This window comes from Lolium perenne, chromosome 2 (assembly GCF_019359855.2).
Source record: "Lolium perenne isolate Kyuss_39 chromosome 2, Kyuss_2.0, whole genome shotgun sequence".
Lineage (NCBI taxonomy): Eukaryota > Viridiplantae > Streptophyta > Magnoliopsida > Poales > Poaceae > Lolium > Lolium perenne.
This window is the reverse complement of record NC_067245.2, coordinates 314,330,899-314,402,795: the sequence shown is the minus strand read 5'-3', so window position 1 is coordinate 314,402,795 and position 71,897 is coordinate 314,330,899. Positions and strand designations below refer to the sequence as shown.

General features: G+C 44.7%; 3 protein-coding genes and 1 long non-coding RNA gene across 5 annotated transcripts; 3 read left to right on the top strand and 1 right to left on the bottom strand.

Moving 5' to 3' along the window:
* The first annotated feature begins 17,671 nt into the window (after positions 1–17,671).
* On the top strand, positions 17,672–25,577 carry LOC127330772 (3beta-hydroxysteroid-dehydrogenase/decarboxylase). Its single transcript, XM_051356870.2, has 8 exons — positions 17,672–17,963; positions 18,272–18,361; positions 18,442–18,575; positions 18,692–18,850; positions 24,182–24,304; positions 24,379–24,458; positions 25,087–25,294; positions 25,390–25,577. Exons 1-8 carry the CDS (start codon positions 17,717–17,719, stop codon positions 25,435–25,437), a joined length of 1,089 nt encoding a protein of 362 aa, XP_051212830.1. The 5' UTR covers positions 17,672–17,716; the 3' UTR covers positions 25,438–25,577.
* Positions 25,578–26,687: 1,110 nt separating this feature from the next.
* On the top strand, positions 26,688–31,472 carry LOC139835882 (uncharacterized). The gene is made up of 3 exons (XM_071825778.1): positions 26,688–28,071; positions 29,335–30,296; positions 30,387–31,472. Exons 1-3 carry the CDS (start codon positions 26,688–26,690, stop codon positions 31,470–31,472), a joined length of 3,432 nt encoding a protein of 1,143 aa, XP_071681879.1.
* A 198-nt stretch (positions 31,473–31,670) lies between these two features.
* On the top strand, positions 31,671–33,982 carry LOC127336785 (uncharacterized). Of its 2 annotated transcripts, XR_007873538.2 has the most exons (4): positions 31,671–32,139; positions 32,370–32,458; positions 32,565–33,623; positions 33,814–33,982. It is a non-coding gene; the product is annotated as an uncharacterized lncRNA (long non-coding RNA). The 2 variants fall into 2 exon arrangements; XR_011751164.1 differs by lacking the exon at positions 31,671–32,139 and having other exon boundaries at positions 32,146–32,458.
* A 7,318-nt stretch (positions 33,983–41,300) lies between these two features.
* LOC127330773 (achilleol B synthase-like) lies at positions 41,301–60,064 on the bottom strand. The gene is made up of 18 exons (XM_051356872.1): positions 59,861–60,064; positions 54,560–54,742; positions 51,730–51,819; positions 51,448–51,642; positions 51,197–51,281; positions 50,924–51,090; positions 48,389–48,577; positions 48,199–48,312; positions 47,594–47,716; positions 47,381–47,500; positions 47,155–47,253; positions 46,868–46,924; positions 46,302–46,348; positions 46,066–46,209; positions 45,810–45,987; positions 41,989–42,063; positions 41,780–41,863; positions 41,301–41,417 (listed from the first exon to the last, which is right to left on the bottom strand). Exons 1-18 carry the CDS (start codon positions 60,062–60,064, stop codon positions 41,301–41,303), a joined length of 2,271 nt encoding a protein of 756 aa, XP_051212832.1.
* Between the last annotated feature and the right edge of the window lie 11,833 nt (positions 60,065–71,897).

Sequence of the window (71,897 nt, the reverse complement as noted above, 5' to 3'; positions counted from 1 at the left end):
AAAATTGTTTCTATGATAAGGAGTGTACATACATTTCAAAAATTAAAACGTGTCTGCTAGATTCAAAAATATTTATATTAGAGACATGGGTTTGGGTAGTACCAAATATTTTTTCAGGAGGTTCAAAAAACATGCTATTTTCCCGAGGTTCAAAAAACTTGTTGGAGTATACAGTTGAGGTCATATTATTATAATATTTCATAAATATTTTTCTACATGGTACATGGACATTTTGTTTTGAACCGGATGGACACTGATTTTGAATTCTATAAGAAGTTACTGAATCACATGAAAAAAAATTCTGTGATAGTGATCACAAATTTCCCAATTAATAAAAAATATGTGTTGAATTTATCAAGATTCTCTAAATGATGTCCACTGTTTTGTGGATCTTTTTGTTCGTACCTAAATTTAGATGATGCGTTCAGTACTAAAGTTCTTGAGGTAACTAAACGAATGAAACTGTAAGATAAAACGTATTAGGGGCTGCAAGCTCGCGCCACAGCGTGAAGTTGGTCTGGTTGAGGCGGACCGAGCTGGACGGCACCACCCCGATGGCCTTGGTGGCCGACAGTGGAGAGATAACGGCGCCGACCCTGTTCGATATCTGCAGTGCTGAGGAGGAACCCATGGGCTCGAGACTCTCGGCGGTGATCGAGGGAGGCGGCCCTCGAGGTTATCGCGGGAGGCAGCGCTCCATGGATCTGATACCAAGATAAAACATATTAGAGTTTCGTGGGGTAGTAGCCTCCACCTCTTCTCTTATATATATTTGGCAGGTACAATACATGATACATAAGTATAGGGTAGAAAAACTCTGAGCAATCTTGAAGACTGGGTACATATGAAGCACAAAGACGACCAGATGGCATATGAGCGAAGCAACCTAAACAAAAACAATATCTGGATGAAGCACAAAGATGTGAGGCTTGAACCATAATTTAAGTAAACTTCTAATTAAAGCTTTTTTTTGTGGGTAAGTATTTGTCTGTGTGTGCTAGGTTCATTAGCCCGATACATAGTTTAAGAAAAAAGTTTAACAATAAATTTGGTTAATAAATAATAAATTATATGTCACAAAAATTGTACCATTGGATCACTTTCCAAAAGCTTTTTTTTCTACCATGCTATCATCTATTCATCTCGGATCTCTGCCGTTACCAAAAGAATACAAAGAACTTATGTTGATGGTCTTCGGTCATTGTGAACTTTTGTTGCAATGCTAACTATTGATGATTATTGCCATTTTTTGTCATATTAATTATTGGTGATTATTGCAACGTCAGCCATGTTTGTTTATTTTATCTGGGAACGAGACGGTGAAATATACATTTTGCTTGGCGGTTCAGCACCGTGGGTAAGAAATATCCTTATAGAGGTTACAATAGCAGAGAAATAGAGTATAGACTAGTGGGATCCATCCATATTGGGGTGTGTGAAAGAAACAAGCAGCCCCCTACATGTAATCTCCCACAATACGCAAGATTCCATGGGTGTCCGATTCCTTCTGCAAATCGGTGTCAGCCGCCGGCTAGCACGCCGGCCCCTTATTGAATTGGCTATCAACTATATTGGTTCCATGGGTGACCGATTCCTCCTTTCTTCTTCTTTGAAAAACACAAGGCCCTCGTCCATTGCCCCTAGAAAAAAATGGTCACTCTAGTATGGAAGCCTTTTAATAGTAACTCAATGCAATACTAAAACGATCAAGTGGTTGTCGGGCATGTTTAGGTGCTGGAGCTACATTTCAGATATGCTAGATTAGAGAAGAATTGATCGTGAACCAACTTGCTTGATATGACGTATGCATATAAAACTAGCAAGCAAATTGCAGTTTACTCAGTCACCAGCATGAGACAATACAAGATTAAACAAATAAGTGTCTGTTAGGCATACTTAACGTGTTCGTTTATATTAATATATTTCCATTACCAACCTACTTTTAACATTTACCGGTGATGAAGCCTGCCCATTTTGGTTCAATTCGTGGATTTTTCAGTGGTATGTCACACCTTCAATGTGCCCTCTAGTCATAAAAAGTAAATGTTGTGCTTAGGCCGGTTTTTTTTTTGGGTTGACATGGGGACTGACCAAGACCGCACGACCCAAAGAACTTGAATGAACTCATCCATCTTGGGTGACTTAGAGGCCCCATGTCGCGGGAAGGCCTCCGTGACTATCAGCCATGGGGGATGACTCTCGACCCTAATCCAATAAACCCCTCTCCGGCCCTCTCCCCACCCCACCAACCGAACACCCACACCCACACACAGTTTTCAATATGGAAAACCCGCTGGTTCGAGGTGGCCTTGTCGCCGTCGTCTCGGGTCTGCAACAACCTGAGGTTGGAGCAACTAGACCATGAAAGATCATTGTGGATGCCCTGCTAGATGTTGCGCTAGTCGTGCCACATCATTAGATTATTCCACGATGTGGATCATCAATGGGCACATCGAATACAACACTATATGGTCTGCCCAAGTGCACATGGGATAACGCGATGCACAACGATTACCAACGGGAGTTTGAGTTGTCACGGATCCCTTGTTCATGAGGGATGGTAGTACCTCCAGTTGGGTATTGTGCTCTTGGCGTGCTCATTATACACGATGGCATTTGCGACAACATATTAGAGTTGTTGGTGAACATCTACTGTAGTATAGGTGTTGCCATGGCACCGCTGCCAACAATTAGAGGTCTCTGCCTCCGACCCGGAGGAATAGAACCTGGGTACGCGCGCACCCGTTTACGAAAAGTTCAAAAAAAATGCTATTTAAAAGTTTTTAAAAAATATGAAGTAAAATTTTGCATGTACATATTATGTTGATACTTACTCGTGTGAGTTTTCACGAAAAAATACTATTGTGTGTGTCCTACATAAAAATGACAAAATGTCCAAATGAGAATAGTGAACAGGAATTTGTACTATTCACAGGAATAGGAATTTGCATTTTGTCATTTTTGTGTAGGTCACACACAATGGTATTTTTCCGTGAAAACATACACAAGTAAGTATCAACATAATATCTACATGCAAAAATTTACTTGACATTTTTTGGAAACTTTTGAATAGCATTTTTTTGAACTTTTCGTAAACGGGTGCGCGCGTACCCAGGTTCCATTCACCATTTTCGGTCTCTGCCTCCGCTATTGCCAAGGCTGGTGATGTGGCAACCCAGTCCACCTATAACAAGGAGATCCTCCATATGTCCTCCAATGAAGAGGAGAAATAGGAAATATTTTAGATTTTATTTCTATGGTCTTTTGGAAATAAACTTTAGTTGTCTTGAATTATTGATACTAGTACGCCATTACATACATAGCATGTCCAAGTTAAATTCATTTATAGAAAGTTTGGCATGAGGTTTGGAAAAAAAAGTAGCACGCAGAGGCAAGCACCCTAGCTTTAGTATGGAGCATCGGGGCAAGCACAACATGCCGCAGAGAAACAAATCTGGCAGGGCCTGGACTTTTCTAGAACAAACTAAAGATACTGTAGATGTGAAACCCTTCATTCTAGACCATCGGATTGACTCTCATCAACGGCTGAAATGACTTCTCCGGCTTGGGATTCAAAATTTCTAAACTGCTATACTATATAGGGATGTATCTTTTTTTAGCGAACCCGCAGGAGATCTGCGCGTCATTGCATTAAGCTTACGGGAGAAAAACGGACAAAGATGTCCCAGTCCACCAAAATACAAATGGGGTGCCAAGTGCCATTCTGGCGCCGGCAAGAAAGGAGAAAAACCGCTCACTCTCCCGGCAGCCTACCGCTATGCCTGGCCCTAACCCAGCCGAGCCACTCATCGACAATGAACCCTAGCGTCACGGCATGGGGCAAGCGCTTATCCTCGAAGACACGCGCGTTCCGCTCCAGCCACAACGATCTGAGCGTGAGCATGATGAGAGAGTTGGCCGAGCGGCGGTCTGCCTTGGCGAACCTAGCAGCCGCCTGCAACCACCAGTCGTTGATGCCGAGGTCGCCCGTGGGGGTGAAATCCGGTAGCCGTAGTTGCACGACGAGCCCAGCCCAGATCGCGCGCGCATACGGGCAATGCAGGGACAGGTGATCGAGCGTCTCGTCACTGGCATCGCAAAGCTTACAAAGCGTATGCGACGGCAGGCCGCGCCGCAGCCTTCGATCGGCAGTCCAGCAGCGCCGCCGCAGCGCAAGCCAGGCGTGGAACTTGAACTTTAACGGCGCAAAAGAGTTCCACACCAAGGGGGCCGCGGGCAGACCGACGGTGCCATGGAAGAGCGCGCGGTAAGCACCCTTGGATGAGTAACTTCCGTCCGCCGTCCACCTCCACCTGAAAACGTCGGAGACCGCTGCGTCGTCGACCTGTTGCAGCTCATGGGAGGCCGCCGCCCACAGGCGCAGGTATTGCACTACGGCGTCCACGGAGAGCTGCCTCGAGATGTCTTGCGCCCACGAATTGTTGAGCTTCCCTTGCTGCACCGTACGGGTCCGCCGCACGGCCGGCTTGACAAGCTCCAGGACTGCAGGCGCAATGGAGTCGATGGCGAGCCCCCCAATCCACGCGTCCTCCCAGAAAAGAACATTGGAGCCAGGGCCGAGTTAGATAGAAACGGAGGCGTTGAAAAGGCTGACAGTGCTCTCCGCAGCCGCGATCGGTAGGCCGGCCCAAGGCTTGTCCATGGAGGTGCGCTGCAACCACAGCCAACGCGTGCGGAGGGCGGCGTTCATGAGCGCGAGGTTGCGCAAACCAAAACCTCCGAGCGACTTCGGCTGGCAGACGAGATGCCAAGCGACAATGCAGCAACCACCCTTTGCATCCGCAGCACCTGCCCAAAGAAAACCGCGTCTCAGCTTGTCAACCGCCTTGATGAACCACGGATCAAGGTCGAGAGCGAGCAGCTGATAAACCACCGAGGAGGAGAGCACGGCCTGCACATAGGTCAAGCGGCCCTCCCTAGAGAGCAACCTAGCTTTCCAGAAAGGCAGCTTAGCGGCGAGCTTGTCGAGTACGGCGTGCAGGTCTGCCTTCCCAGGCTTCCGTAGGGACAGCGGCAAGCCAAGGTAGCTGCAAGGGAGCGCGCCAAGCGGACACGGCAGTGCCTCGTCGAGATCGAGCAGAAGCTCCGTAGAGCACCGGATCGGCGCGGCGAAGCTCTTGGCCGGATTCGCCTGGAGGCCAGAGATGCCACCAAAGCAAGCCAGCACCTCCCAGACCGCTGCGATCTCGTCGGCGCATGGTTTGGAAAAGATGACGACGTCGTCAGCATAGAGGGAGACGCGGTGGCGCAGCCCCACCACCGCCAGGCTAGAAAGGATGCCGGCCCGCTCCATTGAAAGAAACAACGCTGACAGCACGTCCATGGCGATGACGAAGAGCAACGGGGAGATGGGATCCCCTTGCCGCAGCCCCCTCCCGTGCCGAAACGCATCGCCCGCGCAACCGTTGACGAGCACGCTCGTGGAGGCCGTACGAAGCAGCATCGCGATCCAACCCAGCCAACGAGGGCCGAAACCCCTCTGCCGGAGCACGCTGAGGAGAAAAGACCACGAGATGCTGTCGAAAGCTTTGGCGATGTCAATCTTAAGCAGGAGCGCCGGGACCTTCCTGCGGTGCAGCAACTTAGCAGACTCTTTGACGAGGAGGTAGTTGTCCTGTATACATCTTCCTTGTATGAAGGCCGTTTGGTTTGTGCCCACCAGCTCCACCATTCTCGGGCCAAGCCGCCGCGCAAGAACCTTAGTAAGAAGCCGAGCGAAACTGTGGACGAGGCTTATCGGGCGCAAATCCTTCAGGTCGGAGGCGCCTTCTTTCTTGGGCAACAAGGTGATCAAAGCCTCGTTGAGGGCCGAGAAACCCTGATCATGGCCCAACCAGATGGCACGCATCGCCGCAAGTACGTCATCCTTCACCACCGGCCAACAACGACGATAAAACTCCCACGTGGAACCATCGGGACCGGGCGACTTGTTCGCCGGCATAGCCCGGACGGCGTCCCACACCTCTTGTTCAGAGAAAGGAGCCTCCAGGTCAGCGAGATCAACTGGCTCGAGGCCAAGGGCCCGGAGGGAGACATCCGCCTCCCGCGGCTGCGCGGTGCCCAAGAGATCAAGGTAGAAGGAAGTGGCCAAATCCACCTTCCCGCGCAAATCCGTGGCAGTGCGATCTCCAGAAGAAAGGGAGCCAATGAGGCATCGCCTGCTCCTGGACGCCGCCAAGATGCGATAGAACTGTGTCGACGCATCACCATCTCTGATCCCCGCAACTCTCGCCCGCTGCCTAGCGATGGTTCGCTCCAGCGACGCAAGGCCAAGGAGCTTCAGCTTGAGGGAGCGCCGCAGCCAAATCTCCTGATCGGAGAGCGCTCTGGACTCCTGGGCCAAGTCAAGGCGCAGAATCACCTCATTGGCCACGATAATTGAGTCACGGACCGAGCCCACTCGCCGTTGGCTCCACCGCTGCAGCCCGCGGCTAACGAGACGCAGTTTGAAGTCGAGGCGAGCAAGGGGGTTGCTGGGCACCTGGAGCCCATCTAACCGGCGGCCGTCCCAGAGAGCCTTAATCTCGTCGTCGAAGCCAGGAAGGCTGAGCCAGAAACGCTCAAAGCGAAAACGCCTACCCACATGCGACTCCACCGCCGTCGATAGCAAAATGGGACAGTGGTCCAACAGCGAGGAGGAGAGGGCAGACAGCGACGCAGAAGGGAACAACGCATCCCATTCCACCGACACGAACCACCGATCGAGCTTGACAAGCGTTCGGGAGGCCCTCCCATTGCTCCACGTGAAGCGGCGTCCAAGCAGCACGGACTCTTTAAGCTCCAGCTCGTTTATGCAACGGCGGAACGAGGCCATGGACCGCCTGTCAAGAACGGGTGTGCTCTTGTCCGTAGCATCGAGAATAAGGTTGAAGTCGCCGGCCACTGCCCAAGGGCCAGCACAGGCCGTACGCAGGGTACATAGCTCGTCGAGGAAGAGCGGTTTAAGAGCCGGTGTGGTAGGACCGTAGACCGCCGAAAGCCACCAAGAACTTCCACGCGGAAAGGCGAGCTCCACGGAGACGGAGAACGCGTCCACCCGAGAGCGGAGTACCTCAACGTCTTGGGACTGCCACGCGATAATCACGCCCCCCGCTGAACCCACCGCCGGCAAATACACGAACCCGTCATAGCGGGGGCCGAAGCACTCTACAACATCAAACATAGATACAGAGTGGAGCTTCGACTCCGACACACACACGATCGAAGCGCGGGCGTCGTCTAAGGCTACTCTAACTGCTGTGCGCCGCGCCGGGTTATTGAGTCCCCGCGCGTTCCACATCGCAACATTCAGGTTTTGTTCTTCCATGAAAACAGTCTACAAAGACAACCGAGGTGGCGGCCGAAGCTAGACAGCTCCAGCGCCAACCACCAAGTCCTCTCCATCGTCCACTGATACGTCTCCGACGTATCGATAATTTCTTATGTTCCATGCCACATTATTGATGTTATCTACATGTTTTATGCACACTTTATGTCATATTCGTGCATTTTCTGGAACTAACCTATTAACAAGATGCCGAAGTGCCGATTCTTTGTTCTGCTGTTTTTGGTTTCAGAAATCCTAGTAACGAAATATTCTCGGAATTGGACGAAATCAACGCCCAGGGTCCTATTTTGCCACGAAGCTTCCAGAAGTCCGAAGAGGAGACGAAGAGGGGCCACGAGGGGGCCACACCCTAGGGCGGCGCGGCCCCCCCTTGACCGCGCGGCCCTGTGGTGTGGGGCCCTCGTGCCGCCTCCTGACCTGCCCTTCCGCCTACTTAAAGCCTCCGTTGCGAAACCCCCAGTACCGAGAGCCACGATACGGAAAACCTTCCAGAGACGCCGCCGCCGCCGATCCCATCTCGGGGGATCCAGGAGATCGCCTCCGGCACCCTGCCGGAGAGGGGAATCATCTCCCGGAGGACTCTACGCCGCCATGGTCGCCTCCGGAGTGATGTGTGAGTAGTCTACCCCTGGACTATGGGTCCATAGCAGTAGCTAGATGGTAGTCTTCTCCCCATTGTGCTTCATTGTCGGATCTTGTGAGCTGCCTAACATGATCAAGATCATCTATCTGTAATTCTATATGTTGCGTTTGTTGGGATCCGATGAATAGAGAATACTTGTTATGTTGATTATCAAAGTTATGTCTATGTGTTGTTTATGATCTTGCATGCTCTCCGTTACTAGTAGATGCTCTGGCCAAGTAGATGCTTGTAACTCCAAGAGGGAGTATTTATGCTCGATAGTGGGTTCATGCCTACATTGACACACAGGACGATGTGATGATAGTTCTAAGGTTGTGTTGTGCTGTTGCCACTAGGGATAAAACATTGATGCTATGTCTAAGGATGTAGTTGTTGATTACATTACGCACCATACTTAATGCAATTGTCTGTTGCTTTGCAACTTAATACTGGAGGGGGTTCGAATGATAACCTGAAGGTGGACTTTTTAGGCATAGATGCATGCTGGATGGCGGTTTATGTACTTTGTCGTAATGCCCAATTAAATCTCACTATACTCATCATAATATGTATGTGCATGGTCATGCCCTCTTTATTTGTCAATTGCCCAACTGTAATTTGTTCACCCAACATGCTGTTTATCTTATGGGAGAGACACCTCTAGTGAACTGTGGACCCCGGTCCAATTCTCTATCTTGAAATACAATCTCTGCAATACTTGTTCTACTGTTTTCTGCAAACAATCATCTTCCACACAATACGGTTAATCCTTTGTTACAGCAAGCCGGTGAGATTGACAACCTCACTGTTTCGTTGGGGCAAAGTACTTTGGTTGTGTTGTGCAGGTTCCACGTTGGCGCCGGAATCCCTGGTGTTGCGCCGCACTACATCCCGCCGCCATCAACCTTCAACGTGCTTCTTGACTCCTACTGGTTCGATTAAACCTTGGTTTCTTACTGACGGAAACTTGCCGCTGTGCGCATCACACCTTCCTCTTGGGGTTCCCAACGGACGTGTCAACCACACGCATCAAGCAAATTTCTGGCGCCGTTGCCGGGGAGATCAAGACACGCTGCAAGGGGAGTCTCCACTTCTCAATCTCTTTACTTTGTTTTTGTCTTGCTTAGTTTTATTTACTACTTTGTTTGCTGCACTAAATCAAAATACAAAAAATTAGTTGCTAGTTTTACTTTATTTGCTATCTTGTTTGCTATATCAAAAACACAAAAAAATTAGTTACTTGCATTTACTTTATCTAGTTTGCTTTATTTACTGTCTTGCACTCTATATTAAAAATACAAAAAAATTAGTTACTTTTGTTACCATGTCTAGCTCTGAACCTGTTACTTCTTCGCCTGAAGAATTAGTCTTCACTTTTAAACAAGGGGATGAGGAGAGTTTTAAGGATGCTTGGTCTAGAATTTTTACTTCTTATCGTAAAACTGAACCTCAAATGACTCTAAGTTTGCTCCTTAGTAATTTTTATTTTGGTCTTATGATTCGCTATAGATATGCTTTGGATACTTTAGTGGGAGGATATTTCCTTCATTGCAATGGGGATCAAGCTTTTAATGCCATAAAGAAGTTGGTTGCATCACATGATTCAGCTAATAACTTTGATTCAGCCCTCACTAGCATTTATAATAGATTAAACAATCTCGAGATAAGTACATCTCGCTTGGATGATAACTATTGCCATGTTCGTAATCGTCTTGAACAAGTTTTAGTGAACTCTAAACTTTCATTGTGGGATCCTACTGTTAAAATTGTTATCGGTGATCGAACTCTTCGTGCCAACTGTGATATTATGTCTGAATTTTGCCTTATGCCTGAGAGCATTTATAAATCTTTGAAACTTTGGGGAGTCGATGAAGGAGGAGAAGAAATAACTCTCATTAATAACTCTGTTATAATTCCTAAGGGAATAGCCGCAGGTGTGCATACAACCATTCTTGGAAGAACAATATCCATTGATTATCTTGTTGTTGAATGTGTAGGGACAGGAAAAATCACACTCGGAAGATCCCTGCTGAAACTATTGGGAGCAGTCATTGATGTGGGAGAAGGCACCCTGAAATTCACCTCTATACCGGGGGGAAATCATATATTTCCTAAATCAAAGGGAAAGAAAAATAATAAAGGTAAGGGTAAAGCCCAAGGTAAGGTTGACGCACCGTCTCTTGATAATACTTGATGCACACTTTCTGCGCCTAGCTGAAAGGCGTTAAAGAAAAGCGCTTATGGGAGACAACCCATATTTTTACCTACAGTACTTTGTTTTTATTTTGTGTCTTGGAAGTTGTTTACTACTGTAGCAACCTCTCCTTATCTTAGTTTAGTGTTTTGTTGTGCCAAGTAAAGTCGTTGATAGAAAAGTTCATACTAGATTTGGATTACTGCGCAGAAACAGATTTCTTTGCTGTCACGAATCTGGGCTGTTTTCCCTGTAGGTAACTCAGAAAATTATGCCAATTTACGTGAGTGATCCTCAGATATGTACGCAACTTTCATTCAATTTGAGCATTTTCATTTGAGCAAGTCTGGTGCCTCGATAAAATTCGTCAATACGAACTGTTTTGTTTTGACAGATTCTGCCTTTTATTTCGCATTGCCTCTTTTGCTATGTTGGATGAATTTCTTTGATCCATTAATGTCCAGTAGCTTTATGCAATGTCCAGAAGTGTTAAGAATGATTGTGTCACCTCTGAACATGTTAATTTTTATTGTCGCTAACCCTCTAATGAGTTGTTCTAAGTTTGGTGTGGAGGAAGTTTTCAAGGATCAAGAGAGGAGTATGATGCAACATGATCAAGGAGAGTGAAAGCTCTAAGCTTGGGGATGCCCCGGTGGTTCACCCCTGCATATATTAAGAAGACTCAAGCGTCTAAGCTTGGGGATGCCTAAGGCATCCCCTTCTTCATCGACAACATTATCAGGTTCCTCCCCTGAAACTATATTTTTATTCCATCACATCTTATGTGCTTTTCTTGGAGCGTCGGTTTGTTTTTGTTTTTTGTTTTGTTTGAATAAAATGGATCCTAGCATTCACTTTATGGGAGAGAGACACGCTCCGCTGTAGCATATGGACAAGTATGTCCTTAGTTTCTACTCATAGTATTCATGGCGAAGTTTCTCCTTCGTTAAATTGTTATATGGTTAGAATTGGAAAATGATACATGTAGTAATTGCTATTAATGTCTTGGGTAATGTGATACTTGGCAATTGTTGTGCTCATGTTTAAGCTCTTGCATCATATGCTTTGCACCCATTAATGAAGAAATACATAGAGCATGCTAAAATTTGGTTTGCATATTTGGTTTCTCTAAGGTCTAGATAATTTCTAGTATTGAGTTTGAACAACAAGGAAGACGGTGTAGAGTCTTATAATGTTTTCAATATGTCTTTTATGTGAGTCTTGCTGCACCGGTTCATCCTTGTGTTTGTTTCAAATAAGCCTTGCTAGCCTAAACCTTGTATCGAGAGGGAATACTTCTCATGCATCCAAAATACTTGAGCCAACCACTATGCCATTTGTGTCCACCATACCTGCCTACTACATGGTATTTTCCGCCATTCCAAAGTAAATTGCTTGAGTGCTACCTTTAAAATTCCATTCACCTTTGCAATATATAGCTCATGGGACAAATAGCTTAAAAACTATTGTGGTATTGAATATGTAATTATGCACTTTATCTCTTATTAAGTTGCTTGTTGTGCGATAACCATGTTCACTGGGGACGCCATCAACTACTATTTGTTGAATTTCATGTGAGTTGCTATGCATGTTCGTCTTGTCTGAAGTAAGAGCGATCTACCACCTTATGGTTAAGCATGCATATTGTTAGAGAAGAGCATTGGGCCGCTAACTAAAGCCATGATCCATGGTGGAAGTTTCAGTTTTGGACATATATCCTCAATCTCATATGAGAAAATTATTAATTGTTGTTACATGCTTATGCATAAAAGAGGAGTCCATTATCTGTTGTCTATGTTGTCCCGGTATGGATGTCTAAGTTGAGAATAATCAATAGCGAGAAATCCAATGCGAGCTTTCTCCTTAGACCTTTGTACAGGCGGCATAGAGGTACCCCTTTGTGACACTTGGTTAAAACATGTGCATTGTGATGATCCGGTAGTCCAAGCTAATTAGGACAAGGTGCGGGCACTATTAGTACACTATGCATGAGGCTTGCAACTTGTAAGATATAATTTACATGATACATATGCTTTATTACTACCGTTGACAAAATTGTTTCATGTTTTCAAAATCAAAGCTCTAGCACAAATATAGCAATCGATGCTTTTCCTCTATGGAGGACCATTCTTTTACTTTCAATGTTGAGTCAGTTCACCTATTTCTCTCCACCTCAAGAAGCAAACACTTGTGTGAACTGTGCATTGATTCCTACATATTTTCTTATTGCACTTATTATATTACTCTATGTTGACAATATCCATGAGATATACATGTTACAAGTTGAAAGCAACCGCTGAAACTTAATCTTCCTTTGTGTTGCTTCAATACCTTTACTTTGAATTATTGCTTTATGAGTTAACTCTTATGCAAGACTTATTGATGCTTGTCTCGAAGTGCTATTCATGAAAAGTCTTTGCTTTATGATTCACTTGTTTACTCATGTCATATACATTGTTTTGATCGCTACATTCACTACATATGCTTTACAAATAGTATGATCAAGGTTATGATGGCATGTCACTCCAGAAATTATCTGTGTTATCATTTTACCTGCTCGGGACGAGCAGAACTAAGCTTGGGGATGCTGATACGTCTCCGACGTATCGATAATTTCTTATGTTCCATGCCACATTATTGATGTTATCTACATGTTTTATGCACACTTTATGTCATATTCATGCATTTTCTGGAACTAACCTATTAACAAGATGCCGAAGTGCCGATTCTTTGTTTCTGCTGTTTTTGGTTTCAGAAATCCTAGTAACGAAATATTCTCGGAATTGGACGAAATCAACGCCCAGGGTCCTATTTTGCCACGAAGCTTCCAGAAGTCCGAAGAGGAGACGAAGAGGGGCCACGAGGGGGCCACACCCTAGGGCGGCGCGGCCCCCCCCTTGGCCGCGTGGCCCTGTGGTGTGGGGCCCTCGTGCCGCCTCCTGACCTGCCCTTCCGCCTACTTAAAGCCTCCGTTGCGAAACCCCCAGTACCGAGAGCCACGATACGGAAAACCTTCCAGAGACGCCGCCGCCGCCGATCCCATCTCGGGGGATCCAGGAGATCGCCTCCGGCACCCTGCCGGAGAGGGGAATCATCTCCCGGAGGACTCTACGCCGCCATGGTCGCCTCCGGAGTGATGTGTGAGTAGTCTACCCCTGGACTATGGGTCCATAGCAGTAGCTAGATGGTAGTCTTCTCCCCATTGTGCTTCATTGTCGGATCTTGTGAGCTGCCTAACATGATCAAGATCATCTATCTGTAATTCTATATGTTGCGTTTGTTGGGATCCGATGAATAGAGAATACTTGTTATGTTGATTATCAAAGTTATGTCTATGTGTTGTTTATGATCTTGCATGCTCTCCGTTACTAGTAGATGCTCTGGCCAAGTAGATGCTTGTAACTCCAAGAGGGAGTATTTATGCTCGATAGTGGGTTCATGCCTACATTGACACCTGGGACAGTGACAGAAAGTTCTAAGGTTGTGTTGTGTTGTTGCCACTAGGGATAAAACATTGATGCTATGTCTAAGGATGTAGTTGTTGATTACATTACGCACCATACTTAATGCAATTGTCTGTTGCTTTGCAACTTAATACTGGAGGGGGTTCGGATGATAACCTGAAGGTGGACTTTTTAGGCATAGATGCATGCTGGATGGCGGTCTATGTACTTTGTCGTAATGCCCAATTAAATCTCACTATACTCATCATAATATGTATGTGCATGGTCATGCCCTCTTTATTTGTCAATTGCCCAACTGTAATTTGTTCACCCAACATGCTGTTTATCTTATGGGAGAGACACCTCTAGTGAACTGTGGACCCCGGTCCAATTCTCTATACTGAAATACAATCTACTGCAATACTTGTTCTACTGTTTTCTGCAAACAATCATCTTCCACACAATACGGTTAATCCTTTGTTACAGCAAGCCGGTGAGATTGACAACCTCACTGTTTCGTTGGGGCAAAGTACTTTGGTTGTGTTGTGCAGGTTCCACGTTGGCGCCGGAATCCCTGGTGTTGCGCCGCACTACATCCCGCCGCCATCAACCTTCAACGTGCTTCTTGACTCCTACTGGTTCGATTAAACCTTGGTTTCTTACTGAGGGAAACTTGCCGCTGTGCGCATCACACCTTCCTCTTGGGGTTCCCAACGGACGTATCAACCTCACGCATCATCCACCGCCAAATCCTCCTCCACCGTAGGACAGGTCAGGCCAAAGAGGGCAGCGATCGCCTCCACCTGCTCCCGGCCCAAAGGCGAAGCGAAAATGGCCGCGTAATCCGCCAGCTGAGACGAAGAAATGCGCTCGTTGTCGCGGCAGATCCCCAGCTTCTCCATGAGCACCTTCTGCGCGCGTTTCAGAGCAGTGGTGGGCACCCCGCTCCCTTGGGCCGCGATGCGACGGCTGCGCCTCACAGAGGTAGGCGAGACACGGAAGAGACGGCGTCGCACCACCTTAGGATCGGGCAGCGGAAGCAGCGGATCATCAATCCGTTGACGGAACTGACGAAGCAGCGCGGTCAACGTCCGCACATCCTCGGCCAACGGCGAAGGACTGTGGCGGCGATCAATTGCAGGAGCAGCCTGGCCACCGGTCCCCGGCGAGCCACCAGAGCTATCCTCAACATGCAGGGAGGGCGACGTGGCAATCAGCTGTTGGCTATCATGGCTGCAGGCGGCCCCAGCCTTAGCACCTCCAACCAACGGCTCCGAGCCACCACCTAAAGCGGGCCCCTCAACAGCGGAAGCATGCACGTAGCCCTCTAAGCCCAGCGCATGCTCCGTGGTCACGGGCGTGGCCGCGCGGTCAGAAGGCGTCTCCTGCCCCGCGGACAGGGAGCAGGCCGAGCAACCGGAGCTCAAAAGACCGGCAGGCGCCACAGCGGGGGACCAGGGACAGGAGCGGCAAAGCGGAGAAGGTGGATCTTCCTCGGGCGACCCACGCAGGCCGGACAGCAGTCCTTCAGCAGCATCGAGGACTGCCCTGTCTCCTCGCAGGCATGGCTCACCCCACTGCTGCTCGCTACCGGACGAGCCGGCCGAGCGGGAAGACAGGGAAAAGGCGTCGTCAACGCCCACAGGCCGCGTCTGCGCTCCGTCCACGCCGCAAGGCTCCAAGGGGAAACGGACAACGGAGCCGATCGAGGAGCAAGCAAAGTCAGAGCGCCGGGGCCCAGCCGCAGACCTCGGAGAGCGCGGCGACGGGACCAAAGGACTAACGTCAGCCCTAGGCGCGGGGATGCGGCTCAACGGCGTGAACGGAAGCGCCGCCGCGGACAACCCGCCCGCTCGCCCCGACGTAGGCGACGGCAAGGAGGCAGCGAGCCCCGCCGCCGAGGGAGCAGCAGGAACAGGGGAGTCCGCAGCACCAGGTTCCCAGCGGTCAACCGCCGCAGCAACGACAGCGAGGGCGACGGCGTCTACCGGTGCCGCACGACGGCCACGACGCCTCCGCGGACCCCTGCGACGACGGCGACGCCGACCACCAGGAGCTTGGGCCCCAGCCACGTCTGCCCCGCCCAGCGAACCACCACCATGACCAGACGATCCACCGTCGCTGGGAGGGAGGGGGGCGTCCTCAGCCGCGTCCGACCCGTCAGAGGCAGGCGGCGAGCCGGCGAGAAGCCACCTCTCAATGTCAATGAGGACGCGGTACCAAAGCATCTGCGGAGGCGAGATACGAGGACGACGCTGCCCCGTGGAGACCCTGAGAGGCAAGCCGGAGCCCGGCTCCGGCACCGCCAACCAACGAATCCCCGGAATGGAGGCGAGGTCATGCGTCCAAAGAGACAGCCGGAAATGCTTCATGTCACGGCGCGCCGCCGTGTCCGGGTCGACCGCGTCAATGATGCCGCTTCCCTCCAGCAGCTTGATCGCTGTACGCTCAGCCCATGCGTGGGCGGGGATGCCCCGCAGCACAAGCTCCGCGAGGAAAGGAGTTTCCCGCGGCGTTGCACCCGCGCGGCGGCTCCAGGGCTCGAAGTGGAGCGACACCGGCGCGGAGACGAACTGCGCCCCCAACAGCGTGTCACGGGTCTCCATCCCCCCGCACAGGATGAGGAAATCGGCGGGCTCGGCAGGGCGAATGGAGAAATCAACGTCTACCCGCAAACCGAGCTGGTCAAAGATGGCGGCCGCGGCGATGGCCGGCGTCACCGCATCCCTGCGACCCCCGACGCGCACCAAGACGGCACGGTCGAGATCGGCCTCCATCTGCACCATGCCAAGCGACGGCGAGACGTAGCAGACGTCAGCCGGCCCGGGCGAAATAGGCCGTGGCTCGCCCTCGGACAGGGAGACGATGGGCGACCCCGCCGAGGGAGCGAACGGCGCAGAGAAGCCCACCAGACCGGAACTGGACGCGGGCGCCCCCTCGGAGCCACAGGCCACGTCCCTCCAGGAGCGTCCAGGGCCCGCAGGAGCCACAGCCGACGGCGGCGGCGGCGGCGGCGGAGCATCCACCAGAGGACCGCCTGCAGATGGCGGCGCAGCCGGAGGTGACGCGCTGCGCGGCCGCTTGCAGTTGCGGGAGGTGTGCTTGGTGCCCCCGCAGCGCACGCAGAGCGTATCGTTGGTGCACTCAGCGGAGATGTGCCCCTCAAGGCCACAGTTGTAGCACCCACCATGAAGGGCCGCCGGAACGCGGGAAGAAGCGCCTCCCGGCGGAGGCCGAGAAGCCGGCAGAGGCCGCCCAAACTGTCGTCGAGCGTGCTCCGGACCTCTGCGCGCGGCGCGCGCGCGCCTAGATTCCATGGTCTGCCACGGACTACCAGCATCAACACCACCACCGGCGGCGGCCGGGCGACCATGACTGGGACCTGCACCATCTGCCCAACCCCTGGACCCAAGACGGTGGCCCGCCGGAGCGACCACCAGCGAGCGAAGGGGAGAAGCTGGGGCACGGGAGGTCACCGAGTCGTTGCTGCGGTCGGAGTCAGAGCCACCTTGCTGGCCATGGCGGAAGGAAGGGAAGGAAGGGGAAACCACCGCCGCCCGGGAGGCGCACGGCGGTCGCGCGGAGGGCGCCCTGCGCTCCTCACTCACGCTCTCTCGCTCACGCTCTCTCGCTCACGCTCTCTCGCTCACGGTTCCTAGGGATGTATCTCATCGGACACTTTATTTGATCTCGGTTTAGCATTTGATGTGTCTTTCTGATTGCATAGATGGTTTGCAAATCTTTAGGACATAATATCTTCTTTCTTTTAAAATAAAAAAGACCGCAATGCGCAAACTTTGAAATGTTCGCTTTGCTGAGTATTTTCTTTAGGACAAACTCTTTTCTGGTATAGCCCATCTTTTGCCGAGACTCCGATAAAGAGGATAAGGCAGTTTTGCCGAGCATTGCCGTGTCCAACGGCTGGAAAGAATCACATCAGTGTAGACATGAATCTATCATGGGTAATCTCATAAGAAAAAAAAATGATAGTTAGCCAAAGCCTATATATACTAGGAAGTCCATATACTACTACTAGCAAGCAAGTAGTTGACGGTAGCCCTAATAGTGTACTTTATACTAGTATACTTGCTAGATAGCTAGCTAGCCTAATGGATCCTTCGTTGGGCAACCTGGAAGTACGGTGGTGCGCGGTGACGGGCGGACGGGGATTCATGGCGAGGCACCTCGTGATGGCGCTGCTCAGTTCCGGAGGTTGGCGCGTGCGGATCACGGACGTCGGCCCCGACGCCACCCTGCAACCCTACGAGAATGATGGGCTCCTCGGTGCCGCCCTCCGGGACGGTCGCGCCACCTACATCTCCGCCGACGTCTCCAAACTAGACCAGCTCACAAAAGGTATAGTCATATTTGCTTCTCTAACCTAGGAAGAAGGCAATTATTGTCCTGTTCTAGGTAATCAGTCCAACAATCGGCACAACTCTTCAATTTGTTTGGATCTCGATACATGCAACTATAGGATTTGAGTTACTAATTAATTTGATGATTTTACTTCAGAGCCCAATCCTGATAGTTACTCACATAGATATATCTACTTACAAATAAAACGACAAGATCTTGATCGAAAGCCTGTATCAGCTGTAAGCTTCCCAAGCCTGTAACAGATACTTCTTGAACTCCATCACATGAAGAATTGTGCTCTGCAGCTTTTGAAGGGGTTGATACAGTTTTCCACACCGCTGCCCCCGATCCTACCAACAACGACTTCCAACTTCATTACAAGGTCAACGTCGAGGGTAAGTATTCTGAAATAATGTTTTACCTTGCTTTAGAGGTCTGCCAGTATCATAATTTGTTTTTCCTTGACCTCTTGAAGGGACAAAGAATGTTATCCAGGCTTGTCAGACATCCAAGGTTAAAGCTCTAATATACACTAGTACTAGTGGGGTTGTATTCGACGGAGTTGATGGCCTCTTTGGTGTAGATGAATCCACGCCATACCCAGATAAGGTTGCCCCGCATATAAAACGTCATTATTCTTTCTTCTTTTTGCGAATGAATTATTTAAACAATTACCTTACTCGGGCAGTTAATTTGTTCTAGTGCTGACAAAGTGGTTTCTCTAGTTTCACGATGCGTACACTGAAACGAAGGCAGAAGCGGAAAAGCTAGTGATGCGGGCCAATGTCCCAGATGAGCTTCTCACTTGTTGCATACGTCCTGGAAGCATTTTTGGTCCCGGTAGCAGGATAGTGCCAGCATTAGTTTCTTACGGAGGAATGATGGTGAGTATTTGTATATTGCACGTGATAATATGATAACAATTCCAGTGAAAACATAGTTTCAAGCTAAACTTGTACTTGCTCCAGTTGTTTTTGGCCTTAGAAAAAAAATCAGCCTTCTGCATCTTAGCTAATGCGAAGATTGGGTATTTAAGATCTCAATCTTCGTGATGTTATATTTTAATAATAAAGCACCAATTAATCTATAAAAAACTAGTACACCCTCGGCCTTTTGTTATAGTACGTGTGGGCAAGCCAATTAAAACTCTCCTTCGTTGCAGTTTAATATGCGCGCACATAGTTTAAGATAAATTTTAACCATTAATTTAGTTAGTAAAATATGTATTACGTGTCAACAAAAGCTATACTATTAGATTTATATTCAAAAAGTTTTTCAGTGGTAATATTTTTGTGACTTACAATTTATATTTTACTGATCAAAGCAATGGTCAAATTATTTTCTTAAATTAAGTACAAGGCTGTTAGACTACCCACAATGGGAGTATCATAGGTAGTATCATGCATTCCATGCATGCAAAATGCTGATGTGGCAGTGCAATTAAGGATGAGAGAGAGGGTACTAGTATCATAGATAGATACTGTATCATAGCACATACTACTAGAAAAATTAATGTCAAGTAAATCTTGTACATATATTTGCATTGAGATTCTACAAAACAATTAATATATAGAGACTATGATACTCGTATATGATACCATGCATTGTGGAGATAGTAATATGTAGTAGTATCATACGCATGATACTTCTATATGATACTATGCATTGTGACTAGTCTTATACTGGTCTGAAGAGAGTATGTAAAGTACTACAAAACGATTTTCTTAATAATTGCTTGCTCATGTTGCGGTACCTAAGAGTATCTTCAGTCGCGTCCCCCAAAGTATCTTCTAAGTCGCACCGGATCTAGCGACGTATCTGCTTCATGCCGTGTTTGGGACGCATCGCTCCCCAGCCACGGCCCCCCAAACGCACCCTTAAAACATTAAATTTTTTTTTTGTTTGTTTTTACATTTTCATTTCAATAGAGAGGACGAACATTACACAAACTAAACGCAGCTAGCCTCCCACTGTGACATCACGGCCGACTCCTTGCCGACGACAAAGTCGTCGAACTTGTCCGGTAACCTATGGATGCCTAGTGGGTCGCCATTGAGGACGACGATGAACTCGGACTCCCACTCTTCCTCTGAAGACAGACGACGTCGAAGGCGGCCGTGTAGGCATTGCTGCTCCAACACGACCGCGCCCACGGCCACGAGCTCGACCCCGACCTCTACCATCCATGGATTGGCCCTTGGCTCCTGAGATGTGGCGGCTAGGGTTGGGGAGAGAGACGCTAGGGTTTGTGTGAGGAACAATGCGCGAGCTCCCCTTTTTATATGCCGGAGGGAGACGACGGAGCGGTGGCGCGCATTAGCGCCGGCACGGAGATCTAGGCGCGACAAGATGTGTCGCTGCGTCTCAGTGGAAACTTCACCGTCGCAGCGCGCTAATAACTTCCGTCGCGAGGTAGGTGACGGTTGGTCGTCGTTCGTGTGTCAATGATGCGTCAGACCCACCACTCCCCGCCTCACTTCTCGCTCTGTCCGGCGCACCCGAAACGTCTCCTGTAGAACGGGGACGGGCTCGGGGTGCCGGACAATCTATTGGACCGCGCCAGACGGAAGGGGGCTTTGGGCGCGCGACTGGGCCCGAAAAAATATTCAATGCTCTCAAAAATCTTTGCGGGACGCTTTGAGAACGCAACTAGAGATGCTCTAATCAAGGACTTTGACACAGATGGAAGATGGCATAACACGGCAAATCTAATCGTTATTTCCTCATGAATTTGGATGCTCAGAATCACGTAGGTACTGAGCAGTAAGTACTACTATAATATAAGCTATGGAAATGAATTTTAGCTCATAAGTGTAGATGCGTCCACTGTTTAAACTTTTTTCAATATATTAAAAAATATATGAATAAATAATCAGTTATACATCGCAAACTCTATATCCACCCATAAAGTTTCATGGAAAAGTTACATTTTTTAATACTCGCTTAAAAAGTACAATTTTTTTACTTTTTTAGTGCTTCATAGTAGCTTCGCACGAGATTTGTTCTGATCTTTTTTTATACTGACCATAAATAATATTTTATTCTTTCAAAATTTTATGTGCGAACATAGCATGCCCGGATATACATCTATAGATTTATTTTTGGAATTTTTAACATTTTAATATATATTTAGAATGCATTTTTATAAAAGATACATTTAGAATGCATTTTTATAATAGATACATTTAGACCTATAAACCCAAACACCATGTCCCATAAATCGTGTTTTCTTCGAAGGTGCCACTCGAGGTACATAACTGAGTACCTCTTGAGTCAAGGTGGCGACGGGGCCGGGGATGGCTGGGGATGACTCCATCGTCTTCGCCCCGGTACCCGCCAATTCCCATCGCCGCCAAATCCCTCCAGACATCTAGGCTATGTTTTATGTCTCCCTAGCCCACGTGTCAGAGATTATCGGGTATCCATGAGTCCCTGCGGGGGTGGGGGGGGGGGGGGGGGGGGGCAATTGATCCCTGCACCCATCCCGCTAGACTATTGGGTATCCGCCAGCTAATCCCCACGGGTAGAATTTCCCCCCATCCCTGCTTCGTGGCGTGTAAATTCCAGAGGGTACCTGCCCCATGGGGAAAATTTCCACCTTGTAAGTACCAGAGGTCTACACAAAACCATTAAACATGCTCGTACTGTACTATCAGACTTACAGTAATTGCAACAAAAGCCCTAATATTTTTGCGATTTACAAACTCCACTAAAAAGTCTGCCAGATTTTTTACATGATCTACCGACTACACACGTAAAGTTAGACTCCATAGTCGCCAAAAAAATTAGAAGTAAAGTTAGACTCCCTAGTGGCAAAATAAGAAAAGTTGGACTCCCTCAACCAACAACTCTCGATTTCTGTAGCAGAAAGCCCCTCCCCGAACTCACGCCTGGGGACATGTCACGAGAATCATTGCAAATTTTAGAAATTACCTCGTAGTATGCATATTTTCTAAATTTATACATATCACAAATACTTAATGTAAACTTCATACATACATACCTGCATCCGTTACATCAACATGTAACATTTTCCTATATTTTTTAATTATAGAAATACTATTTTATGCTATAACAATGCCGAAACTTTTCTTTAGGGACCCGTCTCCCTTAACATGCACCATGCACCGTCCCAATGTGTCTGGTTTAGCAGTCGTTTTGTTCCAAAATTTCCCATCCCATATGTCAATATAATATTCGGCAACCGCCAATCAATTTGCCCCCTCCCCTTCTCCAACCAGAATGCTTTATTTGGTACCTTTTTCTGGCACACCTCGGCGCGAGCCAAAGTTATCGTGCGATGAATAGAACACCGCAAGAACCAAGCATAGGAGGGGTGTCAGACAGCTGCAGCAGCAACAACAATGGGGAAACAACAACATTACGAGGTCCAAGCATCATCATCGAGATTTTGCGATTTCGAGGAGGGACCTTGCTCTCGACGACTTTGGAGGCCAACGCTCAAGGTTGGAGAGGTCGTCGAGCTCAGGGATGATGTGGAGAAGGCTCAAATTATCTAACACCATGTCGAAAGGTTGGAAAGGAGGCACGCGGAAAACGAGTATATAGGTGGCTTTTGGATGCTATACCTTGTGGGTGGCGGGTTGGTGCGAAGAGACGATTCGTGGTCCTGCTGCACCTGGTTTCGGAGGAACCCTTCCTGGGGAGGCACGAGGGCGGTTGCGAGTTGAGCAACAACATTCGCTATGTGGGATAAAGATATAATAAAGGGGGAGAAGAACGCCATAGTGGAGGGGGCTTACAGGTATAGGAGCAAGTAAAAAATGGGTTTCGATCCCTATATTTGCAGCTGAAAGGCTTTTTATACAAAAAAATCTTACCCTCGTTAGAGGATCAATATTTTTGGTTGATAAGCACATGGCCCCATGTCCTACGATATAGGCCCACGCTCCACCTCTAAATCACCTTATCTCGTCGAAACATGGATGTATGCATCATTTGCCTTTGTCAGACATGTGCCGCAGAGTGACTTCCTTCATTGTGCTCCATTGACATAACCACCACATGTCACTCAGTGTTTCGATGTACGGTCCTTCTATGGTAGGAGGTGTCGGTGCACTATGCCATATCCATCCCCAACTAAAATCATGTAGTTGATGGGTGCAGTGAGTGAATTCAATGTAGGGACTTGACTATCACGCGAGGCCATTACCAAAAGTATTGACCGTGGGTGCTGCAAAGCAGGCAGCCGCACAGTGCTAGCGGTGGGCATAGTTGCTTCCTGTGGTGAGAGGAGGTGCTACCATTGGTGGGCGTCGGGGCTGCCAATGAAGCATGATAGTGCTACAATAGTGGGTTGCGATGCTTCCAAGGAAGGGATACGATGCTACTATAAGTGATGGCAATGCTGGAAGGAGGGGGCAATAGTGCTGCCAGCCGTATTTGATGTGCTACCAACATGGCATAGACGAGAGGTGTTGCTTCTACGAGTGGGAGTTGTGACTAGGGAACACCCAACCACAATATAGAACAGTGAGCCATCCAGGCTCATCTGATGCCCTTATATGACAAGTGTGGAGGCTCCAGCTTGATTCTGTTGTAGGCATAGCGTAAGTCAGGCCACAGTGAGAAGCTCCACAAGCTATCCATGACAAGTTGGGACAAATGTCCCTAAAAACCAGGATTATCCAATCAACCTAGGATTTAGGGATTGAGAATGATGATTGCTGCCGCCGAGGATGACAGTACATATGTACCACTGCCACATATGGATTCAACACCTTTGTCATGGTGATGGTTATTGGTGGAGGGAAACGAGAGCGTGAGATAAGTAGAGAGCAGAGTAAATGGGTGAGAATGATGCTCTATGCATGCTCCTAGATGGATTTTGCATATCTTGCCTACTTTCAAGCATGAAACTTTGGCCTCCCTTTGGCTCGCTTGTGTCTGGGTCGGATGAAATTTCTAAATCGTGGATTATGTGTGGGCGTGGCTAATAGGTGTCTTAAGCATCATTTCAACTAGGCCATATCAATCATATGAATTCTTAATCCCAAAAACTACACCCGAAGGTCATGTATGGGGTTCATGTCGGCTATTGTGTTACCCACCCAAAGTTTTGGAGCAGATATGGTCTCAAGTCACTCGATATATGTATTATCAGATAACTAATCCAATCTAATATAATTAAATATATAGATAATCATTTCATTGTGACTAGTTCCATGTAGATGACCTAGTTATTATTCTTGCAGATGATTATGGGTGATGGCAAGAATTGTGATGATTTTGTATATGTTGAGAATGTAGTGCATGGTCATGTCTGTGCTGAGAGAGCACTTTCGACCAAAGAGGGTGCAAAGATAAGTGGAGGAAAAGTATGTATTTATCATGAGCTGCTGCAAAATATGATTCATACTATTCCTTTTTTGACATGTTTAATTTTTAACAGGCATACTTTATAACAAATATGGAGCCGGTAAATATGTGGGACTTCCTATACATGATTTTAGAAGACCTTGGATACCACAGGTGATATTTCACTATTATATTGTATATATTTTTGTAGATTTTACTGTGTCATATTCCTAGTTGACATGTTTATATTCTTATCCAAAATATACATAATTATATCTCTCTTATTTGTGGGAACTTGTTAGTTCTACCTTCAGCCCTCCAAAATGTTGTCAATTTTATCTTATCAAATTTCTAGTTCCTCATTGTAATCATAAGTTTTTCACAACATCAACATAAATCAGAAGAAGGGGGTGGGGATTTTGCCATCCAACAAGAGCCCAAATATAAATATTATGTCAACACTTAACATATAAAAATTACTCTCATGATCTCCATGGTACGTTAGAGAGGGTTTTAGTTTCAATTCCTCTACAGCTATATTAAGAAATAGATTTCCTAACAGCATATCATGTTTTTTGCTACATTTTTTTTTTGCAAAGCACAGTACATGCCTCTCAGTGTCAGCAAAATTAGTCAATTTCTTTGTTGTTATCTATATTTACCGTGTACAAACATTATATTATTTTGATAGAAAGTTCTACATTAAGAATATAACATTTGGTCATGATAATAATCTAGTTATTATATCTAAAATAATAATGCAACTTGTGATATCTGAGCTGATTATGACATTTCTTTGCAGCCGGTTTAGATTAAGAATACCTTCGTATCTTCTAATGCCGATAACATGTCTCATTGACTGGAGCTACAAATATATATTATCTCGTTGTGGAATGCGTAAACCTAGTGTTCTAACATCCACAAGCATTAAGTATGCGACGCTGAATAGAACATTCAACTGCAACAGCGCCGCTGAACAACTTGGTTATAAACCAATAGTCTCACTCAAGGTTGTTTCTTCTCCTCATTTTTCTTTGATATTTTACGATTTGTTTTTAAAAATTTATAAGATTATGCTGACACGTTTTATAACCTTTATTGTCAGGACGGAGTAAAGATGACTACCAAATTCTATAAGGAGTTCAATGAATGATATACCCACACTTATATCAAAGACAAAGGGAACAAAATTCCACCAGAACTATCCTTTAGACATATATGTATAGTGCTAAGTGGTTAAATTGGATAATAATATATTTCTATTGTTTTATAATCATTACCATAAATTTCAGATGAAGCAAACATGTTATACCATGCATTATATTCCATCGTGTCCGGCCAATCCTGCCATCCTTGAAATGCTTTGTGACCAGAAGCTTGTAAGGCACTGGTAAATTGATATATAGTTTGTTTGTGTCCATAGAATGCTTGTCAAATGAATATACATGTTTGAACGTTTTGTGTATTTAAAGAGGTTGTTCAACATATAAAGGTTAAGCAGCTTCCATGTACCACTGTGTTCAATTTAGTGATTATTGCGAGAAGATAGAGAGGGTGATCGTGAGTCAACCTAGGTTTCCTTCCACTGCAGGTGGCTACTCGGGCTCCGGTGTCCACTTCTCCCTATCCTGGCAACAAGGATACTTTGTAGGCGCATCGGTGGAGATGGAAGGACCAATTCCTCTTTGCTTAGCCATCAGCGTCTAGTGTGGTCTCTCTACTCATGCAGCCGGAAGCGATACATCTTGTCCTCTTGTATATCAATGGGATAGTCATTGTTTTCCACACGGAGCAATCTCCTGGTACCACCATCATCAGATAATGGAAAAAATGTTCTTTATGTTTAAAAATTCGACACAAAATAAAAGAATGTAAAAGAAATAGGAAACTAAAAAAGAAACCACCTCTGGACTTTCTAATCACGCTTAACAATCTGAATACCTTATAAGCCTCCTTCGAAAACAAAAATTAAAAACCATCTAAGGTGCCACAGTTCAACTCTAAAGCACTCCAACGCTGAAAAGATATTACAAGTTTTGACGAATTTTACACAAGTAGCAGAATATTAACAACATCTCCAGATGTAAACTGGTTCAGACATTCCCAGCTCATCACCACCCTCTCTTTACTTTAGCTATGACCATCTTGATCAGGCACGGGGGTTGTGTTAGACATGTATAGTAGTCCGTATTTGTATATGTCATATCGTATGTGGTATAGACACTTGTATATGTATCTTGTATACCCATATATATATGAGATAGGCCTCTCCCTTGGTGAAGTGCCGGTTCCCAAATCATATTGTCGTACATGGTATCAGAGCGAGTCGGTGCCTAAACCCTAACCAGGTGCGCCGCCGCCCGATCCTCCGCTTCCGCCGCCGCCATGTCGAGCACGTCCTCGATGACCGGCCTCACCTCCGCCGGCCTCCTTCCGGCTTCCCTTGCTGCGCTCCTCAACAGGCCCCTTGATCACGCTGCCATGGCGGCGCCTGCGATCGGGACTGTGAGCGTCGGCTCCCTGTTCTCTCACCTGCCGTCGACCGCCTCAACGGCTCTTTCGTCCGCAGCCACGACAGCGCTGCAGATTGCGACTCTTCCGTCTCCCTCGTCCTCCGCCATGATGGAGCCGCAGAGTGCTGGCTCGGCGCCGGCCATGGTTGCCCCTGTGACGGCTACGCCATTGGCGGCGCCCTCATCTGCACCCACAACGGATGCATCTGGCCTCATCCCGCCGCCATACCACTTTGGCAACCACATCACCATCAAGCTCTCGCCGGATAATTATATTTTCTGGCGTGCGCAGGTCCTCCCCCTCCTTCGGAGTCATTATCTGATGGGATACGTCGATGGTTCTCTCCCGTGTCCTCCTGCGCTGGTGGATGGCGTGCACGGACCGGTGATCAACCCAGCTCATCGCGTTTGGACGGGGCAAGATCAAGCAAATCTCTCCTCGATCCAGGGCTCCCTCACATCGGGAGTTGCTGGTCTCGTCGTCTTCGCCAAGACCTCGCACGAGGCATGGAGCATCCTCGAGCGGACCTTCTCGGCGCAATCTCAGGCCCGCGCCAATGCTCTTCGCCGTCAACTTGGCGAGTGTGAGAAGCTTGATCTGAGCGTCACGGACTACTACAACAAGGTCCGGGAACTCGCTGACACGCTGGCCTCCATTGGCCAGCCTCTTCGTGACTCCGAATTCACCTCGTACGTCGTCAACGGTCTCGATGAAGAGTATGACGGTCTGGTGGAGGTGGTCAATGAGCGCGCAGCTACTTCGCCTATGCCCGCTCATGAGTTGTACCAGCGCTTGCTCAATACCGAGCAGCGTTTGGAGGCTCGCCCAGGACGCCGGGGTCACGGCGACTCCTCGGCCCTCGCCGCCAACAAAGGGGGTTTCCGTCCCACGCCGACCAATGGCTCCGGGAAATCCTACGCCCCCAAGCCACCTGCGCCTTCTGCACCGGATCACTCAGGCGGAGGCCGTCCCACACGCGTGTGCCAGCTCTGTGGGCGTGACGGTCATCTCGCCTCCAAGTGCCATCGCCGGTTTCAGTGCAGCTTTCTCGGCATCGGCAATGACGGCAAGGACACCCGCAACAATGCCCGTCAAGCTGCCATGGCCGATCGCCCCGCTCCTCAGGGTCAGCAGGGGCACACTCAGACCTATGTTGATCCTCACTGGTATATGGACACCGGTGCTACGGATCATCTGACGAGCGAGTTGGGCAAGCTCAATTCCCGTGATGTCTACCATGGTTCTGACAAGGTTCACACCGCCAATGGGGCAGGTATGCACATCTCTCATATTGGTCAAGCATCTCTCCTTACTAGACATGCCGATAGGAATCTCCACCCTCGTAATGTTCTTAGAGTTCCCTCTGTGACACGTAGTCTCCTTTCTGTTCCGAAACTCACCTATGATAATAATGTGTTTTGTGAATTTCACCCTTTTGATCTTTTTGTCAAGGATCGAGCCACGAGGGACATTCTTCTTAGTGGGCGTCTATGTCAAGGTCTCTATCGGTTGGAGTCGCCACGTGTATCTCAGGTCTTCAGTGGAGTTCGCACTTCGTCGTCACAGTGGCATGCACGCTTTGGTCATCCAGCCACACCTATTGTTCGCCATATTCTCCATCGCCATGAGCTTCCTAGTTTGTCTAGTAATAAAGATCCTGCAGTGTGTGATGCATGTCAGCAGGGCAAGAGTCATCAACTTTCTTTTTCATCATCTAGTCGAGAAGTTAAGAATCCTCTAGAAATTGTGTTTTCAGATGTGTGGGGTCCAGCTGATACTTCTGTTAGCGGTCATAAATATTATGTCAGTTTTATCGATGCTTATAGTCGCTTTACTTGGTTATATCTAATTAAGCGCAAATCTGATGTGTTCAATGTTTTCATTCAGTTTCAAACTCATGTTGAACGGCTTCTCAAGCACAAAATTATTCATGTTCAATCGGATTGGGGTGGCGAGTATCGCAATCTTAACACCTTCTTTCAAAAGCTTGGGATCTCTCACCGTTTAGCATGTCCTCATACACATCAGCAGAATGGCACTGTTGAACGTAAGCATCGTCATATTGTTGAAACTGGCCTCACTTTGCTAGCTCATGCATCTGTTCCTTTTCGGTTCTGGAGTGATGCCTTCTCCACCGCTTGTTTTCTCATTAATCGCACTCCCACTAGAGTTCTTGACATGAAGACACCCATTGAATTACTCTTGCATGAAGTTCCTGACTATACCTTTCTCAAGGTGTTTGGGTGTGCCTGTTGGCCTCACTTGCGCCCCTATAATAAACGTAAATTGGAATTTCGCTCTAAAAAGTGTGTTTTTCTTGGGTATAGCTCTCTTCATAAGGGCTACAAATGTCTTCATGTTCCTACAAATCGTGTTTATATCTCTAGGGATGTCGTGTTTGATGAAAACTTGTTTCCTTTTGCCAACCTACCGTCCTCCACCGTCGAGTCTTCTCCACCTCCTGCCACTCATGTTCCTGCTGACCAATTTGATGATGTTGCATACTCCCCTATGTTGTTGCCTAATCATGGTGCAGGGATCGGTCGTGGTGCACGGCTGGAATTGCTCGAGGACGTCGCGCCCCCATTGCTGTCTTCCTCTTCCTCGGCTATGGATATAGCTGCTCGTGGTGCTCCTCCGCATGGTCTTGATGACCGTGTCCATTCAGATACGGCTGTGCATGTTGATCAGCCGTCTTCAACGACAACAACGTCGTCGCCACAGCCTGTGCATGGCCATGAAGAGCGTGCCCATGCAGCGCCTTCTCCGCTCGTCGATCGGCCCCTGCATGGCCTCGACGCCCGTGCCCATGCATGGTCTGGCGTCCCTGACGTCGATCCGCCCGCGTCACCTGCGCGTGCATCGCCCGTGCGCGGGTCCCCCACGCCGCCCGCCTCGCCCGTGGTTTCTTCTCCGCCCGCCTCGCCCGTGGCTGATCCCTCTCCAGCGGACAGCCCCTCGCCTACTCCGCGAGACTCACCGATTGTTCCTCCTGTGGCGGTTGCTCCTGTGGCTCTACGACCACACACACGCAGTCGCAGTGGCATTGTTCGACCGCTTCACCGCACGGATGGTACAGTTGCCTGGTATGCTGCTTGCTCGGCTGTTGCCCTTTCTGATCCGTCTGTTGAACCTCGCAATTATCAAGCTGCCATGGCTGTCCCTCATTGGCGAGCAGCTATGGAACTGGAATATCAAGCATTGCTTCGTAATGAGACTTGGACTCTTGTTCCTCCACCGCCTCGGGTAAATGTCATTGACTCTAAATGGGTTTTCAAAGTGAAGAAACATGCTGATGGATCTATTGAGCGCTACAAAGCGCGTCTTGTTGCCCGTGGTTTTCGGCAGCGCTATGGCCTTGATTATGAAGATACCTTCAGTCCTGTGATCAAGCCTACCACCATCAGGTTACTTCTCTCTGTTGCAGTTACTCGAGGTTGGTCGATGCGTCAGTTAGATGTGCAGAATGCATTCCTTCATGGTGTCTTGGAGGAGGAGGTTTATATGCGTCAGCCCCCAGGCTTTGTTGATTCTGCTCGTCCAGATTATCTCTGTTGACTCACCAAAGCTCTCTATGGTCTGAAACAGGCTCCTCGTGCTTGGCATGCGCGTCTTGCTACTGCGCTCCGTGCTCATGGTTTTGTGCCTTCTACAGCTGATACGTCCTTATTTCTTCTTCAGAAGCCTGAGGTTACTATGTACTTCTTGGTTTATGTGGATGACATTATTCTTGTCAGTTCATCTTCTTCCGCTGCAGCTGCTCTTATTACATCCTTGGGTGCTGATTTTGCTGTCAAAGATCTTGGTCCGCTTCATTTCTTCCTTGGTTTGGAAGTCACTCCTCGTGACCGTGGTCTGGTTCTGACACAGAAGAAGTATTCTTTGGATCTTTTGCAGCGTGCTGGGATGTTGAAGTGTAAGACAGTTGCGACTCCTATGTCTTCCACAGACAAGATAACTGCTGTAGATGGTGCGCTCCTTTCTTCTGCTGATGCTACTGAATACAGAAGCATTGTTGGGGGTCTTCAGTACTTGACGCTTACTCGCCCAGATATCTCTTTTGCTGTCAATCGAGTTTGTCAGTATCTTCATGAGCCTCGTGACACTCATTGGTCTGCTGTTAAGCGCATTTTGCGCTACGTGCGTCTTACAGTGTCCCATGGTCTACATATCCGGCCGAGTTCCTCTGTTGTGCTCTCGGCTTATTCTGATGCTGATTGGGCAGGCAATCCTGATGACAGGCGATCCACGGGGGGTTATGCAGTATTCTTTGGCTCTACCTTGATTGCCTGGAGTGCTCGCAAACAGGCGACAATTTCTCGAAGTAGTACTGAAGCAGAATACAAGGCTGTTGGTAATGCTACTGCTGAGCTCATTTGGGTACAGTCGCTGATTAAGGAGTTGGGCATTCCCCAACCCAGACCTCCTATTCTTTGGTGTGATAACATCGGTGCTACATACCTCTCTGCGAATCCGGTATTTCATGCCCGTACAAAGCACATCGAAGTTGATTTTCACTTTGTGAGGGAACGTGTTGCAAAACGGCTACTACAAATCAAGTTCATCTCCTCTAAGGATCAACTTGCTGATATCTTCACGAAGCCATTACCTCTACCACAGTTTGAGGCTTGCAGGCGCAATCTTACCCTTCTTGATTCTCTACGAAGTGGCTAAGATTGAGGGAGGGTGTTAGACATGTATAGTAGTCCGTATTTGTATATGTCATATCGTATGGGGTATAGACACTTCACTACAACACGACTAGGCGTAAAGCAACTGATAGCTTGCAACGATGGCAAGATGTGTATCTACTGGCAATTCTCCCCACGTCCCCACTCTAATACTTTTTTTTCCTCTTGGGATCTACCATGTCCTTTAACTCGTCCCCACATCCCCGGCCTATCCATCTCAACTCCCGATTCCATTCTCCAAGTCCACCATAACCCTAGCCGCAATGCACCACGAACGAGATCGTTTCAACAAATCAGGCCGTCGAACAGCCATCGATCTCCCATCCTCTCCGGCTACCCCATGCCTCGACCCTCCTCACGGTCTGTTGGTGTCGCTGCTCGACGACCATACTAGGCGGCGGCCACGCGCTGGAGGCGGCGGCGGGGGAGGGATGGGACAAGGAGAAGCGGCCGGGCAGCGAAGCAGAGCACCGGGGAAAGGCGGACCAAGGGAAATCCAGGTACGAGTTGTGTTTTCCCCTTTTAGGTTGATGTCTCCAAGTTCATCTTCTGCAACCGCGCGGCAGATACAGGCGAAATTTGTCCTGCACGCCAAGCTGTTCAGCCATCAGGCTGCTCTTAGCCTCTCTCACCAGTCTGGTAGATCGCATGTAAGTAACGCCCTCTCCCTGTCTCATTTTTCCGGTCAGATCGGATGCTAGTTTTGATCTGAAAAGATGAAATAATGTGTAACATATCGCAACCACGAACGATTTATCTTGTGACCGCTGGTTGTTACTTGGAGCAATTGTCTTTCAGTGTTGGATAGTGTTTTTCGCTGCAGTTCTAGTATTTTAGTTGGATTTAATAACAGAATATTACTTGTTTTCATTGGTAGCAGATTAATCTTGAAGCCCACTGTTAACAAGGCTCTTCTCCGTGCCCCATCACAATAATATCTCGCACTTTGAAACTGAAAACAACAATACAGTAAGTGTTGTCCATTGGTTAGTTCTGTGGCAACAACTTCTTACCTTTGTACTGGTGATTGTACTCTTTATTCTTCACGGGTTAACATACTCTACTTTGTATTCAGCTACCTGCAGTGGTAACTAAGGTCATATGTTTTCTAATTCGCTGATCAGCCCATCTGCAGAAGTAAAGGGGAGCTTTCCTAATCTCTGTTTTTATTTTGCTGATTTACAATATAACATCAGCACATCATGGTGCGTGCAACTGGTACTTCGCACTTACAAAGGGCAACTTAGTTATTGAGGTTCATCTATAACTATTTTTAGCCAGATCGAAGCACGTGTAAGATTTCAGGTCAGGCTTTTGTGCTGTAAATCTGTGATTAATTAATCCTACTGCCAGACTGGCATGTGATGGAGGCTAGATAGTTGAGACTTGAGAGGCACTGACATGATTGGGCTAAATCTGGATGCATGCCGAACTGGTTTATGCAAATGTTTAAGGCACAATGGATCTGATTTAAGCAGTCAGACTGTTGTAGCTAGATTAAGCTTAACTGATCATAGCCGAACTCAAAAGGAAGTGTATGTCGTGCGACCACCTAGAGATGGCTTAATTGTTTGGTTGATGGCGTCCAGACCTGATCAATGTTGTAGATGTACTGTACATGTCGAGACAAGATACACATGAAAATAAAATGATTTACGAAAACATGGGTATTTTGAGGACCCAACGTTAGCATTTTATTGCAACATCCTTTTCGTGACGGAGAGACTATATGATATATTAAAACTATTTTTTATAGCATACTAAAACTACTTTATTATAAAAACGTGCGTTGCACTGTGCACGCTACCTAGTGATTACAGGTACATAAATTTTGTTATATCAATAATTTGCTCACGTTCATTCTTTTATTAGCCTCACTTGATGTGAACGATATTAATGTCTTTGACATTAATTTAATTCTGATTACCTTTTTTCTTAAAACTAATCTATTTTTATTCTACTTTTGTTTCCGGATGATGGGCATGAGCAAACCAATCCTTACCTTTTGTTTTTCTAACAGACATGCACTAAAGTATTCTTGAGGAGCCTATCAAACAGAGACAAGGACGTTGCTCTTCCTACAATTGTAAGCTGTGATCCAAAACATAAACTCGGTGCTGAAATAACAAACCAGGTATGGCTGTACATGTCAATGCCACACTTGTCAAAATTGAAGATTTTGTACCGAAACAAAAAAATTCACTGAAGGAACAAAAATTGCATGGCCTTCAACCTTTGTACATGACTATTTTACCGTCTCGCTACTTGCATCATCTGATGTTTCTTCCACTGTTGTGTTAACAATTTTGCCTTTTTCCTTGTAGATTCAAAAGATAAATGGATGATGATATGTGTGACAACAAGTTGAATGGAAGGAGAACAATGTTGTTGTTGTTGTTGGATAATCTACTCTGGATCTCTGCATCTTTAGTTATCTCGTAGGAGGGAATTCTTGTTGTTAACTTAATTTCTCGTGGATGACGTTCCTCTTGTAATGCTACTATTTTAATTCAATATATAATATGTTTTTATTATCTATAAATAGTGATATTGAGTTTCTTACTTCACGTATGACTTGAAAGCACAACATGGACCCAATTCAAATAATTTCGGAATTTCTTTATTATTATGGATGGCATATGTGAGCCACTGCTTTCAGATATTTAATGCAGATATTTAATGCAAATATTTAATTGATAAAATTAATATTATGCACATCATGAATTCAATCGGGTACTACAAGCACCAACGTATGTAAGTGTTGCGCACCCTTAGTTCTATATGTTGCTGCCTAGCAACTCCCACGTTACCAACAGACCTATATGTGTTGCATTGTACCCTTGCAACACCCAAAAATGCAACGCATCATTATCCGTTGGTAGAGGCGCTAGCAACGCCTACATTGGTATTTAGATACAGATATTTAGGTTGCAGTAGGAGGGGTCTTCTTGTAGTGCTTGTATATGTATCTTGTATACCCATATATATATGAGATAGGCCTCTCCCTTGGTGAAGTGCCGGTTCCCAAATCATATTGTCGTACAGGTTGGAAGGTTCGTTATCCGCAGAACCCTCCGAGGAAAAGCAGGCGATTGAAGCGAAAGTGTCTGCGTCTGATGATCTTGAACACCTGCTGACGAAGGGTTAACCTCACTAGTACAAACTCGCTACTTAGAGACTGCCAGGTGAGTTGGTTTTGTCCCAATTAATTGAAAGCCAACTCAGAAGTCAACCCTCAGACGGTCGGGCAGAATGGAACGAATCTATAACTTTTAGAGACCTTGATAAACTATGCTCTCCTGAATAAGAGGGGCACCGGAGACGGATAATACATGAGACCGTTTAGATTATATATCTTAGGCGGTTATTAAAATGAAGCGCCTCAAAGAATGTGGTGAATAGAGACGGACAATACAGGAGACCGTCTAACTTATCTTCCTTAGGCGGTGTTAAAGTAAACCGCATTGAAGAGTATCGCACAGATGGCCTCCATTAACAACCGCTTGGGGTCCAAATCTCAAAAATGTACGCCCGCCAGTTCGAGCGATAACGACACTACGGTAACCTCCGCCAGTTCATCCTCTTGGTTTTCTCCGGATTTCTCCAATCATTCTTTAATTACTCGTATGATTAAGTACAATGTTCTTATACATTTTGTTCAATCTAGTTTATTGCCCACATTGCTTTGAGAATTTTTTCCTCTTCATTTTCCCCCATTTCGGATAGGGTTTCTCAATCTTTATCTAAGTCAACTTCTTCTTGTATTTCAGCGATGGAGGTTTGCGCATCTGCAATCAGCCACAGGAGAACTGCTTCCGTTCAAAGAGGAATGCAAAATCGTTCGGCATCGTCATGAACTCCGCACAGTTTGAGAACGTTGTGCTGAGTTATTTTTAGTCTCAATCAGCAAAATAATGGTTTATTCTAGATCAGTTAATATAAGTTAGTTTCACATATGTGTATCTCTGTTAAGAATTTTCTTAAGATCTGTTAAGTTAGTTTCGCATATGTGTATCTCTGTCAAGGAATTTCTTAATATTTCAGGAGTATACTGCTATCATTGTAAAAACATTTCAAATATAAGTTAGTTTCGATTTGTACCATCCATTCACCCTTGTCATCATCTTTATTCATCAAGAAATGGTAAAAATAAAATTTGTTAAGAAACAGCATAAGTAATTGAATTTGTTAAGAAATAACCCATAAGTAGTTTCAATATTTTAGACAAAATATTACAAGAGTTCCTGTAAAGCCAAGGCATATTTTGATACCAAATTTATTATCTCTGTTAGTGTAAAATAAGCCAGCGCTTCCCAATATCACATTTGCTGAACTAGGACAATTGACCCAATGTTTGTAAGATAACCCAGTTCATCAAATATTTTTTGTTCTCAGCTATTCCTTGCCACTTCAAGGCAAGAGTCAACTACTTTGACGATAAGTAGCTGCCTGCTGTGTTCTCATGACAAAGCTCTGAGTCTTTCCTTTTGAAAAGAGAAGAGGCTACATACATAAGAGGACCATTCTGGATTTCTACTGTAGATCACACAACAATGCTCTCCATGATGTTGTGACCTTCACATTAATCAATCAAGAAGCCAGAGCAGGAGAAGATGAAGATGAAAATGAGGAAGGATCTGATGAGAAAGATGTGCTGCAAGATGAGTTTCTGAACAGAGTTGAGCATGTGTTTAAAATGACAGCACATACATCCACCTATTGGTGACATCAAAGAATTCACATATATTTCATTGGTATGTACGCTTTCCCATCAAAATGTATATGCATATGTATATGTATATGTATTGACTGCCATTTGAAATCCTTTCGATGTTGTTAATTGCAATTTACAGGACTAACTTTGCCATATGTGAATCCCAACATCAGAGGTGGTTTTTATCTAAGAAAATATACTAGAGAGGTGTTTTATAGGAGTGTCTTCACATATATGCATCTCTTTACTATTCCAGACATGTCTGCCATCACTTTTGAGATGATGAAGGAAGTAAATAAGCAGAAATACAGAGATGAGGATTACTTTTACCATCTGTCTGAATTCCAGTACTATCTTACAGTGCTCCATGAATTTTTCAAGCTAAAAAATGCCTTCGTGAGTTATTATAGCTCAACCATTTTATGAGAGTAGTACTTGTGTGTTTACTAATGTATGTCTTTGAACTAATTCTTTATTACAGGTCATGCCATCAAGCTTTGAACATGGTTACAAGATCTCACGCCAAGGCAGAGCTCTATTTCTAACATATGGCATGGATGCACTATTCAGGGGGATTACATAATCCGTCAATAGATTTTAGCAATGGCTGGACCGAGTTTTGCGACATGAACCAACTTATAATTGCTTCAATGGTTGTTGCGAGGGTATAAGTGAGGGAAGAATGCATTGGTTTGTTTGTGGCGAAGATTCGCTTAATAGACTTGTGAAGAAAAATTAGTAAATATGTGCCACACTAGCTTTATTATTTTGCGGGGAGTGTGGCACACTAAATATGTAATTATGCTTTATATTGGGCACTATGAGACAACTATGTTGGTAATGTTGGGCACTACTATGGCCCATGTGACAACTATATATGTTTCTACTGTTGGGCACTACTATGGCCCATGTGACAACTATATATGTTTCTACTATTGGGCACTAGCTATATATAAAGTTAGATCAACTATATATATATGTGTGTTATATTATGTAAGAATCATCGACATTACAATTTAGACACTACTCCGATCTATATATATGTTATATTATGTTAGAATTATAAACTTTACAATCTATACACTACTCCGATCTATATATGAACATGCATTTAACGTTATAATTTGATATTCTAAGCAAACTTTAGAGTTTCTCCTTATGCGGAATGACTAGATAAATTGATGGTGTCAGGATTGTATTAGTTTAGCATTTCTTGATCAAAGATTTGTCTAGGACTTTTCACTGTATTCACGTAAATTAAAATACATCTTAACGTTGCTAATCTGAAGTTTTCAGATTTTATATAGTTTATTTCCTATTTATTCAATTAAATGAATAATTGGCTATTTAGTGGAATTAATTCAAAAATTATACTAAAGTCTTCATGAGAAAAATATTTTTTTATGGATGAAAAATTAAAGTTTAAGTACTTATATAAAACCAGTATCTCATATCATAAGTTCACATTAGAATTTTAAATAATTTGTAATGAAGTTTGGACCTACACAAGCTATTGTGATTTTAATTGTTTATAATATCTAAAAATGTCAGATAATTATGAATCTTGCCATATGTTCATTTTAGTATACCCATATGATGTGGTAAAAAATATTAGTAAATTCCCAAACACCTGCACTAATTTGCTTTGAAACAAGTGTGTCGAGTGGAAGATCATACATGCCTGGAGAAAATCCAAAGTTTATACCATGTGGTATACCATTTGTACTTTTTTGTGGCGGAGATCATCATTCTTCATTACTAATGATATATGCACTCCATTCAACTTTTTTATTTAAAACTTTACAAATTTAAGATTTCTTTCTATTTCGAAGTTTCCGAATAAATCCGTACTCGTCGAGTTTTTCTGTACTGATTTATCTGGGCTGCTCGGATTTATGTACCGAGGTCCGAATTGTATGCTTTTAGAGACGGGTTTTTATTTTCAGCCGTCTCCTATCGTACATCTTTCTACTAAATACGGAGACGGGGAACCTTTCCCCATTCTCCCGAGCCGACCGTCAAAAAAACCCCGCCGCTGCTCGTCGACCGACCCACCGCAGGTCCGACAACCGTGCCCCGTCTGCATCGACGACTCTGTGGTTCTCCGACCCGCTGCCTGTTCGACCGCCGCGCCCCATCCGCATCGACGACTCTGCAGCTGTGTGCCGCCGGCGCTCATCCGCTCCGCGCCGCAGCTCGTCCATGAGTGCATCTCCTCTCCGCCCGTCAGTTAACACGCGCTGCAGCTCTTCCTTGAGCGTGTCGTCGGTGCGTGTTCGGTCCACGCTGCCAGCTCCTCCTGGTCTGCGCTGCACCGAGGAGGAAAGCCGCCTCCACCACGTCCCCTCCCGTCGACGCCACCCTGGCGACTTCCACGACGTTCTGCCGACCCGAGGACTTCCTGTTCGTCGCTGTCGGCCCTACCTCGACCGCACGCCGTGGCCAGCCCTCACCTTGAACGCCCGCTGCCCGTAGAATCCCACCATCTCTCACCTGCCACGTCCCCCTCCCTACCTCACGGCGGTGCGCCTCCTCCGGCAGTGACAGCAAGAACGGCATGCCAGCCCCTCTATCCTGGCCGCGAGCTCGGATAGCTTCAGTACCTGCAACGTGGACATGCTGCCATTTTCTGTTTTTTTTTCTTGCCACAAAGCTTTGCCGTGTGCTGCCGTGATAACACTCGGCAAAGAACTGTAGTTTACCGTGTGCTCGTGCTCCCGTCGGCCGACACTCGGCGAAGAGGCAGCGACGTGGTAGCCCCTGGGCGTTCGTCCTTTGCCGTGTACCTGGATGGTACACACGGCAAAGTCTAACTCCTTTTCTTTGCCATGTACCTACGATATACACGCGGCAATTCTTCGCCGAGAAGATCTTTTCCGTGCCATCTTCGCCGTGCCGGTAGCTTCGCCGGGTATTTTTAGCCGTTCGCCGGATATTTTTGATACACGGTTGTTTCATGTAGTGCTCCCTCTGCAAGTAGAGGGATTCTCGGCCGAAAATACCAAGCACAACTTTTCATCTCAGTGTAGCGTGGAGACATTCAAAGAAGTGAAGTTCTCATAAGTTTTCTTCTGTCGGGCAGGAAATTAGTGCTTAGACCTAAGAGCATCTCAAGCCGCATTCCTCAAAGCGTCATTTCAAATGACGCCGGATTTATTGTTTGGGGACGTGTTTTCTTCGTGTCGCGTTTGGGGGACGTCGCTCTCTAGCTGCGTCACCCAAACAAAATTTCAAATTTTTAAAACTTAAGCTAATTTATTTAAACTTGCTATATATTACATAGATTCGAACGATATTCAATGAAATTTAAGTAAACCCTAATCTAATAGTACTTGCGGCGGCCAGAGGCATCGTAGTACTGGTGGAAGTTGTACATGTCGTCGATGACGACGTCCTGCTGGCCGCGCTCGTCGGGCTCGTTGACGGGCTCGTCCTTCACCGCACCGCTTGGCCCAGCCTCGCCGTCGTCGGTGAGGTCCACGAGCGGCTTCCCAAAGTCACGGATGGACATGACGATTGCCTCGTCGGGGTCGCTCCTCCATGCGTCCTTGTCGTTCAACGACGCCAAGCATGCTGCTCGCAAGCCAGGGCAGTCCTCGGGGTCGTCGCTGCTTGCGATGAGACGTTGTTGCCGCTCGTACTCCACCAATAGCGCTGCCTTCGCGGCTGCCTCGTCGTCTTGCTCCTACTTCACCTTCGGCTTCAGGATGAGGAGGGCACCGTCGGCGCGCCTGTGCTGCTGCCGCTGCGCCTCGGATTGACAGCGGCGTCGCGAACTCCGGCTCCTACTGCACCTCGCGCTTAGGCATGGTGTAGGACGCTGGAGATGCTCTAACTATCCTAAGAACAGAGAGCCTTGTGGATTGTTACGTTTCCCAGGACGTGTCACTCTTAGTCAAGCGCTCTCATGCACCATTCAAGATAGACATCGATAAGAAGAACTTGCAGTGCAGGGAATAACCTCTGTTACAAAAAAAAAGATATTGCGCGAAAATACATAATTGATCATGATAATAAGTTCTTGAAACATAAGGCTAACTTATTACATGACACGCTCGTTATACTGCTATGTCTAAAAGCGCAGGCACCAATGGCCCGAGCAGCTACATAGGAGAGGAGCGAGCAAAATGAATGGCCTGCCCTGGAGGCGGATAGACTATGCCCCTTCAGGCCTCAACGACTTGGGCAGCCTCCACCGCCGTTCCGGAGATATCCTACATCACGCGGCAACGGTTGATACTGAACACCTTAACAGACAGGAAGTCGCGCCCATCAAATGTGAAGAACTGCGCTGGAACATACGTCACCAGCCTAGTCGTGGTAGACCCTCATGACGAAGGCGTCCCTACAGCAGTCCTCAACCTTCCCCAGCATGTGTTGGGGGCAGCGCCCCCTCAGCTCCTGCACAAACACGTACGTCGGTTCCATGCAGGTCCAGTTGGCGCAAGGTCTAGTACTAACATCTGACATGTATATATGAGAAAGAATTAAAATCTAAAACACGACATTTCAATTCACTGTAGTTTCCATCTCAGAAAAACATCTTTTTCTTGCAAATAGCCCCAAAATCTTGTTTGAGACACGGAGCTTCCCGCTCTCCTTTTTGCAATGATTGGTTATGCCATCCATGTGGAATATTTGAGTTTCTCAATTTGTCCCAACTTCATTTACTTGTGGATCTTTGGCCGAATGATGTGCACCGCAACCTTCATGACACATAGACAATTGTGACCTCAAATGTATCGGCTATTATCCTTTCATATCGACGTACCCCTCCACTATGTCAACAAACTATGTTCCGAGCCACCACGCATAGGGGCACAATGAGGTTTCTATTTCTTTGTTTTCTATGAGACTACTATCGTGGAGGAATCAAAGATCATGCCACATACCGAATATCTTTGCAACATGGAGGGTGTAACATTCATGGCCAATATGTACAAGTTGAGTTTGAAGAATTTAAAACTCCAAATAGTTACATCATAATATCTTTTGAGATAGATCTTAATTCTAAAAAATTATAACAGAAATGTTGTTGGCAGCACTATTAATCTTGCTTACAACATATCTTAAACCTTTGTATTATTTGTATCCATACTAGCTATTGATTGCAAGAAGTCGACGACGAAGCTCCCCAAGGGCCATAATGGGGTATAAGTTGCGGTAGTTAGCGTAGTTGAAGTAGAAAGAAGAGTTAAAACATCCCATATGTTCCTGATATCAAAGGAGAAACACAATGAAATCAGAGGGAGCCAAAATTCTCATACTGAATAATATCATTGAATTGGCGAGGACAATATCAATTAAATTATTGTAGATATGTAAGGGTGCAGGTTTATCAATGTAAGTGCACATTTGGACTAAGAGTGATTGAATATCCTAATTGCACATTTGGACTAATAGTGATTGGATGTATACACTATCTTGAATTTGTTTGTGAGACTATCTTTTTGTACCCAGAAATGTTTCTTAAATTTCAGTAGGTGTGTCTTTTGTGTTGCAGTTATCTTCCAAAAATATCCTTGTCATAAAATGTAAGTGTTTATTGGAGAAATTATACGGTAAAACATAATAACCTGTTGAGGGAATTCGCCTGTTTCTAGTTGCATGTTGATCAATAGTCTTGCTGCACGATAGATAGGTACAGGATCACGTTCAACCTATTTAGAAAACCAATATATTAATGTGTAGAGTTAGATAATGCATTGGTTTCACAATTATGTCATTTTATCAGAATATCTTCATCTAATTTCAAATTTACACCTTTAAGGAAAAATTAACAAACCTGCCCAGCATGAATTAAAGCCAACATTGCAAACGAAGTGTTCACAGCATTAGGATTACCACTGTCAACATAATCCTGTACAAAATTTTATTAGAAAAAATAATAAAAGGACATAATATTTCATAAATATGAAATAACCTTCAACTTTCACTGTTGGCTGACTAGATTTGTCCACAATATCGTAAAATGGTGATTCAAATTCAGATTCATAGGTGACGTAAAATAAAAAGTGTGAGAAATCAATCCTATTTACTAATATCATGAATATTATAAGTATTTCACTATAATAACATACAAGAGATGTTGAACACTACATGTTTATAGCTTGTATGTACTATGGTGTGTACAATTTGATTCTTAGGATCTTATCTTTTCTTCAACAATTTTTTTGTTGTCCACCAAATGTATCATTCTATATTATTACAATGTTTCTTATTGTGTGCCTTTTTTATCCACTAAACTATTAGCTGGTATCAGATTTTACATTGTATTCCATGAAGTATGAAAAAAAATCCTATGCAATAGTTATATTTATTTTATTCTACTCCATCATTAAGAAGGTAGAGTTGCCATGTTCTAATTTCTTTTTAATCTACATCAAAGATTCTTTTGAATATCTGTTTTTCCGCAAAACTATTTTACTTAGTCGACGGGTTGAAGCTAATGGGCAGGTCGGCTTTATTTCTGGAATCCTTCATGTGGAATTAGTATATACTAGGTTGAAATCAAAATTGTCTACAATTTCACCTGTGGACCTTTGTTTTATTCATCAACATATATTCACTTACTAAGTTTTGTCCTATATGTGTAATCTTAGGGCATCTCCAACGCGGCGATCCATCCCGCGCCCGCACATCCGGATGGGTCGAACCGGACAAAAATCCAGCCCAGCGCGCGGACCCATCCCTTAAACGGATGGCCTCGGTGTCCGGGACGACACAAAGCCGGTCCAAATCTAAGCCGCGTTTGCGTGGCCGCGGACGCCAGGAGCTGGCTGCTCGCATCCTCCCCTGGCCCGCCTGTCTTCCTCCGAAAACACAGCCTCCTCGCATACATCTCCTACCGCTCCGCCGCCACCCCAGGACCGGCGATTTGGGAGCGCTGTCGATGCCGGCAAGCGGTGCGGAAGCATAGGACGCGGCCCCGCGCTGCTTTCGCGGCCTCATAGCAGAGTCGAAGGACGCCATCGCCGAAGCTGTTGTCCTCTCGCCGTGGTGAGACCTCCCGCCATCAACAGCTTCACCGTTGCCGCCAGAGGTGAGCTCTCGTGCATCGTGTTTCCAGGCTGCAAGTCGGCCGGGACGACCATTGCCTGCAGGTCCCTACGGACGCATTGGATGGCCTCCACCTGCGAGGTGTTCGATGAAATGGGCGATCTAAAATTTGTCCCATTTCATCTGTAGATCATGGACAGCGAGGATGAGTACTTCTTCAAGAACTTCATCGACACGTAGTTAGACGAGGAGTCCGAAGACGACTTTCTCACGGAGGCTGCGCTGATCATCCACGAGCACAATGTCTCGCAGATACCCGCGTACCGGGGGTCCTTGCCGGGGCGCGCGGCCACCTTGGACCGCAAAAGAGAACGCGGCCACAACCAACTCTTCAACGACTACTTGTACCGCAAGGCATTGTTCACGCAGGCCATGTTTCACCGTCGTTTTCGGATGTCCAGACCGTTGTTCACCCAGATAATGGATGGCATGAAGGTCTACGACAACTACTTCTGCGCCAAAGTGGATGCAATTTTCAAGGCAGGCCTCTCTTCATATCAGAAATGCACGGCAGCGATTAGGATGCTCGCATTTGGTGATGCAGTCCAACTCCCTGGAAGCGATGTACAGGTTCTGCAGAGCAGTGATCGGTGCGTTTGGAGAACAATATCTCCGGCAACCTAATGCAGAGGACACAACTCGTCTGTTGTCAACCAACGCTTTCAGGAGGTTTTCTGGAATGCTTGGCAGCATAGACTGCATGCACTAGGAGTAGAAGAACTGCCCCTTTGGTTGGCAGGGGCGTACATCGGCCATTCTGAGGGGTGCACAGTGATTCTTGAAGCTGTTGCTTCACATGACACATGGATTTGGCACTCATTCTTCGGAATGGCCGGCTCGCACAATAACATCAATGTGTTGTAGCGCTCTCCGGTGTTTGATAGGCTAGCGTACGGTTAGTTCCCTGATGTGGATTTTGATATCAATGGCCACAACTACAACAAGGGGTACTACCTTGCTGATGGTATCTATCCATCCTGGGCTACACTCGTGAAGACAATCCGGCGTCCCAACTCAGAGCAGGAGGCAAGGTTTGCCAAAGAGTAAGAGGCAGCCCGGAAAGATATAGAGCAGGCTTTTGGCATCCTCCAGGCTCTTCGGGCTATCGTCAGACACCCTGCTAGAGCCTGGAGTGTGCAAACTATGTGGGAGTTAATAACCGCTTGTGTAATCATGCATAACATGATTGTTGAGCTAGAGCGGGATGATTCAATGTTTGATAATGAGTGGGATGACCAGGGAGAGTTGGTTACTCCTCAAGGTGGTCTGGCATCATTCCAGGATATTCTCCATGTGCACCACGAAATTCGGGATCTAGCTGTACACAGCCAGCTCCAAGCTGATTTGATCGAGCACATGTGGGCGCATGTTGGCAACAATGCTGCAAACAACAATGAAGGAAATCCCGAAGAAAACAATGCCTAGGGCATTGTATCATTCTACATTTTTCGAATAATACTTTGTCATTGAATACATGGACAATAATATTATGTAATAAATCTTGAGCATTTAAACTTATTTATATATAATTTTTATGATTTTTTATGCTTTTATAGTGAATTTAGAGGTAAAATAGCAATTTCTATGGCCGCGACCCAAATCTGGCCGTGTTGGACGCAGCACGCGACCCAAACGAACACGCAGACGCAGAGGTCCGTCCACGTGTCCACGCGGCCGCCAAAACGCCCTAAAACGGATGGGCCAACGCGTCCGTTTGGGTCGCCGCGTTGGAGATGCCCTTATATACTGGTACCCATACCTCATGCGAGCATGGTGTTTTATGGTGAATTATATGGAGTTTCATATTATAATACATCTCCTTATAGCCCTTCTCATAAGCCATACGTGGGAATTGTGAGTGGGCCATAATATAGTAAATATGTAAAAGAGACCTAGTTGATTGGCTTTTGAATTTGCAATAAACTATTGTTTACCTTTACTTCACGTTTATCAGCTCATAGTTGTTTACCTTCAATTGATGGGGGAATTGAAACGTGATAAGAAATGGGTTCCTATTTTTTTAAATTAGTAGCATATGAGAGTGAGTGACCCTAGAGCATAAGGTACATTAATTAATGTTTATTACCTGAAGTCCCTCCATAGGGAATTTAAACATAAGGAGTATACTGGTCAGGCACATTGAGTAAAATAATTGAGGGTTAAGTTATGTATTAACTAGAATTGGATCCCACCGTTTTTCTAAGCACGATGGTCTTACAAATAAAACCTCTAGCTTGACCTTGAGTTTATCTCGAAAATACTTCTAAACCTGATCTTTACCTACTTTTTTTTGTTGTTTTTCATCAATTTTTTTTCCTATTACAGGTCTATATATGTGTCATATTATAATATCTGGTATTCATATATGCAACCAATTAATTATTTATCGGCGTATGTTTGCACTTTACTTATAAAAGTGGATATAAACCACCCACTATACATGTAAGAAGATAGCTAATTGACAATTACTAGTTATGAAAATTGGTTGATGAAGAAACAGTGTTTAAGCATGTTACATCTCTTGTCATAAAAAAACATATCCATTACCTCAATTTCACTTGAAATATAGCTTTCACCCCATCCACCTGTACTTTGTTGCTTACATAACATAAAATTGCATGCTTTTCTGATGGCATGACTATTTTCATAAGTTCTTCCAGAAGCAACTAATCCCCTTACTGCAAACATGGTCCCATAAGTGAAACATATTCCCCAAGAACCGTACCTACAAGATAAAAAAGAATTGATAGTTACGAATTCCAAATTAGGTGTTGAAAGTAATTGGCACATGTAAATTACATACCACGAGCCATCATTCTTTTGAGTCTTCTCAAGAAATAAAGAAGCAGATTTAATACACTTCTGAATATCGCTCGCACGATATTTTGGATATAATTCTTTGAATAGTACAAGAGCATCAAGAACCGAGGATGTGCATTCCACAGAACTGCCAGTTTTTCATGTGCCAGGAGTCAGTTCACCGATATGAATATAGAATAAAATATATTTTTCAAGTAAGAAGGAATTTGGGTCTCTTACGGATAGTCGGAGACAATGTTACGAAAACTCTCAGAAGGGTTGAGAACCTAAATGTGGACAAACAAAACCTTACTGTCAAGGTGGAGAAGGGTGATTAGAAATACAGTGTTTGTAAGTAATAAATTATAAGTTCTTGGATATGAGGTAGAGTACCATAACCAGAAAAACCAACTCACCTTATCACTATTTTTCGAAATATTTAAGGTAAAATTAACTTTAAGTATATAATATGACAGGAGAAATAAGAAAAGCCTATTGAGATTAACCTCTTTGTGGCCTACCTAGTCATGTTTCTAGCATGGCTAATTTAATACATTCCCAACTATGTTGATGAACATGTTCCAAAGCTATAAACTGATTGACCTTAACTCATTTGATTGGGAATGTGGTTGTACATATGTTGGGATTTATAATCATCATGGATGGAAATTTGGGTACTTATTCTTAAAATGAAATGTTGTGTTGCCTCCCCAACGATGGACATTTAAAAATAAAAATATAGCATATAAACTAATAAATAATTTGAAGTGTTTAAATTCATCAAATTAGAAAATATCATAATTTACCTCTAACCACGAGAATGTCCGTTTGCATTCATAAGTCGAAAAGGTGCCATCCTTATTCTTTAACATAGTGAAAATATAAAAAGAGAACCTGCTATTAGTTCGATGATCTTTGTAGAGTAATGAAATAAATGACTCAAGGCCGACTAAATTGTGGATTACAATGATATATTATAGTAAGTTAGTGATGTTCACTATAAACTATTATTGTATCTTTATATTTTTCTTGGGAAACATATACACTGACTATGCTAGTTTTTTGATAATTGATTTATCATAAAGGTTCATACCATGAAAGACATGATGCAGTCGATGGCATCATACAACCTATCTTGTCTAATTTGGTCTCCAACAAGATCAGGTGAAATCTTTGATAACAGCAACAATGCCTGGATGAAATGTCGTTAAAAACATTATTACTAAATTTGTAGTAGGTAACCGGTTTAATGCATGTTACAACGAAAATTTATTAGATAGCAAATTTAAGGACACAGGGAAAAATATATTATACTTAACCTTAACAGCTTCTGCGGTACAATCAGACACGGACCAACCATTGTCTACGCTTGAAAGACCCCATGAACCTTTCGATCTGTGGCGATAGTAACTTTCATAATTTGGATGATTGCTAAGAATCTTCAAGTATAATAAAGACATGTTAGCTTAGTTAAAAAGGCGTGTAATATAGACCTGTTTTTAATTTTTTTTATAGATCGCAAAACAACAAACCTGTGAGTTCTTAAGGAACTCGTGAGCTTTTTGCAGAGTTGGCCCAAACAGAGCAAAAAGACCCGTGGAGTAATATGCTTGGATTATGAACGATGTCTCCCAACTATGACAACCATCATATACCTGATTATCATATGCCACGTAACTCCATCAAAGTTTCCAACTGAAATGCCTCGTTACGTATTTTTTTTAAATGATTTTATATTACGCATTTGGGAATTACATAGAAATATATAGATATTTAAATATATCAATGTATTACACATTTGAATTAACTCTAATACAAAGAGGAAATATTATGGTTTAATTTTTTTGCATAATAGTTGATCCAGAAGAGACTTAGTTTGGGATTTAAATTGCCTAGCTAATAAAACTAGACATACATTTTATTATCACAAACTATTACCGCTCGTACTTTGGCATCACTTACAGATGCCTATTGGATGAGTTTTGGTTAGAAATTAAAATCAATTCCTCATAAGCCTAGAGATTTTCAGTTTATTTGAGGCAAAAAAAATATTTCATTAAACAAGTTAGAAGTTGCAAGACATTAACACATATTAGATTAACAATATATGCTAGATAAAATGTAAACTTGTACGTACTTGTGCCTTCATTCCATCCTCTGAAAGCCACAAATAGTCAAAAAACCTAGGAAGATGTTGTTTGAATGCATCCGAGTTTGGGTCTTCTATCCAACAACAAATCATATTCAATGCCTAAGAAAACAAAAGTTATAACTTAACATAATTGTTTTGTAAAATAAAATTAAACTTGCATTACAAATGATTTAACCTTATTAATAGGACAAATATTAACATATTTAGTTGCTTCATCATCATAATGTATATGCTTCATGATGTTACTCAGAGCTCTCTCTCTTAGCTTGTTTGCTGGCCAGCAATTCAACAACGGCTCCACGAACTTGTTCAGGCAACTAAATACAAGGTTTTGTGCATATGAACGTGGAAAGAGAAGGTCCTCCTGTAACAACATAAAAATCTAGATCAAACAAGGATTCTCAAATCTTGAAATATCTTTTCAGAGACTTTACAAGTTACTGTAGCGTGATATTAATTATTTCTTTCAAATTGAAATTAGGTCAATCTTGACCGAGTGAGTATTGATGGAGGTCTATGGGGTTGACCAAGAGGCCCAAAAACGAGTTCCTAGCTAAATTATTGTGAATCCTTGAATCCTAGTCCCCCCTTATGTTTGTCGGGGGTGATACTAGTAATTTACAATGAAAAGAAGACACAAATAACGATACTTGATACTTTCAAAGTTCAATGGTCCTCTCTGGAGGAAAATTTACATGTGCCAATCATTGAGATACTTTCGATTAGGAACATTATATCCCTCTCATATTTGCTATTGTTCTGACTTACTCGGGGTTGGAACATACACATTTACGTAATGATTACGGTGATCAGATTCACCTTACTAATTTTAATTTTCGTACAAACTATGCAGGATTCGTCATGCCCGTTTCTGCGAGATGATAAGTTCTGATGGCATACTACTGACCTTTTTCTCGCATTATATGGTAGATAGTTCATGTTAGGTTTACTATCCCTACTCACCCCCCAATACACTAAAATATTTCGTTACTGATATTAATGTAAATCGAAGTCTCAAATTAGTGTGGGCGGTTATTCTTTAGCTTGGGCTATATGGAGCTAGAAAAATGATAATGTATTTAACTCATTCAATCAGTTTTACATAATAGAATATTTGTGGGGTGTCACAAAACGTCATAGTGACATGGGGAGCTACATTCCTAATACGGAGCCACCCGTAAAAATTATTATAGGTTTTTTGTCCCCATGTTAATAATAACATGTTACTAGTGGCATACTTTCTATCCTACACGCTGCTAATATAAATAAAATACTAGTGACGTTTAGTCTGATTCCCACGAAACTAATAATTGTTTCGGGAAAACAAATAGAAGAGGTCATAGGCGTAGGTCGCATCACTTGATTGAGATAACATGATCTAGTACCCGAGTGCTTGGAGAGTAATCAAGTTAGCACGCATGGACGAACTCTTGGATGAGCACATACTCCAGGTCGCGAAAAATCCTAGTGTTACGTGAGGCATCAACGCTCTAGTCCTCCTAGTGGCACCTGGCGGGGGATGGGCATGAGGGTTGACAGGAGGAGGGGCGTTGTACGAACACAAAAAAATTTGGTGGAGATCACGAGGCACTTGGAGGTGAAGGATGTGGTTGCAGTCCCCGTTGATGATGTAATCGATATAGGGCCTCTAGGTGTTGTACGGGATGCCCAAATAGTATCCCACCGTTGCAGTTGTCCCGCCTCGCGATAGCGGTTGTTGGAGCTGGTGGTTAGGAGGAGGATAAGTAGTGGCATGGAGAGGAGCGGAGGTTGATCGCGGTCATGGAGAAGTGAGTGCAGCAAGGTCATGAGTTGTGGCGCGGTGGGCGTGGTCTAGAAAGAAGCGTGGAAGGTAGCACGGAGGGGGACGATAAGAGAGGAGGGATGGCGATGTTGGAAGTTCAAGCAATTTTCCGATAGGAAATGGGGAGGACTGGGGGTTAAGGGTGTCGTGTTGTGGTGTGTGGTACTATTATTACTTGAAGATATCTGGATAGAGGACAAAGGGGACAGTTTGGGATTAGGTGGGTTAGATTTCGTGTAAAAGGGGCTGTGCACTTTTAGTGGATTTATTCGTGGCTTATAGTTCCTAGCCTACACCACTAGTAATGGCTATACTAGTTTTATTATGCTCCTAATATCCCACACTAAGAGTGAATTATGGAAGGTTTGAGCGGTGGGTTGATATAATAGTGGTGGGTATTTACTAGTGGCATAAGCTTAATTTGATACGTTACTGGTATTTTTACAAGATAACATATACAAGTGGTGTGGTACTTCAAGGGCATACTATTAGTATATGTTCACCTGTAAGGATTTTCCTAGTAATGTGTACAGGTTATCCATAAGGCTATACATTGGATCTAGGTCTCTTGAGTAGCGTTCTGGATGCAACTCCGCTAGACAGTAACACACGATATGTGCTAGAAGATTAGATTGTAGGCTACTAACAAAATCCATGATTTGTGGGAGCTTCTCTTTCTGTTCCAGATGTATTGTCGTGTATCCACAGTCAGTGATTTATGAGTTGTAAAACAATGAATGTTAAAAATATATAAATAATAATGCGTGTATTAGATTTATGCAGTGATATATTCCCCATTTCATGGGAAAAATATGTAGATCTTGATTAATGATAAATGATAAATTAACTGATACAAAAGAGTAAAATATAGAAACCGGTTGGAAATATAGGAACCAGTTGACAAACCTTGGCACAAGAATCACGAGCCTTGTCCCAGTTAATCTGCTCGTAAGGTATACTATATAGGTCCTCACGAAGTGATAGTATTGTGGGAGTTAGTGGCCCAACAAATTTCTTCCCATAAAGGTATGCCATTGATATATACACCAACCGGGTAAAACACCAAAATCGACCTGCATGTGAAGAATTATTTTACATTTATATACACAAGAGGTAATTAGGTTAACAAAAAATTATCAAAGAGGACATATTGTTATGGTTATCCTTAAAAACAAGTACCTGGGTGAATAGGAAGAAAATCTGGTACCAACCACAATTCTGGTATAATCGGATGATTTCCCGACCATTCATATACTCCAATTATCTGGGATAGCACACACGTGTCACTTACGTTAATCATAGCTTACAATAAATAATACGAGCTTAGTACTGGTTGCTGAAAACCACACGGGATAGTCATTTTTGTAGTATTTATTATCACATTATTGCGAAGTAATAAGGAGCATCATCTCATGTGTTTTGTCACATACCGAGAGCCATACTTTTCCCCATTGTGGCATTGCAGTTGCACTTCCATGCGATAAAATCCACTGTCTCGCCTTACTCAATGCACCCTGATCACCATCCAGCTTCGCACCAAGAAGCACTAAGGAAGCGTAGCTCGTACATGATCCAAACATGGTACTTGGGCCCAGAACTTGTTTTCCCCACCCTCCATCCTCGTTCTGCCCATGTTAGAGATTACATAATAAGATAAAATCAAAACTTTTAAACTTCAAACACAAAATTATATAGTAGAGTTTATTCCATGCCTGTTGATTGTAAATGTAGCGGCATATCTCACGCTGATGTTCCGGTGATAATACAGTGTTAAGTGATCCCGTAACATATAATGAAAATATCTGCAAGATAAAGAAATATATGATAATTTACGGAAATCAATATAGAGGGAGCCAAAATCCCCAAAATAAACAAAATACCAAAAACATGATATAGGAGATAAGTACTTTTCAAAACCAATTATATGCATGTAAATGTTTTTGTGTCATCAATTTTCCGAATGCTAAGGTGTCCACATGGCAGCTGGGTCAACGCGGGTGATTCGGAGGGGTCTCGTTCGTCTCACATCAACATCCAGATAAAACTTGAGTAAAGGGCCAATCTAGTTGACTCCGCTTCCAATCACAAAATGCCAATTTGAGTGGCGCTACTAGCCTACAACCCACCAGAGTTCAAACTCCAAGTTTGACATCTCTGTGTCTTATAAAGGCGGAATATTTTTCAGTGGGAGGTGATGTTCCCGTCGACAGCGAGGCGCTTGTGTGGTGATTTTGTCAATTTCTAGATCCGATTTGCCGACTCAGTCTTTCCGAGATGCTCATAGAGATCGGGTATGCGTGTGTGCGTTCATAGGGGTGATTGTATGCGTGTATGTGTGAGCATCTGTGTTTGTACTGTGTTTCTCAAATAAAAATAAAGTGTCATGTAGTAGTTAGTTAGATTCCAGTGGCATGTCCGATATCAAAAATTTCTACTAAGAAATATTAATAAGCACAATCATTTTGGAAGTTTTTCTTATTTTCCTTAGCATTGTTGAATTTTTTTAAATCTTGTTCAAACTTTTCCGAGCTGGCTTAGAAAAATACTCCGTGAGAGTGGATTATTATTCCTTCAAAGAATATATAACTTGGTTGGAAACTTTTAAACAAATCAAATTTTCACATTGCATTTGTTTTGCACCCATTTTATTTTGGAGTCATTTTTAGGTTTTTCCAACTAATATTATTCCAATATCAAAAGAGGGAATCAATTACTTATCCAATTTAAATAGAACACGGTTGGGATTATTATTTATGAATTATGAAATATCTCTATTTTTCAACTATATTAGTAACTTACTAAATTCTTAGAGATTTCTTAAAGGCTTAAAGGATATTTACAAAAAATGAATTTGAAAAATTACACCTGGGTGGGAATTAGTTGTTCTAAACTCTGTGTTAAGTATCTATTTACTAGACTTTTGTGAGATTTTTAAAATATGGTTTGGCATTAAAAATAGACAATGCTAATTAGTTTGCAGCCTTGGAAATATTCGACATGTTAATATGATAAGTAGTAGTATCTACTCACTGAATTGTCAATTGGAGGGGACTTTGTATATTCTGATCAAGCTTTCTCAAAATAAGTAGCTAGCTGCCTTGGAGATATTCAAAATGACCTTTTGTCAATCATACACACTTGGTTTCAATTTACAAATAATGGATGTGGCATGTGGGAATGTGTATAACCTCCATAGCGTGTAAAATGATGGACTACTAGTGCTTAGGGTCATGGGATAGCATTAGGATATTATTATCTTCATCTTTGTTTTCCAAATCAAAACATGTTTTGAGACAATTGGCCAACCTATTATCCTAGGGGGCTCTATTAGGTGGAACTCTCCTAATCATGTAAGGCTCTCACATGTTGATCTTGGAGTGGGCACTTCTAGTACTATATAAAAATCATAAGTGATTTAAGGAAAAAAACGTATGATCCTACCCATCTATTATATTAGATGGGTTAGATGAACGGAAAACATATGTTCCTCTATGATTCTCTTAAGTTTCCTTCTAGACTTATAAAACATTCATTTAATATTTTTTTAAAATTTAGGTTGAGGTGAAGTTTAAAAAAAAACATTAAGGAGGTGTTGAAAATTGTACTTATTTTGCACATAAAATTAAATTCACAAAGCCTACTCCCTAGTCTGATAATTTTTCAGTTTAATAACCAGCAAAGCATTCAATATACTCAATTGCTACTTGTCATGTTTAGATTATAATGTCTATGATAGGTTGTTATTCCTTGGATTGAAAACCACCCGTTGGTTACATGTGGCACAATTGCTAGAGCTACCTATTTTTGAATTATTCTTCGCTGCTACTTTGGCCTTGGTTTTTTCTTAAACTATCACAATTTATTAGTTGATTAAATGTTGTAATAATGATGTGAATCTTATTTTGTTCCTTTGAATGTGCGTACAAGCAAATTCTTCGTACTTTCACGTACGATTGTTGCCCATAGACAATGAACTCTATATTGTTCGGCTAGGCAGAACAATGGTCCAACAGAATGCCATGGATAGACAGGAAATGCCCGATTTTCCGCGTCGAACACATCCCCATGTTGGCGCAAGGGCCCACACACATTATTATCACACAATCCTGAAGCCACAATGTTATGCAGAGACTGAAGGCCAATTCTTTGCATCGGTGGCAGTGCATTGCAATAAACGGAATAGCACCAAGCGGGGTGACTCATTCATATTATTGAAAATTTTGTTTCTCCACATAAATTTGATATTCAGGGTCTCAAGAAGTTATTTGAGTCTTGTCAATGAACTCCACATAAATGTTATGTATTTTGGAAACACTCATATATTACAAATCATGGATTCTTTCCTTTTCGTGGGGAATCAATGCGTAAGATTGTACTGAAACCTATTTTAAAAAATTCCTATAATATGTGTGATTTTTCTGAATTTTACAAGAAACCATGTCTATCTCATGATCTTACAACCATGTCTATCGTTCAGTTATAAATGATTCAGCATCTATTCATATTTTAAATGTATCATAATTTTCTGAATTAAATACTTACAATAATAGGCATAATGAACAAAATTCCACTGTAATCACCAGGCCAATGTCCATCGTGTGCTTGAAGAGTGGAATATTGATATAGAGCTCGCTTCAAAGAAGTAGTTATAAGTTCTTCGGTGACATCTGTGATCTTTTGAGGACTCAGTCTTGGAATATTCAGCATAGGGTTTGGTTTTGCATACTGCAGTAAATAATATACATCATAAGGATCGAATGGTAGATATTGAATGTTTCTTTCAAAGCTGTATGACATACACGTTTCCAATATTTCAATTTGACCAATAATTGAAAATCATATGTACACTATTACAATATATAAATCATTCCAATAAATCGAGTTACACAAATGTTCATCAATTAACCCACATATTAGTGAATTAGTATATGTTTAGAAATTAATATAACTTTTTGCAGCATGCGTGTTTTATCTTTTTATCCAATGTGAGTAACCAAACAAATGATAACAAATGATGTAAAATAAAGGTTACTCAAAGGTACTCCATCTGTTCCTTCTTATAAGGTGTATCAGTTTTTGGAAACGTCAAACTACCCTAACTTTGACCGGGTTATTAGAAAAAAACTGTCAAATATATATACTAAATTTGTATCATTAAATTCACCATCAAATATGTATTTATATTCTATGTGTTTAGTTTTATAATATTGATATTTTGACCCCAAAAGTATGCAATGGGTAGAAGCAGTAGCGGAGCTAGAGGATTCAGCACCAAGGTGCATGCGGGTGCCAAACCAGATAAAATTTATCTATTACCAGGGTGCATACATGGTGAAAAGTTGTTGTGTAACAAAGAATTTTGTTTCTACCTGGTGTCTTGTACACCCCCATAGCTACATGCAGATTCCAGTGGGTAGAACCAAGAATAAATCTAACTTGATTTGATGGAGCAGTTGTTAGGAATATAGTATAGGCATCTTACAGATCTGGGAGTGATGTTTTGGCACATGGGAGCGGATGCTCCCTTTATTTTGAAATACATATTAGACACATTTGAAAATGTCAAAAAAATTGTAACAAAAATTTCGCACGTACATCTTCATGTGCTACGCGATCACAAAGTCGTTTCATGAAAAATCGACATGTCATGTAGCATGTGTAAAAAACACAAAATTCGGTGATGAAACAAAGACTTGTCACAAGATAAATTTTCTCTTTTTCGCTTAGACTACAAAAAATATTATTTTTTCGTGAAACTTGACGAATACACATATATTATGGAGATGTACATGTAAATTTTTTTATCAAATTTTTTTAATATTTGGAAATATGTTTTTATGTTCGAGGGATCATACACACCCGGGAGCCGAATTGAGTTTCTGCATCTTACATCTCTACATGCATACTAACCATACAATGATACTAACTGCATAGAATCTCCACTCTCCATGTAAGAATAAATTTAAAAATGTGGGGCTAGTATTCCTATGGCTCACGTAGAGTTAGGTTGTGGATTAAGATATGTGGTGCAAAAACTAATCCTCCTTTGCACTACACATGCTTCGTTTGGAACTTTTCCTTAGCTTTGTTTATAGTTTATATGAAACTAACGTCCCCATAAACTAGAGTGCGAATAGTTCAGATTGTAAATCTCAAAGTAACCGTAGGCCTGTTACATCATTCATTGTTTGACTCAATTGTTGTTTTAGAATATATTAATTTTCACAAATTTAAATATTATTGTTAAACTTCGAAGATCATAAAAATGATATGGTGATATGACTGACAACATTTAATAAGGCCTCTTGGCATCAAAGATTGAAATGATTTGTAATTCAAAATATATTGCATATTTTATCCATTTTGGTATACTAAACATAATTAGGTATCATTTGTATAACACATAAACAATAAATATCTCTCATATCCCACATCATAATGCTAAATGGGGACATGCATCTTATATCATAGTAATTGGACTCTAAATAAAATTTACATTAATATTTTACATCACAGACACCAAACTTCCATAACTAAATTGAAAATCTGCAAAAGTAGTTTTTCCTATATCCTTGGCTGAGATTTACAGGATACTTTGTTATTTTATTTGTTGGCAAGTGCAAAACATCATTCTTTTCATCAAAAACAAGCTTTAATTGCTTCCTAGTTTAGAAAAACAAACTCATGAAGTGATGTAATGAAAATTGAGCTATTGAGTTTATAGCTATAAGGTGTTCATCGTCCAGAGTAGCAGGGCCCATTGGGCTTAGATCAGGCCTGATCGCGTGCTAAGCCCCGATCATGCCCCATTATTTGTGCATCTTCGCTGCTAAGTTCATACCACAATTGTCTACCTATCGCTCCGTGCTAGACTGAACCTTGCCACTACCAACCAAACCGCCATATTTTGGCATGTTGCCATGAGCGGCATCGCCGCTACGTCACTAATTTTGAGATGGCCTCAGCAGAGACCGCACACCGCCCCAAAGGAGCAACACCCCCACGATGTCCGGGAACGAAGCCGCGCCATTACAGTTGTCACAACGTTCCCGGTCAATCCGGGCCGTTCACTTTCTCGGCGTCTAAGAACTTGCCTCAGCAAAAACCCAAGCGTGGGTATGGAAGGTCCAGCTGCCGCTGGCACCGCGCTGGCCTTTCCTGACGGCCCTCGCCGACGGAGGCAGAGGGGTAAGGGAGGAGGAGGAGGCATGCAGAAGGGCTAGGGTATGCCCCAATCGTCTCCTGTGGGGGAAGCCCAAAGCGGATCATTTTTTCCTCCAAGAGAGTGCTTCCATCTACACATGTGAAATTTTGAAAACATGGACTAAGGGGTTGTACTAATGACTATTGTTAAATTCATTTTACATAATCTGGTGAAATCCTCCTATGGATTTGTTCAAATCATCTTGGACTTCGAGCTACATGTCGCGCGTTAAATTTGAGAACCTTGAAAAACTGGATTTATATAAGGATGTACACAGTACACTACAGTGGTTAAGTATCGACAAAAAAAACCTTTTAATCTACGCTACAGAAGAACAGAAAAAAAATCTGACTCATTTTCAAGGTTTGCAAATATTACTTTTAAATGTACTTAGATCCACAGTTTTGTTATTACTTTTATTCTAGAATATTAAATATTTTCTATTGAGATTTTGCATACTTATAGTTTACATATATAACTAGTTCCATTTTTATTATTTTAAAAACTTGACACACCGTTATTATTTTTCTCAAAATAAAAGGAGCCACCTGTAGCTCAAGCTCACATAGGCCACGCTCATAACTATGGCTCTTATTTTGCAGGGTGCTCGTTCTCACATAATTCAAAAGTGTGGTTAAAGTCAGATTGCCATTGCTCTTTTTTGGTAACTAAATCTACATGAAATTTTCGCATGGTTAATTTCCTTGTTGAATAATGCGTTGTCAAGTTTATTTTTCTACTTCCAATATCATGCCCACCTTCATCTTTCTATTTCTCTCTCTCAGTTTTACTTTTGCCCTAACTAGCGCGGTGACCCTCACAAATGTGAGGGTAACTCCTTTAGTTGGCGGAAAGTGTTTGATGAATTATGCTATGTTTTAATGGATATCACATTTTATGGTAAGAAATAATGTGGTTCTAGAACTATAAAAGTGTTATGGTAATAAAGTATGACCTATGCAAAAAAGAACATTAACAAACCTGAACATGTGTGGTTATGAGTGTTGCGTCATTGGTCAAAACACACATGTGAAATAATATTATCTCAATAGTAGAACTATGTGTGTTATTACATCAATATGCAAGGTAAATAAACATTACTATTTTTTCTTGATGAAATGTAAAGGAAATCAATTAATCGAAGCTAATACTTATGTCAAACTAAATACATCCTCCCTCCCAATGAATATGTTTTTTTTTAAGTCAAGCCAAGTAAAGTTTGACCAAACTTTTAGAAAAATCTACCATCCAAAAGGATATCATATGGAAATATGTTTCACGATATATGCAATGATATTGATTTGCATTTTACATGTTAATGATGTTTTGTAAAAACTTGCTCAAAATTTATACGGTTTGCAATTTTTAAAATAATAAAATCCTCATTCATTGGAATGGAGGTAGTAGTTAGAGTTAATCCTTCGGTTTGTGTGTTTTCCTCACAATTTCTAACGCAGTTTCAAAATGTGACACCTTCTAGACAATGATTTGCATGTTTAAGCCATTTTTATAAGGCTCTAACAGTAGGAAAGGCTCCTACCTTCTACGTTTAAACCATTACAGACTACGAGTATAAATGAAAACTATTGACACATCAAAACTACATAATCTTGAATATTCTTTCCTTAAACTTAGACATTAATTTTGAATCCGACTTTCACAATATTTCAAATGATGTGGATCAACCATGGTGACTATTAATTTGTAGTTTTGTAGAAATTTCTAGTATATCTGTGGTTTCTGGTCTTTATGCTGATTGTAATTGAATGATAGACCAAGTCGATAATATATAACTATGCACATTCATTTGATATGTAGCTTTAGAAAAATTAATATGCTAGGATCCAACAATGCGTACGTAAGTGATTCGTAAACTAAAAAAAAATCATGTGTTTGTAGTTTTTCTATTAATATATTAAGATTGTTGTATTGCAACCTTCCGCAGAAACGATTTTCAAAATCTATATAGTATGTTTGTTTATATTTTGCAAAAAAAAATGGTTTCATGAATGTTTATGTAAAAGTAATATGTATATGCGGTATTCTTTCTACTCAACCATGCACATGTATAGATCTTTACAATCAGGTACGTATTTATCATCTGTACATTTCTCTTTTCCAATAGTACATCCGTTAAATCATGGAAAATCTTCCCACCCGATAACCTTGTTTCGGCATTTTTGTGTTTTGTTTCTGGCAGGGTTCAGAATACCACCTAGCTAAGCTTATGTACGCATTTTTTATTATCTAGCTAGCTAGTGTAAGTTAATTTTTTCCCACTCGGCCAGCATGTGTAGCTATTTTGACCGAAAAGAACATTCTGTTGGCGATCGGGCTCAGCTATAGTATGTCTATGTTTCTTTGGAACGGACTTGGCCACTCGTTCTACCAGTCATGTTTACTTTAAGGTTTTTTCTTATAACCTACTACTGTATGCTATTAATATTTCCTAAAACATGCTTTGCACGCTTAAAAAATTACATGTGTTAGAGTCTAGAATCCAAGGGTGGGTCTCCGAGCGTCGAGACTTGTGTTTCTTCGTGGAAATTAAACCATTAGAATTTCATCGTATGATATAGATTCCAAAGCAAAGAGTACAAACATCGCATGATAATGCAAGTCGGCTATGGGACGTATACCTGCAACCGGAGGAGGAGGTCCTGGGACTCCTTTCTCTGGAAGCGGTGCTTGGTGAAGTCCTCGCGCAGCCTCTCGACCTCGGCGCGCTCCTCCAGCGTGCCAGCGTCGGGGTCGTACTCCCACACTTGCCGCCCAAGGAAGCCGTTGTTCGACTGCAGCCACGGTCCCCGGGCTGCAGCCGCACCGGTCGTTAGCTTCCACATGGTGATGGATGAACGCCAAGATCAACTCAAATGGGAGCTATATGAAGCTCACACGATAATGGCGGCAAGCTTGCAATCGTTTCTTATATATAAGCGTTCAGGCGAGAGGTAGCTCTCTCTTTGTTATCCAGATAACCAAATAGAATATGTGCATACAAATATTGTACATGCACCTACCGTGTTTACAACAGCAGGCCTCCAAAGGAGTCCAAATGGCCTTGACTTGTGACATGGGAGAGTGGGATATCCCTTATTGCTGTCCGACTTATAAAACTCCCAAGTGGACTGCCACTCATAGCATATATGTCCAAGCCCGATATAAGAACGAAAGATAAAGCCGTCAGGATCAATGTTGTATGAGAGACACGAGACAAGAAGACCAAAGCCGAAGCGGTAAGAACTTCGATGGGATGCTTTCACAACTTTCGATTGGGAGCATCTCCAGCGGGACGACCCATCATGTATTGGACCGTCCGAAACGATCCACGGGGACTGACGGGCTGACAGTGTACGCTCTAGCGATGCGACCTAAACGGACCGACTCGCTCATACCGACCCATCCGTTCATCAAATTTGGGGCGTCGATGCGTTGGCCAGACAGCGCGCGTCCTCCCGTGTCCTCCCTTTGGCCACACCGCGGGCCATCTCGCCAATGGCACATAAGACATATAGAAGTGCCACAAACCCTCGGTTGCTATCTCTGCCTCCACCCCCGGGCAGTGCTACCGTCTATGCTCTGGGTCGCTGTTGCCATCGCCAGTTCCTAGCAGGTCGTTCTGCTGACTGGCCGCCATCTACGACGTCGACAAAAGATCTGGCCATTTGTTGCCGTCCCTGGCCAACGTCGTGACTTCCCCTGAAGGCACTGCCCGCCTCTTGTCTATCAACGAAAAGATGGTATTTTCTAGGATGCTGGGCAGCATAGAATGCATGCATTGGCAGTAGAACAACTGTCCTTTTTTGGTTGGCAAGGGATGTTCAAAGGGCATCTACCCTTCATAGTACATCTTTGTGAAGACAATTCGTAACCCTGAAGATGCAAAATGCAAGTGGTTCAGAAAAGAGCAAGGCTCCAAAGGATGTAGATAAGACAATTGGCATGTTACAATCACGCACGGTATTTTTTCGACACCCTGCTAGAACATGGAGCGCCAAAAAAAATGTGGGAGGTGATGACATCATGTGTCATCATGCGCAACATGATCGTTCAGGAAGAGCGAGATAAAACATCTATGCCAACGACTGGGAATTTGAGGTTGTGTTGGTTGAGCCACAACATGGGGCATCATCTTGGGAGTACTTCTTCCATATGCATATATAATTCGTTGCGGGGTCGGATCACCCACGATCACCTTCAAGCCGATTTAATTGAGCATATGTGGATTCATCGAGGAAACCAACCTGGCTAGAATCATGCGATATTTTATTTAAATTCTCTTGTCTGTGAAACCATGTGGTTGTGTGATTATGAACTATTTATATTTATGAACAATATTTATTTTAGTAATCCCTATCACTTTATGGTCAAATATGTGATGGAAAAATTTGAATGGCAATGGCCAACTGGCCATGGCCAGCTGTTATCACCAGATTTTGGCCAAATCAAGAGATGGGCCGTAATTGAGATGGGCTTGGAGGATATACACGTGGAGAGTCTCTGAGGCGGCCTTGTACGAGAATTTGGGCTAGATGGCCCGTGTATCTGTATATTATGGTAGATTTAGTTAGAATCAAAGAGATAGAGTTTAGCCCGTACACGGTTAGGTTTATTCCCGAATTAGAAAGTCTACGGACTATAAATATGTATCTAGGGTTATTGAGAAAGGAGGACAATCACGTTCACAACAAACACAAACCAGGCGCATCGCCACCCCTTATTTCGAGGGTTTCTTCCGGGTAAGCATCATGCTGCCTAGATCACATCTTGCGATCTAGGCAGTATACGTTTATTCGTTACCCTGTTGTTACTCGTGCTGAAGCGTTGTTGATGGCGAGTAGCACTATTTATCGTAGATGTTTTGGGGCTTGCATTGATGCTTTTCTTATGCATATTTGCTTAGCAATGCCGTCCCTTGATATCTAGCTGTTCTTACACCTATTCAGGTGTGAGGGCAGCACCTTGCTTGTTCGTTGCTTAGTAGATCCAATCTGTTATAGTTGCTCCTTGTTTCAAGGATTAGTTTAATATCTGCATGATTAGGCCTTATGCTGGGGTTGGATGATCCGGTAGTGCGTGAGGTGTTGTTTTACCGTTCCTACAAGGGATGTTCCGGGAATTGACTTAACGTTGGTTTTTAGGCCTCTTTTAGGGATAGTTTCCATCATCTTTCGTATCTGCTAGGCCCAACTACGCGTAGGATGTTCCGATTATGCGGTGAAAACCCTAAACTGTCGTAGATTGGTTTAGCTTTGTTTTGATCAAGCAGGATCCCCATGTCATCGTAAATCCAACGTGAACCATGGGGCGATCGGCTCCTTGAGCCGATCCACAGGGCAACCTGAGAGCCGATCCACAGGGCAACCAGAGAGCCGATCGGGCTCGTATTTAATGTTTACGTGTCTACCATGCAGGAGACTAGTTGAAGCAATCCAACACCTTCCTGATCAGGTATAGGTCAGGTGGCACGCCCTTGCAACCGCCAGGACGTGTGCTGGAACTTTGCGGGACGACGCGAGGCACCAGGGCCCACTTAGCAGTCTTGGGAGTCTCCCGGCTCTTCGTGTTGCTTAACCACTGCATGCCGGTGGGTTTTGGCAGGCAACACATTCTGGCACGCCCGGTGGGACACTTTCTACAACAACCACGTCAACATCGGCAGCCAAGATGTCGGACGAACTGATCAAGTACGAGGATCTACCTGCAGAGCATAAGAAGAAATACGATGAGCTGAAGGCCATCTTTGAAGCCGATCTCATCGGCTCTTTTGAGAAGACCCGTTCGCACGGCATCAGGTTCAATGGATTCACACCCGAAGGCGCGTTCGAGGGATTAGATCTGTCTCTCCCTTCGGAGGAACGTACCAGAGCCCTGCGCCAAGAAATTAACTATGCTGTGGCTCATTCTCTACATCGGCATTCTGAGAGCCTGGTGAATACGCTTGAGCGAGTTGCACTTCGTGTGGTGCAAGAAATCATGAAACATCAGTATTCTCCGTCAGGACCTGCTTTAGGGACTCACCAGGGAGAGATACCATTCCACACCAGGCCACCACTGCCATTCGCGATGGCAGCTCCACAGCAACAAGGTTCACCGGCATACGTTGTCTACAAGGTTGGAGGTGATCCTGGCGACTACCAATTCTTGTATGAGCCGCCCAAGGAGATCCCACATGGATACGTGTGCACATACGTGCCGGACTGCAACAATTGGACGCACGCGATCCAAACTTCAGCAGGAGGAATTGCCGGAGCAGGAGCGATTGTTACGGCAGGAGGGATTGCTGGAGCAGCGGGGAGTTCTGGAGCAGATGCTGAGAAACAAGCGTGGCTAACTAAATATGCCACTGCAACGAGTCATGAAAGCTCAACCCCTACAGCTCCTAATGTGGATCAGATCAGCGCAATCTTGAGAGATCAGTTCGGCATCCTGCCGAAGAAGAGAACAATCGGCTATTCCAAGCCGTACCCCAACGAGTATGACCTGATCCCATTGCCGCCTAAATATCGGCTCCCTGACTTCACAAAATTCAGTGGATCAGAAGGGTCTAGCTCCATCGAGCACGTGAGCCGATACTTGGCACAGCTGGGCATGGTTTCAGCATCAGAACCGCTACGTGTGAGGTTCTTTGCCCAATCTCTCACTGGTCCAGCCTTTGGGTGGTACACCTCGTTACCCCCAGATTCAGTTCGGACATGGAAGCAGCTGGAAGAGCAGTTTCACATACAATATCATTCAGAAGCTACCGAAGCTGGCATTGCCGATCTGACGCAGGTTCGGCAAAGGCGAGGAGAGACGGTGTCTGAGTACATTCAACGTTTCAGAACTGTCAAGAATTGATGTTATTCGGTTCATTTATCTGAGAAAGAAGCAGTCGAGCTGGCCGTGGCAGGCCTCGCAGCGCCACTCAAGGATCTAACGTTCCAAGTGGAGTACAATTCGTTGGCGCACATGGTACAGAAACTGACATTGTATGAGCAGCGCCACCCAGAATTGTACCAAGACAAGTTCAAGCGCACGATAGGCCTGATCGACGCTGAAGAGGATGAAGACCCTGCGGAAGATCAGGAAGTCGCCGTGGCTGAATGGACTCGGACGGCAGTTCCCGTGTCCTGCAAATGGGTGAAACAACCAGGGCCTCCAAAAGGGTTTGACTTTGATTTAAGCAAAACTGAGCAGATTTTTGATTTGCTGCTGAAGGAGAAACAGCTGAAGTTACCCGAAGGCCACAAAATTCCTACGTCACAAGAGATGAATGGTAGGCCATATTGCAAATGGCATCACACGTTCACCCACGCCACCAACGACTGCAAAGTGTTGCGCGCACAGATTCAAATGGCGATAGAGTCAGGCCGATTAATCTTCGGACAATTTGCCATGAAAGTAGACACACATCCGTTTCCTGGCGTCAACATGGTGGATCTTAGTCACTCCATAAGATGTGAGCCAGGTTTCTCTTTTGATGTCAACATGGCAGGGCTTGGTAACCGCCAGGGCGAGGATAAAGCAGAAAGCAGTCACTCCCGTGGCAAGGAGAAAGAGAAGGCCGATCCACGCGACCGGCCCCAATATGATAACAGACGGTACCTGACAGAAGAAGAAGTGAGAAGCGTGCGGTATCAACGACCACTCTCCGCGCATCTCCTTAACAAATATGAGCAGCAGTATGACCGACGTCGACGCTACGACGTGGATGATGAAAGATATCGTCGGTCTGATGCAGATGACAGGAGGTATCGTCGATATGATAGAGACGATGAAGGGTACGAGCGTCACGCTAGAGGGAAGTCAAGAGAGCAAGAAGACATGGATAGGCATTGGAACTGTCCTTTCTTTAAACACTGCTGGGACTCAGGAATGAGCCGATTGCCTACAATCGAGAACTGCCCAGAATGTAGCCAGCAGAGGAAGGGAATAAATGAAGTTTCAGTGTTCGAGCGTCTAGGGCCTCTCCCACCTCAGAGCAAACGAACTGAGTCATCCCAAGATGAAGACTTTGAGGAGTTAGATGAAGAAGAAGATAGGTACCACCGGCCAAGGTGGTGCCCTGATGGACTCAGCCATTCTCAGAAGCGTAGGGTGCAGCGGCTACGAAACCTGGAGGAAGCCGAAGCACAGTACCTGTACACGTTGAGGAAGGCACGGCCCGGTCTGGCCGTGAAAATTCAGCAAACGTTGGAGACAGAGATGCGCCCGCCAAAGAAAGTGTGGCGCCCTAAACAGACAAAAGCCGATGCAGAGGCATCGGCTGATACAAACATGGTGTTCATACTCCCGTCAGAGTTTTGTGCCCCAAACGACGAGGAAGTATCGGTGGCTCAATTCGACTGCGGTCCACGGCCAGTGATCTTTGAGAAGCCACGAGAGAGGAGCTACAGGCATTTGAAAGCCCTATACCTGAGAGGTTATATCAATGGGCAGCCTGTCAGCAAGATGTTGGTTGACACGGGAGCGGCAGTCAACATAATGCCGTATTCCATGCTACGACGTCTAGGACACTCCAATGACGATCTGATCAAGACCAACGTCACATTAAGCGATTTCAACGGCCAAGCATCAGAAGCAAAAGGTGTTCTGAATGTAGATCTGACCGTAGGCCTAAAAACCATACCTACCTCGTTCATCATCGTCGACAGCAAAAGCAATTACGTTGTCCTGCTAGGAAGGGATTGGATTCACGCCAACTGTTGCATCCCATCCACAATGCACCAATGCATCATACAGTGGGATGGAGATGAAGTGGAGGTTGTTCAGGCAGATGACTCAATCACGATCTCACTAGCTGCCATGAATATTTGGGATGCAGACGACCAAGAGCCGCTCTCTGGAATCAGTTTGGATGGCTGTGAACGCATCGAAGCTTCAAAAAACGGAGTGAGGCTGGTCTTATCCACCGGCCTGACAGAGTAGCAAGATCTAAGGCACTAGACGTATGTGGCAAGGCCGATCCCCGCGATCGGCCCCAAAGTAGTAATCTCACCTCGAGCGCGTCACGTAGCCATAGTGAAGCACCAAGGAGTTGTAAACCCTCATTGAGCATTGCAATGAAAAGGGAGGCCGATTCTAGCGATCGGCCAAAATTATCCTCGACATGCATTGTGCCTGTGTTCAGCATTGATCTGAGAGAGGATGACTGAAGAGCCGATATCTTCAATCCCTTTGAAAAAAATCGGCTCGGGGGGCACTTAAACGGATAAGATACGAGGCTACGAAGTACGAAGTGGCTGTCGATGGTCAGCAGCTCAAGTTATATTCCTCGAGGACGATGGACATTGGAATAAATAAATTAAATTTTTTTAAGCACAGCCGATGCACCGACATCGACTATAGAATAAAAAGCCGATGCGCAGCCATCGACTCAAGAGGTACAAACTGTTACAAGCAGAGGTACAAGCTCGAATGAGCAGTTATCAAGTCGCATGGAGAGGCTCTACTGAAGGAATGCATCAAGAGCATGGAGAGCGTTAACACGGACACGATCCACCTCGGCGATCTCGGCCTCATCATCCTCGTCTTGACCTGTCACCAGCTGCTTGTTCAGGGCGCGAATTCCGGCCAGATCAGTTTTCAGTTCAGCTTGGAGGCCTTCTGCTTCTTCGCGGGAGTGAGCAATGAGAGCTTCCTTATCTTGGATGAGCTGTTTGGTAACTCGGACCCTCTCTTCAAGGACCTCCAACTCCTTTCGCAAGGCCTCAAGTTCAACAGTGCAAGCAGAGGTGTCAGTTTTGGCGTCCAAAGCTGCCTTTTTCTCATTAAGCCGCCGACATTTGTTCGCAATATCGGCTTTCAACGGAAGCTGGGCGTGGCGTAGGCTGATTCTCTGACGAGCCAATGCCACCCTTGACTTATAAGCAGACGGAGTCACAACCGGCCAGAGTTTCACCTGCAACGTCACCGGGAGATGAGGCTAGATTTCTTCAAGAAGGCTCTTCACTTCCTCGGGGTTCTCAACCAATGTCTCGATTGAGGAGGAGAGCAAGGCTCTGAGTTGCTGGAGTTGACTATGTGTAGCACTGGGGCCTGGTTCCTCGCTTGCTTTAGTGGCTGGTTCGATGGATTCAGGGTCGAACGTTAGCAGACTTGAGAGGTCACAACCCTGACAGACAACAGGAGCAATGTCAGTAAGCAGCAAAAGATAAAGATAGAGCCAAGATAAGGAGCGTACCTCTCCTAAGACCAGAGGAATAGCCGATGAAGAGGCAATCGGCTCTTGTGTTTCTGCTGCGGGATCGGCCAAAGTGGCGACTTCGTCGGCTACGCTTTTAGGAGTTGCCAGGTCCAGGGTGGCGGATGGCATCAGCACTTCCTCAACTTCCCCACTGGAGGTGTCATCAGTCTGCAAAGGAAGTGATTAGCCGATGAGGACAGCAACAGTTTAGCGTGAACTATGAGATATGGAGGGTTATTACATCCGAAACCTCTTGGTTTGATGAAGAAGTTTGAGGTTCCTTGCAAGCTCTCTTGATGCATCGGCTCTTCGTGCGTAATCCGCCCTCCCCTGCTTTGATTGGAGCTGGGGAAGCAGCAGGTTCAGGGGCTGACCTTTTCTTGGAAGCCGACGGTGCCAGGTCTGGCTGGCTCTGTGTGGTGGTTTTTCCAGAGTTGCCCGAGTTCGAGTCCCCTCGGCTGGACTGTGTCCCCTCGCTAGAGTTTTCTTCAGTAGAGGTCTGTGAAAGAAATACACGCATGTTGCAGAAGCCTAGGAGAATGGATGAAACCAGCCAAGGCATGGATCAGCTTACGTGCAAATTTTCTTGGACTGGAGTTGGGGCTTGGCGCTTCAAGGTCTTCCTGGTAGCTACCTTCCTCACTGCTGTTCTCGCCTTAGCTGAGGCTCGGGGGGCAGCTGGCCTAGAAGTTGCTTTGCCCTTGGAGGCCAATTTTGGTGAAATCGGCTGGCTCTACATCACGACCTTTTTCAAGGATGGTGAGTTTTTGCAGAAGAGGACCACCGGAGCCGGTGGGAGGAATTTGAAGAGGGAGCCGTCATTTTGTACAGGCTCTGGACCGTCTTGTTGCTATAAGAAGACAGGACAGGTTTATAAAAAAGAGATCGTGATAAGCTACTTCAAGATAAACCGTGGATGGTGGTACCTGTTCTGCAGGGATATCATATTCAGCATCAAGTTGTTTCAACAATGGTCCCAGAGCTCTCCTAAAGGCATGAGTCTTCCACATGGTCCACCAGGTCTCGAAGCCATCCGTTGATGAGGTGAAAGAGAGGTTGTGAGGAATTGGGATGGCTAGAGCATCAAAGAATGAGTACCCCCTCCGACTCGTAAGGACATCGGGCAGATCAGCTCTACTCTCTGTTAAGTGGTGGAGGAAGAAATGAGGAGACACCTATCCAAGACCAAATTGCCGGGCTGCTACGACCGGCTGGTAAGACTCATAACCAGGTTTGATGATCCTGTTTGAGGTGCTCATGCCCACTGGAAGGAAGCAGGGACGGATCATGATGGAATACAACTGCCGAGTGTCAGCATCATCGGCAAAACTATCTAACCTGAAGGAGACTGGATTTTCAAAATTTTCAGACTCCGTATAAGGAAATAAGAGAGGGTCGTCCAGGCCTTGGTAGAAAGTCTTGAACCACTCTGATGCTCCCTTAGAGGTCAGTTTGCTGCCTGGGAGGCTGTATAGAGCTTGGCCGTAGCTAGTGCATCGGATCTGCCTCCCGTTGGTATCTGGGAAGGTGCAAGTGGCCAGGGGTGGAAGGTTTGGGATCTGGTTTTGGAAGTACAGCTGAGCCCAGAGCTGAATAAACCACCAGGGACCTCCAGTTTTGACTGTCTTTTGGGAGAACAGTTTAGCAGACATTAGCTGGAGATATCTATAGACCTCTCCAAGAAACAGTTTGCCAATGCCAAGCTGAGTACCTCTGGCAAGTTCGTAGGCCAGGGAAAGATAATTCTTGGTTGGAGCAAGTGAAGGACCACAAAATATGAAGTGTTCCAACCAGAAATTCAGGAAGGCTGTGTGTTCTTTCTCTGTTACTGGGCCTTTGTCTTTCATGTGGCGCCGAAGGTAAGCACCCCAGTTTGTGCACTCTGTCTTGGAAGAAAGCGCGAAGGGGACCTTTGGCAGCCTAAAGGCAGATGGGCTTGGGGATGCAATGTCCAAACCAGTGATCATGGCCACATCTAGTAAGGTTGGTGTCATGGGGCCATGACCAAACATGAAGCAATTCATGGCATCAAACCAAAAATAGCCGATGGTTTTCAGAAGGTTTTCATGTTTCTCAAGGGGAGACAGTGATAAAGCTAAAGCATCGGCTATTCCTGCGGTTTCCCAAGTGGCGTGGTGAGTTTTGGAGACTCTATTGTACCATGAAACCCAATCTTCAGGAGGATTAGGCCAGGCTCGTAAGCAGTCGGCCCAAGAAGTCAGATCTAGGTTTTGGTTCACGAAGGGAATTCTATTTGCCTCGCATGAAATCAGATGGGCAGGACTCTCGGTAGAACGAGGGCCAAGACAGAGAGAATTTGGAAGGGAAGGATGTGGCAGTAGAATGTCTGATACCTAGAAATTAATGACGGAACGAAGCATTAATTCAGATGTTTGTTGCTAATTCTAGCACTATGTTCGGACATCGAGGAGCGGTTGAGGATTACCTTCAAGCCGGAGACCATAGCGTTGGCATTGGATGATTCCGCCATTGGATCCGCTGCGGGTTCGAGCCTGCACGATTGAGATCTGAGGTTTGTGTGGCCGTGAGTGGGATCTGTTCGAGCGGCGATTTGGGGATCTGAGTATTGCTCTTTCGGAGAAGTTGCAGGTTACCGTTTGAAATAGGCAACTGATTTGGCCTTACTCACATTTTATGGTGAAGGCCGATGCGCTGCCATCGGCTCTTTGCGCGTTGACTTGTTTTGACTATCGGCAATATTAACTGGAAGCACTTCTTCATTAATAAGAGGGGTTTTTCACAATGAGGAGCCGATTGCTCAAGAGAGGAAGAACAAAAGAAGAGCCGATTGCTCAGGAACTACTAATCCTACACTACTAATCCTCGTTGGCCTCGTCGTCGCCACTGTAGCCGCCGCCGGTGCTGCCGCTGGCGGGCTCCTCGTCGCTACTGTCGTAGTCCTCAATGGGGGTTTCGTCCTCCTCATCATCGGCGTCTTCGTCGTCATCCGACCAGGCCCAGCCGCGGAAGCGCTTCGCTGGCGGCTCGTCGGAGGAGGTGTCGCCATCCTCTTCCTCCTCGTTGGAGGAGGCGTCGTCCTCCTCATCCTCTTCTTCTTCGTCTTCGTCGGAGGGGGCGAAGCTACCCCAGGAGAGGAGGTCATCCTCGCTCTCCGCCACCAGTTCCCCGTCGATGAGGAACCGGAGGTCGTCCTCCCCATCGGTCAGGGGCAGGTCGCCATCTGACCCGACGAGGGCCTCGGGTGGGCCATCTGGCACATAGTCGAAGTCCCACTCCGGCTCATCCCATTGGTCGGGCCCTGGCATCGGCTCGTCTGAGGAGGAAGATTGGAAGGAGAGAGCCGATGCAGCGGAGGAGGAGGATGAGTCCATGGTGGAGGAGGGTTTTTTGCCGATGGCAAGTACGGAGCAGGGGAATGAAGAGATGAACTGCTCGATGCGGTTAAATAAAAGGGGATATAGTGGAGATTTAATGCTTGAGCAGTTTTCGAGGATGCGGTGCCAAAACTGTCAAACGTGCAGAAGTTGAGAAGACAGGGTATCATGATGGAAAGATACTGAAGCGGTTATGCTCTGCCACGACATGACCCTACGAAGGAAAAACAGAGTGGTTTTGAAATTATCATTACCAAAACCAGGGGGGCATGTGTTATCACCAGATTTTGGCCAAATCAAGAGATGGGCCGTAATTGAGATGGGCTTGGAGGATATACACGTGGAGAGTCTCTGAGGCGGCCTTGTACGAGAATTTGGGCTAGATGGCCCGTGTATCTGTATATTATGGTAGATTTAGTTAGAATCAAAGAGATAGAGTTTAGCCCGTACACGGTTAGGTTTATTCCCGAATTAGAAAGTCTACGGACTATAAATATGTATCTAGGGTTATTGAGAAAGGAGGACAATCACGTTCACAACAAACACAAACCAGGCGCATCGCCACCCCTTATTTCAAGGGTTTCTTCCGGGTAAGCATCATGCTGCCTAGATCGCATCTTGCGATCTAGGCAGTATACGTTTATTCGTTACCCTGTTGTTACTCGTGCTGAAGCGTTGTTGATGGCGAGTAGCACTATTTATCGTAGATGTTTTGGGGCTTGCATTGATGCTTTTTTTATGCATATTTGCTTAGCAATGCCGTCCCTCGATATCTAGCTGTCCTTACACCTATTCAGGTGTGAGGGCAGCACCTTGCTTGTTCGTTGCTTAGTAGATCCAATCTGTTATAGTTGCTCCTTGTTTCAAGGATTAGTTTAATATCTGCATGATTAGGCCTTATGCTGGGGTTGGATGATCCGGTAGTGCGTGAGGTGTTGTTTTACCGTTCCTATAAGGGATGTTCCGGGAATTGACTTAACGTTGGTTTTTAGGCCTCTTTTAGGGATAGTTTCCATCATCTTTCATATCTGCTAGGCCCAACTACGCGTAGGATGTTCCGATTATGCGGTGAAAACCCTAAACTGTCGTAGATTGGTTTAGCTTTGTTTTGATCAAGCAGGATCCCCATGTCATCGTAAATCCAACGTGAAC

What these genes read in the sequence shown, in the direction of transcription:
- LOC127330772 (XM_051356870.2), top strand. Translation starts at nt 17,717, where the DNA reads ATGGATCCTTCGTTGGGCAACCTGGAAGTACGGTGGTGCGCGGTGACG. An exon ending in TTACAAGGTCAACGTCGAGG is followed by an intron (nt 18,362 to 18,441) that starts GTAAGTATTCTG and finishes GACCTCTTGAAG; the next exon opens with GGACAAAGAATGTTATCCAG. An exon ending in CCACGCCATACCCAGATAAG is followed by an intron (nt 18,576 to 18,691) that starts GTTGCCCCGCAT and finishes TGGTTTCTCTAG; the next exon opens with TTTCACGATGCGTACACTGA.
- LOC139835882 (XM_071825778.1), top strand. Translation starts at nt 26,688, where the DNA reads ATGACCGGCCTCACCTCCGCCGGCCTCCTTCCGGCTTCCCTTGCTGCG. An exon ending in TCACACCGCCAATGGGGCAG is followed by an intron (nt 28,072 to 29,334) that starts GTATGCACATCT and finishes ATCATGGTGCAG; the next exon opens with GGATCGGTCGTGGTGCACGG. An exon ending in ATGGTGTCTTGGAGGAGGAG is followed by an intron (nt 30,297 to 30,386) that starts GTTTATATGCGT and finishes GGTCTGAAACAG; the next exon opens with GCTCCTCGTGCTTGGCATGC.
- LOC127330773 (XM_051356872.1), bottom strand. Translation starts at nt 60,064, where the DNA reads ATGTGGAAGCTAACGACCGGTGCGGCTGCAGCCCGGGGACCGTGGCTG. An exon ending in TGTTCATTATGCCTATTATT is followed by an intron (nt 51,820 to 54,559) that starts GTAAGTATTTAA and finishes TTTATCTTGCAG; the next exon opens with ATATTTTCATTATATGTTAC. An exon ending in AGTTCCTTAAGAACTCACAG is followed by an intron (nt 47,501 to 47,593) that starts GTTTGTTGTTTT and finishes TTATACTTGAAG; the next exon opens with ATTCTTAGCAATCATCCAAA.